We start from the raw sequence: 72,089 nt of genomic DNA on the forward strand, positions 1-72,089 counted from the left end.
GATGGTGACTCTAGACTCCTGCAGTGCTGCCCCGAGCCTCGATCTGAGCTCTGATACCAGTTGAAGGAGTACGAGCGGAAGTGCGACGCGAGAGAGAGTGCGAGAAGAAGAGCACGATGATATGGTGAACTCGCTCTACTGTAATGTGTAGAGCATAGTGTGTTCTTATTAGGTTTTTACAAAAGAATATGTGTACATACCTGGCGGCCCGTCCACTTACCTGGGCGACCACATTGGGCTTTATACCCCAACAGCTGTTGTTAGGATTTGTACCTTCATGGAATCTTTATCTCGACTCACTCTTCAAATCAAGCGCGACCATCGACACAAACAAGTGTTTCTTGTCCATTAGCATTGCCCCTTATCTTTTTTTTGCATCTATGATTGTCTGCTTTGATTGTGATTGGTAGCATAATATCCAACACATTTGCTTAGTAACAAACATTTGTTTCAATGTAATTTTTTGTCATAATCACTTGTCTAGGTTTAAAAATCAAGCAGTCCGACTAAGCTAGTTTGACCAAGTTAGGTGTTAGAGATCTTCTCTTAATACCATCGGGAATGCCTTCCTAATAATCAATGGTTACTTAGGTTCTTAATCCACTTTAGGCAGCATTGTGTGAAATGTACTAGGGCTTTCTAGTGGGCTTGACCCTATTGACCTTTAGCTTAAGTATTATAAAGGGAGTTTACTTGTGTGATGAGCCTGGGGAGGTGTATCGGTGTTATATGACCCCCCAAAGTTACAAAATTAAAATGTTGAAAACGAACAAACAAAAAATCAAAGTGCCACAATGTAAAATCTTAAGCTGGAAGAGAAATCTCAGCTTGATTGGGTACTTCACTCACATGTATCGCCTATGGTACTAGAGCCCAAGAGGTTCCCAGTGTGGGCGCTTTTCCTTGAAAAGCAAAAAACTCAAGGCATACAAAATAAGCACACACATCAAAATTGAATCACTGTGAAAAGACTTTGGGGGGTCAAAGAAAAGGTAATCAGTCAAGCGATGATTTCATGAGAAATTACTTTTATCGTAGCTTAACTACAAGGTCTTCTAGGTATAGCCTCTAGTCAGCCCTCGAACATGAAATACTTGGCTCTCGCGATTAAACAACTTAATTGACTAGAGAAAATTAAGAAACTTACCCATGGTATTAATAGTCGATCTCTAGTGCCTTTCGATCGTTAAATTAGCGACCCCATACTTGTTTAATTTTTTACCTTTACATCTGTTTATGCATTTGATTATATTGCAATTTAATGTTTATTGCTGACAAATTGTTTAAAATTCTGTTACCAATCAATTTGTCTACCTAAAACTGCATATGCTTTTTAATCGCTTATGAGAATGCAATTACTGTGCCAATGTTGTTTGATTTTGCAGTGAGACTGAAGAAGGCTAAGGACATTCATCTCAAATGCTCTTCCACCTCAACAAACGAGCTTCAACTCAATAGCTTCCAAGGACGGAATCTACATCAGGAAGGGGGGCATGTTAACCCTCACGGCTCACGGACACCCTATTACCTATGACGGACATTGTATTATTTATTTGGTAGAGTCGGGTACCGGGCTTGTCGGTCCAATAGGAAAAGGGTAAGAGTGATCGCCGATGAGAGGCGCACTCTAACTAGAACATTCAAGGGATTAGTTGGCTAAGCATGGGCGCCCAAGTGTGAATGGGGCGAGCTCATATAAAAGTCAACTAAACCTAAAATTCACTCATTCTCTCATTTGTGCAATCGAAGAGTGCTCTTGCTCCATCTCCTTCTTCTTCTTCATCATCTCTTTGTGTGTGTGTGTGTGTGTGTGAGAGAGAGAGAGAGAGAGTGAGATAGGGAGAGAGAGGGAGTGTGTGGGCGATCGAGCATTACGAAGGCACGACGGCGGTGAAGCGGTTGAGCACGGCGTAGCGGCATCTCCTTCTTCTTCGCAGCGAGGAATCCTCCACGAAGCAAGCGTAGAGCGGTGAGTAACACACCATCGTTTTCTTTGAGCTTACTAGTTTAGGCTTGTTGTGTGCTTGGAGCCATTTGTGGCTCGCACACGGTGTATCGGCAAGTTCCTTGCATTGACACGTGCGACATACGCGCACATGGCCAATAGTGGCATCAATATAGTTAGTCTATACAAAGTTGATGAAGCATCACCTAGGCTTTATCCTATAGCCATAAGTTCTATACAATGTGTAAATTTCTCCAACGCTAGGCTCTTCGTAAGAGCATCTGTGGGGTTGTCGTCAGTGTGAACCTTGACAAGCTCGATGCGCTTGCCAGCCAATGCATCTCGTATGACATGGTATCTGACCTCTATGTGTTTTGACTTTGAGTGAAACACCGGATTCTTTGACAAAGCAATGGCACTCTGACTATCACAATGTAGTACTGGAACCTCGTGAATGCCCAAATCTCCCACTAGACGAGCCAACCATATGGCTTCCTTGCTGGCGTCAAACGCAGCAACATATTCTACCAGGTCAGTGGTAGATGAAGACGTGCAGTCTTGGAGACACGATCTCCAAGAGATAGCTGCTCCAGCAAACATGAACACATAGCCAGATGTGGATCTTCTACGATCTATGCAACCCGCATAATCCACATCCGTGTAACCTACAATAGATGCATCACTGTTCCGAAGCGTAAACACTTGCTAGTTGTACCTTTCAAATATGTGAGGATTTTCTTCACTACTTCTTAATGCCACTGCCTTGAACCTTGCTTGGGACCATAGAGTGCCTTTTTAAGTCTACAAACCAATTCTGCCCTCGTTGGCTTTTGGGTGTCACATACGAAACCCTCTGGTTGTTTCATGTAGACATCTTCATCTAGATCCCCATGAAGAAAATTTGTGTTCACGTCCATTTGGACAAGTTCCATGTCTTGGATAGCAACCAAGCCAAGCACTATGCGAAGTGTAGTCATCTTGACTACTGGAGAGAAAATCTCATCGAAATCCACACCTTTTTGCTGCTTGAAACCCTTGGCAACTAGACGAGCTTTGTATCTAGGCCCGGGATCTTCCGCTGTATACTTCTTCTTGTATATCTACTTAAAGCATTTTTGTCTTTTGGTAATTCAACCAAATCCCATGTCTCATTAGCCACAATCGAATTGTATTCTGATTGCATAGCCTGCTCCCACTTAACGCGATCGTCCATTTGTATAGCTTCTTTGTAGCAGGTTGGCTCTCCACTATCAATGACCAATATGTGGTGTATACCCGGCTCAAACCGTTTGGACGCACGTGATACTCTTAAAGAGCGTCTCAGTGCCTGACTGTTGGACTCTGCTCTCTCCGGAGCAATAGTAGTATCTTGCACTTAAGGAGTAGGTGCAGGACTACTGAGCTAAGTTGGTTCGGAGGCTACATCCTCAAAACGAACGCGCTTGTACTCAACTTCTTTGATGGGCTTCTTGTGCATTTTTTATTCATTGAGAATCACATATGAGCTACGAATTACTTTGTTGGATTCTGGGTGCAAGAGACAATAGCCCATCTCTTCATTTGCACCATAGCCAATAAAAATGCAATGTGTGACACGGGATCTAACTTGCGACGAAGTTCTTTGGACACATGTGCATATGGCTCACATCCAAATACACGTAAAAGCTCATAGCTTGGCGTTTTCCCAGTCCATAATTCATCTAGAATTTTGAAATTTAAAGGAGAACTAGGTGACATGTTGATGATGTGCACTGTTGTCTAAACAGCTTCCCTCCAAAACTCTGGAGTAAGCTTTGCCATAGACGACATAGAGATAACTCGCTCTTGAATCGTGCGATTCATTATTTCAGGTATCCCATTTTATGCAAGTGTGTATGGAGCAGTAAACTACCGACGAATGCCTCTTCAATTGTAGAATTCCTTGAACTCTGTAGAGACGTATTCTCCACCATTGTCCGTACAAAAAGCTTTTAGCTTTTTTCTTGATTGGTTCTCAACCATGGAGAGGAAATTTTGAACGTTAAAAAGACCTCTTCCTTACGCTTAAGGAGATACACCCACACCTTTCTGGTAGAATCATCTATGAACGTGAGAAAGTAGTTTGTCCCCTCTAGAGTTTTATGTGGCATTGGACCACACAAATCACTGTACACCAAGTCTAGGGGTTCGCCTAGTTTCTTGTTCAATGGCGAAGATGTCAACCTAGTCTGTTTGCCGTATAATGCTCACACAATGGAAAGTCTGCGTAATCTAACACAGTTAAGTAGCCAAAACGCTGAAGTGTTTTCATTCCCTTTTGGCTAATATGCCCTAGCCGGCTATGCCACAACGTAGTAGACGGAAGCTTGGCAACATAGATAGAGTGTTCATCGACACTCAAAACAAACAAAGAGTACAGGGATCCTTTTTTACTATCTTTCATCATGATAAGATTTTTCTTGCGGATCATTCAAGAACGATTACCAAAAACTATAGTGTAGCCAAGATCATCCAATTGCCCTATAGAAAGCAATCTCTTTGTAAGCTTGGGTACATGTCTGACATTCTACAACACAAAAGTAGTGCCATTATGCATCTGAAGTTTCACGTCACCAATGTCATAATGTCAAGCTCATAGAAATCACCATGCTTGACTATGACATGCATGGATGCATAAGAGGAAAACCACTCTCTATGCGATGTGACATGAAAACTTGCACCAGAATCAAGAATCCAATTATGTGCATAACCCTCATCCTGTGAAACCAAACCATCTGGAGTGAGACCTGAAGTGAAATTGATAACATATGAGGGATCTGCTATCACCTCGGCATGAATCTCTGTGGGCATAATGATCATCAGTGGAGGAGGACATCCTCTATTGCAGTGGTAGGCATGGGAGACTCAACAACATTGAGCTCCTCAATCTTTACTGTACTTTTGCCTTTGCCAGAATTATCCTTTTGCATGTTTTTTGATCTCTTAGGAAACTGCGACAATCATTTTTGTAATGGCCCTTCTTGTGGAAATAGTAACACTCAAAATTTTTGGCATTGCGGTCTACTTTGGTGCCTGTGTTTGCTAGGAATACAAGGATTTCACTCTCTACTTTTGCTTTTGTATTTGTTCTTGTCATGGCCTCTTGCCTTTTTGTTGAACTGCCAGCCATATATGCATCTCCATGACTAGCACCATCGACGTTGAATCTCTTCGGTGAGCAACGCAGACAGAATTGAACTCTATCTTGCCATTGAAATCCAAATTGCTAATGGTTGTGCAAAGATGTCCCATGAACTGGGTAGAGAGCATAGCAAGAATATAGACTTGAGTACATCATCAAACTCCTTAAAGCCTTGAGATGTCAACTGTTTGAACAAGGAGTTGAACTCATTTAAGTGACCAGAAACTGTGCTACCTTCATGTTGAGCTTCATAAGCTTCTTCATGAGAAAAAAAAAATTGGATGCACTTTTGCTCTCCCATGCTAAACATAAGCTATCCCAAAGTTCCTTGGTTGTTGTCTTCCCTATGATAGTGAAGAACACTGACTCGGCTAGATGTAGACGTGTAGTAGCCATGGCTCTCGCATCCAAAGCTCCGATTGAGCTTGCGTATAGTCATCGTCCTCTGCACGCTCTTTCAACGATTCTGATAGGCCTTCCTTTGTCAAAACATCTTTCATGCGCTCTTTCCACATGGTGAAGTTGCTGCCATCGAATTTGCAAATGAAATACTCCTCCTTGTCTGAAGAAGAAGACATGGTTGACAAGAGGGTTTGAGAGGGGTCAAACTATGCGAGAAGCTACAGAAATTTGGGCAGAGTAACCTTTGTATCGGGAGTAAAATCTCAACCGTAATAGACTCAAAAGTGCCAACAATGAGAGTCACGACTTGCGGGAAGGAAATCCGACAGAGTCTCCTTTGTATGAGGAGTCAAAACTCAACTCAAAATATGCATAAAGGTGCCAACTGCACTAACTAGGCATCTGCTGAACAAACCCATTGTTGTGTGACCGTCAACTCGACGTCAAAAGCACAAAAATCTGTCCAGATACGTATCCTATGGCGAGGGTACCATAAAGGGAAACTCCAGCTACCTATATCCTCAAAGGTGTCTCAACATTCGAGGACACCCCAGTTCAAAGAAAACCTTACGCTATTGACCCTCCAATAGGCTAATGCAAACACAAATGGACTAGCCACCATCTCAAAAAGGGCTCTTTCAGTCCGAGCCTCAGAAACGGCCGGGAAAAATTACCAAAATAGCCAAAAATGGCTCCATACATAGTACATTGGGCAGTGTCCGTAACTCAACATACATGAGTAAAACGGCACTCAAATAGGCGCAAGAACTGCATGCAGTAAAAGTGATCCCTATGGGGATATCTGCTCTCAAAAGAGCTCAGTAGCACCAGGTATGCTCACAGCAAAATGCATTTGTCAACGCATCTCCCCGCAGAGAATCTGTTGTTGTAATGATTGTCAAATCATTACAACAACAGATTCATAGCCGCCAAAGGTGTCATAGCCAAAAACCGTGCCGTACAACACGATTGGTTTGTCGGTGCCGATGCCGGGTGTCGCTCCTCTATAGTAGAGGTACCTCACCCATGCGTGTGGCAAGTATAGCTGGCGATCGCGGGAAAAAATTGTCCGCGTGAAATCGGTGTCCGATCGGGCGTCGAAAAATCCACCGCAGTGTGTAAGTAATGTCGAGCCGCTGCGAAACACCGAGAAGAAACGCTAAAGCCAAGCCGCTCAAAGTCGTGGAGCAGAAACGTGAGATAAACGGTCGAATCCATGTCAAAAATTGATGCCGATGCGGGGCAGCAAATCGGTGATATCAGTGTCGTCTCCCGCCACCCGACGAGAGTGGCTAGCCGAATAGCCGTAGACGATGCTAGAAGACCGAACTCGGACTGATGTTGGATAACGCCGGGCTTACTCGCTCGCATGTAGCCAGTGTGTTCTCACACAGTTCGCTTTCTCTCAAGCTCTTTCTCTCTCTCTCTCAACTCACACGCTCTCTCTCTCTCTCTCTCTCAACTCACACGCTCTCTCTCTCTCTCTCTCTCTCTCTCTCTCTCTCTCTCTCTCTCTCTCTCTCTCTCTCTCTCTCTCTCTCTCTCTCTCTCTCTCTCTCTCTCTCTCTCTCTCTCTCTTTGACCTGCAATTTCTCAAAGGTTGTCTCTTTTTATTCGAGCTCGAGGTGAGGGCTTGGGGTATTTTGTCGGTGTGGCGATGTCAAGGCTGTCGATGAGGGGTGGGTGAACCCTCCCTTGCACACACAATAGTTTTAAGGCTCAAATTAAAAATCAATTTTTTTATTGTTGAGTACTGCCTGTGGAAATTCGCCAGCGCTTGACGAGCCAGAGGGGGGGAGTGTTCAATGCCAAGCACACACACAGTGTGTGTGTGTGTGTGTGTGTGTGTGTGTGTGTGTGTGTGTGTGTGTGTGTGTGTGTGTGTGTGTGTGTGTGTGTGTGTGTGTGTGTGTGGACACACCACCCAAAGCTCTTCCTCTGATGAAGCCTGCTGCTTGGCTTTCCGAATCCCAAACCAGTCTGCTCGATCTACTCCTGATTGCTCCAACACTGCACCAATTGAAAGGCTTGCTTTGATGCTTGGTGCCCGATTCTATCGAGATTGCCCACTGCCTAATGGGCTCAATGTCGAAGGCTTGGCTGCTTTGCCTTTGATTGCTCACCTGCAATGGCTTTTACAAGCTTGATAGGCCCTGCTTGAACCTCCAACCGTTCTCAGTCTCCCCCCTTGATTTTGATCGCTCTTCAAAATTGATCTATTGCTTATACACAAAAAGATTGAACAATGGTTCTTTAATCATCTTGATCTTGTATGTAGATGATATGCTTATCGCAGGCAAATCAATTGATGAGGTCAATTAGTTGACAAAGATGCTAAGCACTCAATTTCCATGAAGGATTTGGGAGATGCCAATCACGTTCTTGGTATGCACATCAAGAGAGACAGGCAACATGGAATTCTTGAATTATCTCAGGAAAAGTACATCCACAAAGTCTTGCACGTTTTAGTATGCAGTGGGGGAAGTCGTTGAGAATCCCAATGCAAGCATACTCCAAACTTAGCAAGGAAGATTCTCCCAAGACAGTGCCTGAGAAGGAGGAAATGGCAAAAGTGCCATATTCTTCAGCAGTTGGCAGTTTGATGTACACTATGGTAGCCACAAGACCAAACATTGCACATGCAGTGGGAGTGGTTAGTAGGTACAAGGCAAACCCTGGCAAGAAGCATTGGGAAGCAGTGAAGAAAATCCTCAGATATTTGGAAGGTACAACTAGAAAGAGAGAGAATGGAGAAGGGGGAAGGGGATGAAGTAGAAGCTACACAGCAGGGAGTTGGGTTAGTGGAGAGGAAAGTGAGAGAGTGGTCAACACTCTCACTTTCTCTCCCTATATTCATTAGGTAAAGAAAGTAAACAGGGGTGATTTCCCACGGCCACCTGGCCTACACCCCAACAACGAATTAACTACTGAATTGTTTAGGGAATTTTGGGATGATCTTTACCCAATCACGCGAATGGTCAATGAAGCCCTGCTTGATGGGGTGTTGGAACTAAGCATAAAAAGAGGCCTCATCAAGCCTATCCCTAAACGAGTATGATGTTCTCATGTGAAGCATTTCTGCCCCATAGCGATGATGTCAGTTGCCTATAAAAGTATCGCCAAATCTATAGCCCTCAAGCTCTCCCCCCTCTTAGACAAAGTCCTCACTCCTCACCAGCAAGGATTCATAAAGGGAAGGTCAATATATGACAACGTTCTGGCAGCCATGGTCGATATTAAATATGCTTCTGTCACTAAGCAAGAGTGTGTCATGCTATAATTGGATCTCGATAATGTCAATGACAGGATCACATGGTCATTAGGAGAAACTTGGACTCAATTTTGGGCCTTGTAAGAAATGCCAACTCAGCATAGAGAGAGGTAATTATGAAAAATGCAAAAGTTTTTGTTTTGGAATTCTATTTCTCACAGTACATATGTAAAATTTTGCTCGATCACTTAAATGCATGCTCGTACAAAATGCGTTTCGAGAGCCCAACTTAAGCGTACACAAAAATCCATGTCTGTGAATCTTAATGAGTGATGTGATGTGGGATGAGAGAAAACACATAAGAGTTGTTTTCAATATACAAAAATAATACCATGGATATATCCGGAACGTCCAAAAACCTCAAGATAGCTCTTTAAAACGCTTAAATCTGACGTCTCTAGCTCAAGATATAGCATTTTTAAGCCTAGGGCCTCATGAGGTCAGTACCAAGCGAATAGAGGCCCTTGAGACTTTAAAAATGCTATATTTTAATCCTAGGGCCTCATGAGGTCAGAACCAAGCGAATAGAGGTCCCAGAAACCCCTCAAGGGCCTCTATTCGCTTAGTTCTGACTCCTTCACAATCTTAAATAGTACCTATCAATCACTATCAAGTACAATTTGTTCGAATATAAATTGCGAGTACTTCATAAAAAGGTGATTGATGCTTGTGTGATGCACAAGTACAAGTACTTCACTTTATAGGATAGCAACAGCGGGTCATAAAAAGGCGTTCGACACTTGTGCAAGATGTCATTATCAAGCACCTTACTTTTTTTATGATGGTGACAATTTCACCAAAATGGTTTTCATGGACATTTTTAGAATGAGAAAAAAGGTTTTTTCTATGTAACGTTAGCCTTCTTCCTATTGGCTAAGGAGCATTCTCTCACTAGAGCTAAAAGGCCCAAAAATGAGTCAATTTCTTTCCTAATGCATTCATTGAAGATTTCGTGAAATCTCTAGGCTTTCGGGCCCAAGTATGCTGACTGGTTAGCACTCTTTGTGCTGGTAGCCAGTTGAAACTCCTCTTCAATGAAAGGATTGTGGGAGCCTTTGAGGTCAAAAGATCTATTAAGCAAGGTTGCCCCCTTATCCCTCTAATGTTTGCCATTGGATCTCATCCCCCTGGTAGCATTACTTGAAGATAGTGCGGCTAAAGGGGAGATTTAAGAACTAACTCTACCAAACAATGACCAACTTCTGGCTAAGATCTTTGCGGATGACTCCCTCCTCTTTCTCAAAGCATGCCCTCAAGTCATGAGGAAGGATCTTGAAATTGTGCAAATTGGGCAAATGTATGCCAAAGTGTAGGATTGAAAAGTCAAGATTGATTTTTCTGTACAAAAATGACTCATTCAATCCTTCAATGTGGACAAGGGAAATTATAACTAAAGGGAGAATCTTTTAGCTCCTGGAAGCCCCTTTGGGGGTTGATGTAACCCACAAGAAAAGATTCCTATGGGTGATGAAGTAGGTGAAGAGCAAGATGCGAAGGCAGGAGTATGTGCTCCTCCCCTTTCCGAGCAAAATAAAGGTTATCAATTCCTTCTCGCTCCCTTATATAGCCTTTAATGGGCAGTTGCTTAAACTTGACAGATGTAACTAGAAAGAGTTCTTAAAACCAATTAACAGATTCCTTTGGCAGAACAACTCTAAAGAATCTAAGCCCTGGCACTGAGCTAAATGGGAGACCGTTGCCAGACCTGTGGAGCATGGCGGTCTCGGGATTCTTAACCATGCAATCATGTGGAAGCCCTATGCGCCAAGCTTGTGGTTGCTTTCGCAAAACAAGACCAGGCTTGGGCTATTATGGCTAAGGCCATGATTGATAACTCTAAGATATGCTCGAAAGGTGGTCAATAGAAAGGGCTTGAAGTGCACAAGTTGCTTGACCCTCGGTGGGCCGTTCTAAAACTTGGGACTATGGCAGGCGAACTCACTCAAAAATGCAAAGGACTACTACGGATTCCTTGGAATGGAGAGAGTTGTTTATGTACTTTCATAATTCCATAACTCATTGGTCCCCTTGGCTCTACAAGGCTTGAAGCATCATTCCTGACCACTTTCTGTAGAGAAGTTGCCAGGACAATTAATAACAAAGGTCTTAAACATCTTGGTCAACTCTGGTATTACAACAATTGTAATTAAAGCAGTGAACCAATTGGATCTCCACTTTAATCTGAATGGTACAGAAAGGTTAGTGATCAGTAGAGCTCTGGAACGGGTTAACAAGTTGTGTTTGCCAGACTGTGAATCCAAGTTCGAGTGGAAAGCTTGGCCGTGGCCTAAGAGTAGACGCTTCCTCAAACCTCAAGCCAAGGAAGTGTACTATACACTTATGTATTCAAATGTTTGGTTCTCTCCACTTAATAAGCAACGGGGCAAGCACTAGTCCTTTGACACCCGCCATGGCCTCATAGGATGAAGGTCTTCATGTGGAAGGTTATATGGGGTGCAATGCAAGTGGGGTAAAGATGTTCACCAGGGGAATTGGTCTAGATGCAGATTAGCTAGTGAAGACATCAGTCACCTATTCAGGAATGCCCAGTGATTTGTGGCCTGGCAGAGAAAATTTGCAAATGGGTTTAGAAAACTTGAAAAATAGGATTCTTCAAGAATGGCCTTCTATTGGGAGGGAATGTGTTTAAGAGTCAAGCGCTACTCGTAGTCACGTGATTATGAGATATTGCTATCTTCGTCATATTTGGAAGGCAAGGAATGGTCAGATATTCAAGAGCTTATCGGAAATAGCCAAATTCGCAAAGATAATCCAAGAAAGTACGAAGGCGGTCATTTCCTTCGAGAAACAGATAAACTCGGAGGAGTGGAACAAGGCAGTAGGCGCCATTATGACTGACTTTCTTAGGTAAACGGGTGGACTAATCACTTGTCATGAGTCCATGTAATGATGACCCGGGGAAGTTGTCATGGCTTGGCATGAGCATGACAAGACTTGTAATATTTTCGCTATATTAATATAATCTACTCAGAATTATGAGTTTTGCCCACACAAAAAAGTATGAATCTAAGAATAAAGTAGAAACCTGAGGGGAAGCCCAAGTTAGGGTGTGGGTGTGGGTGTGGTGACATATACTCTACTATGGTGACATAGGTAAAGCGAAAAATGGAAGATATGCAATAATTTTGATGAGCCCCAAAGCTTTATGAGCATGGGTTTTCACTATTGAGAATCGTGAAAAAATGAAATATTCTTACCTATTTCCACGGTTATACACTTTGGATAGTGTCACTATATATATATATATAAGTGTATAACCGTGGAAATAGGTAAGCCTTTATATTTATATATATATATATAAAGGCTTTCCTAATGGCTCTAATGGCTTGAAAATGCTAGAGAAAAGAAAATTAAGAAGAAAAACACAAATGTATAAGGTACGCTATTCGACCATCTCTATTTATATGCACACAAAAAGTCTTTTGACTTTCGACCTCCATGGTCTTTTCCTTTTCTAAACTCACCCTTCACTTATGCACTTGAGATGTTTTGAAAGGATTTTTAATTTTTAGAGATTGGGAAGACCTAATTTGCTCATTGTTTTGATAATTAAGCTACGCACATTCTGAGGATAATAAATTTAACCAAAAATTTATGTACTCTTATCTGATAAGTTTTATCTAGCTCATGCACAAAGCACTAAGTGCCCATATTTTCGTACGGTTGAAAATTTACTTCCCTACCACATCTTTGCATTTATTTCGTGAAGCTAGAAACAAATATTCGAGGTTATTTTCATTATGTGGTTACGTTTATAAGTAGAAGATATTGTTCTATGTCAAAATGAATACTATATCAAGAGACTCATGAGAAGTTTTAAGTTGAAAATCTCACCAAATTCTCTCAAAATTTTAATGAAAGCCCTGTCACTTCTTGGAAAAATGATATTTTTCATGTTTATAAATCATATGTAATAAATCAAGATATTGAAATAAAACGGTACTTAAAACGTAGTTTTCATGCGTAGTAATAGATAGTAAGGAAAAATTAATAATTTTGAAAATATTGTTTAGGCCAAGGGGCAGTCACTTCTCAAAACAATTATCATATCAAGTAAATATACATTTATATATATAAGTGGGGTGTTTTAAATAGTTCCACATTGTAAATATAATATGTATCATTAATAATCTCTTACACACGTGGTGTAGGAAGCTTCTGATGAGTGACCAGCCCAAGTGACTAGCATGCAATTTTTTGTCTTTCAAAGCTTATATCAATGTGAACAAATGTTTATCTGTTGACTCTATTGGATCCAATTTCACAAGAAACACATTTAACTTTCATGATTCCATTCAAAAAGAATCTTTGAAGTTGAATGACAATGCATCGGAGCGGATTCCTACGTACGCATTCGCCAGCCAGCTTCCCCTCTGCAAAGCCCCCACCTCCCTCTTGCCCCCGATTTTTCTTGCACCATCCCTCTCTCACCCCACCTTTCCTTGCTTGCCTGCATCCAATTTTCCCACACATCCTGCCCCTCTCGCAACACACAGCTTCAACCAAGACATTTGTGCGAGTGGGAGACAAGGAGAGATGTTGTCGTTCCCCTGCGCACATGCTAAAAGAAAGAGGGCCATTCCCTCACCCATTATATTAGCGTTTGTGCATCCTATTGGTGGATTTGTCTATAGTCAACAGTGGTTTTACCTCCAGAGATGAAGAAGAAGAAGAGAGAGCATGACTAGCAAACAACAAGAAAGAGAAATATCCCCGAAGTCTAGAGAGGGAGAGAGACACGTGTTGTTTGCCTTTTGCTCTTGAATCTGAACCCTTTTTTCCTTCCATCTTGAAAGGAAATCTCCGATGATTCCCAGTAACCAATGTAGCTCAAAAACTTTTCAACCTATTGACATTATTGACTGTGTAATTTATTTTTTTGAAATCATATTGCAACCTCAATCCTTTGACCATTTCCAAGGAGATTTCAATGTCCTTGGCAAAAGGAGGAGAGAATATTGCTGAAATATGTGAGAATTCCAAGAATAACCTTCAAATTAGAAATTCATAAAATATTCCCAAAATGCGAGATTGGTTCTTCCTTTTATGGGAAAATAATAGAATTGGGATCTTACATGGTATTGTGGACTCTCGAAGTGAAATGGTTATATCGGTGAGCTCCTCGATGAAAGTGAATTGCCAAATACAATAAAATATGCCAAAATTAAAGAAATCGATCCAAAGTTGCTTTGAGGATATTTTGAGCATTTCACAAATTTTAGGGATATTTTTGTTATTTTACCGAAAAAAGAAACATAGCTATTGATTTTTTCGAAAGGAAAAGTATTGATTCTTTTCAATATAAAACAAGGTGAGAACTCACGATGGCATATTGAAGGTAAGAGAGGAGGAAAGATTTATCGAAAGTAGGTCTTAATCAATGTTATAGTTGTATTGTTTTAATATAAAATTGTATTGTCTACACACAATTACAAACTAACGGTTCCAAAACGGCTTACTGGTCGATTTGACCCCACCATTGTCTTCGACGATGGATTATGTTATAAACGCCCTACCTAATATCTTGTTATTGAAGGACTTCTTTTTTAATGCCTTCATTAAAAAAAAGGTAGGTTTAATAAGTTTAAGTACATAAATATATATGTGTATATGTATGTATGTATGTATGTATAGAATTTAGTAGAATTGTGTAAGGTGAAGCTTCACTTTAGCATTCTAGAAGAACAGAATGTGAGGATGCGAAATGAAAGGTGAAATAAAAAGATTCATTTAACATTATAAACTTTAAATAACATTTAAGGTAAACCTCAATCATCAGTGAAAACATTGAAAGTATGTTCAACTCAACTCTCGTCTAAGGCTACTTTTAGAAAGACAAAAATCAATGTGGTGATTTTACTCAAAAAGTATGATTTAAATTGATTCTATAGATTGAAACCAATCAAATACGACTTCTTTTGGGATTCAATTTTACATAAATTGTATACACAATTATGCATCTTGAGATTTGGTTCAATAAAACTTATCAAAACATTAATTTACTTGTGACTATCTACGCATGGAAATGAGAATATAAATGCTTTAGTAAAAATTTTCTTGAGGAGTTTCCTATGATCTATTGATCGATGTAACTTTTTGAAGTCATGCTCATCTTAATAGCTTATGTTGCATGTTAAACAAGAATTTTTAGTCTTGCAATTTAAAAGTAGTATTTATAGTTTCCATAAATATCACTAATTATTATCCCAAGTAATTCTTAAATAGTCTAAGTAAATTAAGGAGAGAGAGTTTAGATACATTCATACATGAAGAGACACTTACTTTATTGGAGGTCTTTTAAGCTAATAAACCATGACTCTATAAATAAGAACTTCACTCAGCTTAGTTTTCTCTTGAAAAGTTCAAGATTTTGTATGTGAAATTCTTGTTTGACCTCTCAAGAACACCAATTAAATACCATAACAAGGCTTATATTTGTTAAGATTTAGAAGAATTATATGTAAATTGTAAGAAACAATATGAAACTTCACATGGACATTCTAAAAGATTTAAGAATGAAAAGTCAAGCCACGATAATGCTATGAAATGAATGACACGAGAATTTTATAATTGTTTGTACGAAAGGTAGATCCGATCACTATAAGGAAACAATAAACTTGCATAATGTCCATGAAGAGGTGATGTAAGGAAACAATTGAAGGGACGACAAAGTTATTTTACAAAGACCCTTGCCATGTGACGCTCATCCGCCAAAAAATCCAACGGCCTCGGTGTTGCAACAACCTTGCACAATGAACCATATGGCCCTCCACAAGCCAAAAACCGCATGGCTTGCCAATTTAGTGTCATTGGTGGGCAAAGCCATTTGGCTTGCTTGCAAGGCCATGTTACAAAGCATGTGAAACAACCTCGATGTTGGCTAGCGTAGATTATAAACTTCAAAATAAAGCCTCGACATTCTGTAAAGCATGTGAACCAACTCCATGCTAGCTAGTGTGGGCTACAAATTTGTCCTTATTCGAAGGAGCCTTAACAAATTGACAAATTCACAAACATGACAGACTCGCCAGACATGCATCCAATCACAGACATACTAGATAGCTTAAAAAGAAAATATGTACAATATAATTACTAAGAAAGGACTCCAATCAAGATTATGTCTTCCAAACAAGCAAACTCACAACACCCATCCACCGACACACACACCGCCCCCCCGCCCCCCCCCCTCTTTTCCCCAGCATCCCGTGACAATCTATGAAATTCCATATGATGAACAGATTTTTGCATGCACAATAAGGCGTCTGGAGGGCATCTGCAAGCAGCAGATAGTACTAACTTTCAAATTGGAGGGGGAGGGGAGAGAGAGAGAGAGAAGAAGAAGAAGAAGAAGAAGATTTTAACGTCGCAGGAAACTATCCCAAGAGACCTCAAAGATCTATCCGACCAGAGTTGAACTCAAGACCTCTTATTCAAGAGGGAAATGGCATAACCAATCTACCACACTTGGGTGACAGAAAGAGAGAGGATAATGAGATCTCCGAGAAATAGAAAGAGCAGATGCCCTCCACATAGTCACTAACAAAGGAGGAACCCTCAGTATGCAAAATGAAACAGTTCGAGAAACCTTCAACAGGGCGACGCAAACACTGCCTTGTCAGTAGAAAATGACAACCATTTTTTGCACCACCAAGCAAGAGCATTCACCTTGTTTCGACAAGCAAACCCCACTCACCTTGTTCAAACATTGGTCTTCACCACAGAAAGTCTTTAGTACAGGAAAGGACATACCTTCGATCATTGAAACAATCAAATGACTTGTAAACAACCATTCCATCGAGACACTCCAAACTAAAAACGTAAAAATTCCCTGAACGCCCTTCCAGGTTTCCACTCAATACGCCTCTAACTAAAAATGGCATCATCTAAACAATGGCTTGACAGGACAAGTGCAAAGACAATAGATGAAACTGCAACATCAATAGAGGAAACTAGCTTGATACAGAAAGAAAAACTCAAGAGGGTGAAAACTATTCTTTCCTAAAGCTGTCATGCCAATCTGCCTTGTTTTGTTTAATTAAACCTGACAACCCCCTTTGAAGTATACAAATCCCAATGCTAGAAGAGGCTCTGGAAAAAGCCTTAAGCTGCTGGCCAATTACAGCATTTAATGCATGACAACCTTAGCAATCACAGCATTTACTGACAGCTAAAAAACGTCTTAAGCTGCAGGCCAATTATAGCATTCAATGCATGACAACCTTAGCAATCACAGCATTTAATGCATGCCAAATGCAGTGTGCATCTTCTCATTCAATTGGGTTTTCGAATCTTCTAATTACTAGCACAAGCAATGCACCTGCACCAGATACACTAAAAATTTCTTTCTTTTGATTTACAGTTGAGGTTCACTCCTGTACAAGCTCGGTTTTCAGCTTCTGTGATGGCCAAAAAGTTGGCTTGACACCCAACAACGGCAGGTGTGAACAGTGTACAAAAAGACCTCTCAAGATATTTTTTCCATGTTATTCAAGGAAAGAGTAGAGAGTGCCTATACCATCTTTCCAATGACATTTGAGCCTTCAATTTTATCTTCATTTTTGTGAACTGCTGCTACCTGGTACATCACAATTATATGGAAGACTGGAACCGTTGGCCAAAAGCTGTTCCAACATTAAGTCCACAGAACTGCATTCGAAACGCCACAGCCAATTGTCTTACCAACAACCACATTGCAAATGTCTTATCAACAATCACATTGCAACGTTGAAGTGCAGAAACATTTGAAAATGAATACTTACCATAAAACACCACCAGCCCAATCCACTGCTACTGCATATCCAGAAACTTCAAATCATCTACTAAGACGATCAAGCTATCTGAATCATACAAATCTGCAAGCAGTCATATGACGCCATCAAATTCAGAATTTAAACGAGCATCACTAAATCTTCAGTGAAAACAAAGCTGTGAAGCTCTCTCAAACCACACATGTACATAAAAGTACCAAAAATTGGAGAGCCATTGTCATAAGATATTAACATATCACAAGCAAACTACAAAAGTTGCAGCGTTTTGGTTCGCCAGGAGCCCCTAGTTTAGGGCATAGTAACAAGAAACACCTTTCTCGACTGTTTCAAAATGGCCAAACGGTATTTCGGAACGTTTTTTGTACCAAGGTTAAAATCGTGCACTCCTCTTTAATATGAAAACACATTTCATTTTGCTAAGAAAGCGTATTTTTCCTAATTTGTGTGCGCTTTGTGTGCCTACCTTTCTCTTGTCCAAGGTCACAACATTTACACGAAATGCTCTGCATTAACTTCTTGTGGCTTCTAAAAGCATTTCTATGGCTCTTGGGCATTTTGTGTTGCATCATGTTTTGGTCATGAATCAAATCGTTTGTACATTATATTAATATTTTTTAAACTGTTTCGGTCTTCGAAACTTCAAAACATTGGTTTTCCATTTTCATTTCCATTTCGGGTGGTGACTATGGTTGAGGGGCTCAACACTCACTCAAAAAGGAAAGTTTTTAACAGGCCTTCGATCCGGTGACCGTTCTGACTTGAATCCGATAAGATCCTGTTACCCTAGAGAACAATTGCAATGCCACATACATGAACAAGGCGCTTGTGGAGAAGAGAGATCATTGAGGTAGAAAGAGACAGGACATCTGAGAGAGAGAGAGAGAGAGAGAGAGAGAGAGAGAGAGAGAGAGAGATGAAAATGAAATGAAATATTATATTAACGTCTTCAAAAGGCCACAATGACCTATGAGACCAGAAAGTTACAATGCGGTGGATCTGATACAAAGTCAGAGTAACAAAAGTAATAAAATGACAAAATGAAAATACTATGCTATGGAATCCTAACTTGCTAGGTGTGAACTACGCAGCTAGCTGGAAAGCGAGACTGAGCAGTCTACGCTATGAATATCCTTTGAGAAGAGGAAAGGCCAGACTTGTCTGTCTGCGCCATCTTGCTTATATCTCTTGCCTCCAATCCTCCAGTGTCAACCAAAACAGAATCAGCAAAACAACGGCACCAAATCGCAAGTCGGTGTGGCTCTCAATGTGAATGAGCTCGGAGTGGCCTACTACCCAGGTTGGGGGATACGTCTGCTGTAAGGTTACCGAGGGTGAGTGTAAGCAACTTTGAAGGTAGCAATCCAAATGATCAGGAGTGCAGAAGAGCAACTGCACTACCATCCAAGCCAAGCTCCGGGTGACTCCGGATGTAGTCGCCAGATGCCTGATCTCCCGCATCTCGCAGGTAAACTCTCTAAGAGAGTCTAAAGAACTGAAGTCCCACTCCAGACTATAGAAGAGATCCAAGATCCTCTTCCTGAACCATGTAGATGCTCCTGTGTAAGCAGGTGATCTAACATGTAGAGGTCAAGTGGTAAGTGTGTCCACCAAAGATGGTGGTGTCTTCTCTGGGAATGTCAGAATCCCATATGCCATGAGCATGGCCATATCTCTTGTGAACTCCTCTGATGAGTGCATAGGTGTGTCCATAGCAAACCACAAGTCACCACCCCCTATGGAGTGTGCAACCGCCATATCATGGCCACAATGAATGGATCTCCCAAGGATCATACGCCCGTCGATGATCAAGCTGATGTCGACGATACCGTGTACTGCAACAGTCACTGAGAGACCGCATGGACCACCACCGGATGGTGTCCTGGCAGGGGGTAACTTCATCCTCTGTGAAAAACACAAGCCATGTGGCTGCTGTCCACCCAAAAACGCAACTGCGAGGTGATGAAAGCGCTGCTGTCCAGCGATTTTCAGCATGCTCATACGCTCCCAGCATCGTCAAGAGCGGTGCAAAGGGTGTAGGGAGGGTTTATCTCTGTGTGCACAGCCGTCGGAGGGCTGAAAACAGAGAAAAAACAGCAGGTGTATATGACTGAAATCTGTAGATCTAAAGAGGAACGGGACCGGCAATGCACCGGATGCAAGGCAGTGTGATCATAGACAAGATCTGTAGAGAGCTGATGCTGGCGTTGCCCCTTCTTATGCAAAAACGCTGTAGCCTGTGAAAAATGCAGCTGCTCACCAAAAACGCAGGTAGGTTGAGGTGGTTTTCCGCGACAAAAGAGCCCAAAAAGTGGGGCGCTTGCTGCCAAAAGCAAAAACGCTGGCCTGATCTGCAAAAACGCAGGTGGAGGGGGGTCCTCTACAATGAAAAAACTCGAAATTTCGTCGCTTGCCTGGCTTTTTGCAAAACTCTAGCAGATTTGGCTCCAATTGCAGGAACGCTGGCTGTTGCTGATCTTGGGAGTAGTACCCGATGCGGATGATGAAGTGCTGGTCCCATGGAGAGCCTGAAGCTGTTGATACCATGTGATGCCTGAGCTCTGATACCATGTGAGTGCACGTGTGCGGAAGCGAGAGAGAGAGAGAGAGACCACAAACGCAAGATATGGTGAAGAGCGGGTGATCATCCCATAGTTACAGGGAATGGCCATTTTGAAGTCTTCGTTCCGCGTTCCCATCCCAATTTCCCGTTCCGTGTTTTGGACGTGAGTATTTGAAACAAGGAATGGCATTTCATGCATGTTGCCTTTCCCCGTTCCCTGTTCCGATTTCCCGTTCCAGGTAACTATGGATCAGCCCCCCATGACTACCATGAGCAGAAGACCCAAAACACAATAACCAGATGATCTCTGTGTGATGCGATGTGGAAGTGTGTACCCCCCTAGCCCCATATATAGGTGTCCAAGGGGAGGTAGGGCAAGGCCTGATATCCCCCACGACCCAACAAGAAATAAATGAAATATGAGGGCACCCAGGCAAGGTGGGCAGCCGGCCCAGAAGTGGACGGCCGAACAATGCAGAGAAAATGCATTTGCAAAGGGTGGCCAGCCCGGAGGCACACTAGCCGTACATGCATATGCCCTAGACCTGTGAAGCAACAAAGTGGTGTAAAGTCTAACACTGAGGCCATCTAGGGCAAAAAGAAAACCTACACAAGTCTAGAAAAAATAATCCCAGCCTGCAGCAACCTACTAGCCATGGAAAGAACCAAAAACCCCAAGCTAAACATGGCTAGACATATCCTGACATGAGAAAACAACTTCACTCCTGCGGGGCACATCCAGAAAACAGTCCTCACTCCCTGTCACCTATCCTAAGGAGACACCAGGACCGATTGGACGAATCCAGAGAGATGCCATAACTCTAACAGAAACTTCCCTGTTGACTTATAATTGAAGTGTGAAGTGTTCTCAAATGTTCTCAAGTTGAAAGTCTCTATCAGTGAATTTCACATTGGCACGTGATGTCGACTCGTTATAGAATCCCACTCCATAATCACCTATCTCAAACATTTGAAATGGTTTGACTCCTCCATGACAAAGGACTCAAAGATCTCTCTTATCTAGTCAATCAAGACATTAAAGGACAACATCAATGTTAGCTCCGCAAGAGAGCAAACGCAAACAAAAAGAACAATAGACTCATAGAATTATCTCCACCAGCCGTGCAAGGTACTCAGTAACCTTCATGGTATCTCCTTCATGTGAATTCATGAACATGGAAGATAAATCAAGACATTAAAGGACAACAACAATGTTAGTAGGGCTTCACCTAGCTCCACAAGAGAGCAAACGCAAGCAAAAAGAGCAATAGACTCATAGAATTATCTCCACCAGTCGTGCAAGGTACTCAATAACCTTCATGGTATCTATGTTAAAGTTTTGGCATCTCAAGTGAACTGCCCAATGTGATCTCATTATTTAGTTTGGCTTTTAGGTATTTATTTTACTTATTTGTCAAAGTCTTGGGTTAAGCAACCCCTTGCCTCCATTGTATACACATTCAGTTATTCATTGCCAAGGTTGATTGGTTCTCTCTCTCTCTCTCTCTCTCTCTCTCTCTCTCTCTCTCTCTCTCTCTCTCTCTCTCTCTCTCTCTCTCTTGCTCACTCCCCTTGGTCTCTACGCTTCCTCATCATCGAATTTGACATGGTATCAGAGCTTGGTGTAGCTCAGTGATTGAAGCCCTTGGCATGGAGGGGCACCCGTGAGTAGAAGAAGTAGAGATCTCTTTCCTTGTCGTCGCCGGCGTCCAACTTCTCCCCCTCTGCTCCCGACGTTCTAAAACGCTGACCTCCCTTTCCTGCCGGCAATGCCCCTTTGCAGCCCACAAGGCTCTTCTCTCCTGCGTTTTGAAACGTTACGTTTCCCCCCTGCAGTTGGGCGTCTCAACACGCTGCCCTACAGCATGGTGCTAATGGGCACAGTACCAACGTCTTGAAACGAAGTCTCAACAGCACCGTCTTTTCAGCCTGCGAGCGTTTTGAAACGCTGAATTGGCAACAGGCAAGGGCAGCGACTTGTCCCTGCGTTTTAAAACGTTGCAGTATGAAGGCATAAGCAACAGGCGGGTAGCAAGGTGTTAATAGACTGCTTTGGTGACCCGATGCCCAAGAGAGGGCCATCGGAGTCACACTTTTGGGATTGTGTGGAGCCTTGATTTGTTCGAGGGCTCCCACATGAAGATTGTGCGGCTTGGGAGCAGTAACCCCCTGAAGATTTCAGAGAGGGTTAACGGGCTTGTGTGCGGTGCGGCGCAACAGAGCAGAATTGCTTGGGATTAGTAGGACGGCCCTTGGAGTGCGAGGCGGAGTTTAAAGTTCTTGCAACTTCAAAATGGCCTCCCCTTGCTCGAGCGCCCCCGACCACATCGACCAAAACCAACCAAAAGCTATGGATAACGGATCGTCAACCATCCATCTAGCAGCATGTGCACCGGCACATTCTCAAGGAACCCAACAAATTGTTTGGCTCAAGTTTGTGAAGTCAAAAACAAATGGCAAAGTTCGCTAGAGGAGTGTGGCAAAGGTCAATTGGACAAGATGACAGTACCAGTACTGTAACAGACTTGGACACTCCAAGTCAAGAATCAACCGCGACAGCACCAAATAACCACTTCAAAACAAGTCACAGATCACAATAGATGTACACTGGCCCGGCGGAGTTCCGTGCCTAGATATATTGGTCCCAAAGACTGGCACCCCTTTCGGTATTTCTTTTTATATTAATCAAATCAAAGTACAAGAGAGTGGCTAGGGTTTCACTCTCAGACTCTGCGTCCAAATGCTCTGAGAAGTGAGGCCCTCACCACTAATTTAAAGGTTACAAGGGATGCCCAAAAGCAGAGCCCCAAAAGCTTTTAAAATAAAAAGCATCAGTTCTCTCTCTTTTAGAGAGTCTTTTCTCTTTTTTATAAAAAAAAGCAAAATTCGCGTCGCTCATCATTTTTCAAAAAAAAAAAAACAACCTCCGCGATTTCCGGAAACTAGGGAGAAATTAGGGTTTGCAAGAATTTTAGGGTTTCTGGTAGAAATTAGGGTTTCTGCTGTCCGCCACGTCATCAGTTTGTGACATACCCCCCTCTTGAAAGCATTGTAATCGACCGTGATTACGCCTGCAAAACCGACAAAAGCCATAAACCGTCTTAGCCAATCACGGATAGTCTCTATCTTGGCCGGGTCCATTTGCACTCTTGTTGTTGACACAATGTGTCCCAAAAAGTGTATCTCTGGTAGGAAAATTTCACTTTTCTTTGCATTAATCACTAACATGTGATCTCGTAATGCCTGAAAGACTTGAAGCAGATAATCTCTGTGTTCTGCCTCATTCTTGGAGAAAACAATGATGTCGTCAAAGAAAGTGCCAACAAATAGCCTGTACTCTCGAAAAATCCTGTCCATCATCCGGTTAAATGTCGCACGAGCATTGGTTAAGCCAAAAGGCATCACCAAAAACTCAAATAACCCAAAAGTCGTCCGAAAAGCTGTCTTGTAGACATCTCCTGGCGATATCCTGATCTGATGATATCCACTCTTCAAGTCAATCCTGCTAAAGCACGAGGATCCTTGTAACCTGTCAAGTATATCATCGATCCTAGGAATCGGAAATCTGTTCTTGATGGTGATTTTGTTGAGGGCGCTATAATCGATGCACATTCTCCAAGATCCGTCTTTCTTCAAAACTAACAACACTGGAGAGCAATACGGTGAAGTACTAGGCTGGACAAGACCCTTTTCCAAGAGGTGTTTCACTGGGTTCATAATCTTTTCATTTTGCACTCGGCTAACACGGTAAGGTGGTCGGTTCGGTGGCGTGCTTCCAGGTATCAGATCAATGGTTTGATCTTCAGGCCCTTTGAAAAGCAATCGGCATGAGTGTGGAGAAAAATCTTGGCGTTCTTTTGATCAGGTCAAAACATATTCAACCTTTATCCATCGTTCAGTTCTCTCCCAAAAGAATGAGTAAGACACTGAAGTTCATCAAGGACAATCTCTAAGCCCTTCATTTATCAAAGTCGCTTTCTCGGCCCGGTCGTCAACCACGGCGTAGTTCTTGTGGTACCAAGGGATCCTGAGTAGAACGTCACTCGCGTGCCCTGAACACCCCTGTCATTGCAAACAAAGTTTTCCGATGCTCGGTGTAATGGCAACATCCCATCCGGGTACCAATCGAACTACCTCTGCCTGTGGCGTCAGTCTGTCGGGCGTAATTCCAAATCGAGCCGCCAATTCCAAGTGAAAAGAAGTTGGCCTTGGCTCCTTCAAAAGAGCTTCCTGATCCTTCACTTTGCCCCAAAAGCGGCAAAGTTTGTACTTTCATTCATTAGATTCGGTGCAGGTCCCACGCCATGTGGTACCAGTTCTGCTTTTCTATCTGCCTTTTCTGCCACATTCCTCAGCTGCTCTCGAACTCTCAGACCTATCGTCGTCTTTATCATTCAGTTCTTTCTGTGCCTTATTAGGGCACTTCGTAGAGATATGTCCCTGTTCCCCGCATCCAAAGCACTTCCCCTCTCTGATGAAGCGAGCTCTCTCCTCAGGAGTAAGCTTGGGTCGTGCATCATTTTTCTCTGGGTTGCTCTTTTTCTTTCTACTTTCATTCCTAGGAGTCTGTTCGGCTCGTTGTGTCATGGCCTCATCTGTAGGGTAGGTCAGACTGCCAGAGTGAATGGCAAAGCCCCGCTTCGCATGACTCATCAACTCCTATATAGAAGCTGACTTCTGTTCAAGCAGTGATCTCGGATCTCTGTAGGTAGACCCAAGGTAAACCGCTCAATCTGTTCTTTGAAGAAGATCTTCTTGAATGAAGAGGCGGGTAGAAAAGAGCTCCAGAATCTTTCACAATAAGCATTGATTGTATCTTTCTTGGTCATCCGAAGATGGTTCCAAGCAACTCGTACATATCGTTCATATTCTTGCGTCAACCAAGAAGAAATAAAAAGCTTCTTAAATTTCAGCCATTTAACTGGCGCACTCTTGTTAAAAGAAGCGTGGACCACCAAGTACGAGCATTCCCCTTAAGGTAAGAGGTAGCTCTCCGAATCTTGGAGTGCTTTGAATAGCGTCCTCCCTCAAAAGTGATGTCAAACTGCTGTATAAAAGACAAAGCCTTTGAAGCATCTGAGTATCCTGAAAAGTATCAAACTTGATCGAGTGGCCACCTTCCTTAAACTCTCTGACTTTCTTGCTTTTATGTTCGAGAAAGTCATACTGGTTGGCTTTGTAAAAAATCTTCTTGTTCGCATAAAACTTTTCGTCATCGGAATCTGAGCTGTCTATAGACGAGTCCTCAGTAGAACTGTCACTCTCTGGGCGAGATGTAGCCTTCTTTGCCTTTTTCTTGCCCTTTCCGAAGCTTTGTTTCTTGCTTCGCTTTTTACCTTTTCTGTCTTCTTCGCTCGAACCCGGAAGCTAGAAGAACTATCAGAAGAAGAAGAACTGGGTACTCCTTCAAATCGAACACACTTCTTCTGTTTCTTTGCCTTGTCAAAAGTCGACTGACAACCCAAATAACCTGGAAAGTCAGTGCTTTTCTTCTGCTTTTTGCCGTGCTTTTTGGCTTTCTTTTGCGCGTCAAAAAGCTGAGCAATCCGTGCATCAACCACGTTCTCCAGTTCCTTCTCCGTATATTTTCTTGGAGGCAGAAGGTTTCTTGAGAGCGGGTTTCGGGAGTGGTGTTGTGGTTCTCTGCCACTCCATCTGTACCTCTTCCAAAGAGGTCTGGTTCATATATTTTGCCATCTTCGGGTCCTTGGCAAAATTGAGTATCATCTTTGTTGCATCGCCAATCAATTGACGACGCTCCATCTCTCTTTGCTCCGCCTGAGTAGGCCAAGGCGGGCCATACTCTCTGTTTGAATCTTCGTTGTGATCCCAGCCCGCATCTCCAGATGCAGAGGGAGTCGACTGATATTGCCTGAAGCCATAGGTGCCGCGAAAAAAAAAATTCGGGGATTGGATTTCTCGTAGAAGAGAAATCGGTCGTGCTCTGATACCACTGTAACAGACTTGGACACTCCAAGTCAAGAATCAACCGCGACAGCACCAAATAACCACTTCAAAACAAGTCACAGATCACAATAGATGTACACTGGCCCGGCGGAGTTCCGTGCCTAGAGATATTGACCCCAAAGATCGGCGCCCCTTTCGGTATTTCTTTTTATAGTAATCAAATCAAAGTACAAGAGAGTGGCTAGGGTTTCACTCTCAGACTTTGCGTCTAGATGCTCTGAGAAGTGAGGCCCTCACCACTAATTTAAAGGTTACAAGGGATGCCCAAAAGCTTTTAAAATAAAAAGCATCAGTTCTCTCTCTCTTAGAAAGTCTTTTCTCTTTTTTTATTAAAAAAAAGCAAAATTCGCGTCGCTCATCATTTTTCAAAAAAAAAAAATCAGCCTCCGCGATTTCCGGAAACTAGGCAGAAATTACGGTTTGCAAGAATTTTAGGGTTTTTGGCAGAAATTAGGGTTTTTGTTGTCCGCCACGTCATCACTTTGTGACAAGTACTCAGTTAGCTGCCTTGGTACCCACAAGGTACGATCACAGTCGTCATGAATGTGACATAACGCTTTGTTTGGCTCAAGAGTTTGAAGCCAAAGACAAAAGCATGAACTCACAGGAAGACAAGGATAAAGGCAAGCTGGACAGAGATTACGGTAATAAAGATTTGGCAGAAGAGATTGACATGGCACACGTGGCGGTGGCCACAGTGGCCTCGGCGTCAGAATTCTAGTAAAATGACAAGTGTCACCACTAGCTTCAGCCAGAGAAAGGCTTGTGAGTGGCAGAGAGGGGCAAGCAATGCTCCCTATAATTAGTTTTGGACCCTTGTGTTGGAGTTCAAGTTATCGGTGTTTGGACCCGTAGGTCGGAGTTCAATGCACATGCATTTGGCAAGGAACCAATCAGACGTCTAAAACTCTATGGATGGGTGCACCAATTCATTGTTGTTAGTCGGATCATGGAAAGGATGTGTTCCAACAATTCATTATCTTGGAGTTTTATATTTTGGACGTGATGTGTTCACAACTCACGAATGGGGATTATTGGACGTAGTGTGGTCTATAGTTCAAAGTTTCTACAAAGGCAACCGATGCTCAAGATGGCATTACTTGAGGAGAGCAACACCGAGGTGTATCCAATAGTCCAAGGCCTTCTACTGGGGTGCCCATGGTAGCTTCTTCATCGACTTGGTCTCACTATTGATGTCCACTATGAGCTGCAGAGAGGGTATTAAAGTTTTGGCATCTCCCCAATGTGATCCCATTATTTAGTTTGGCTTTTAGGTATTTACTTTACTTATTTGTCAAAGTCTTGGGTAGGGCAAAGGGCAATTTACTGGGATTGTTATATAAGCAACCCCTTGCCTCCATTGTATACACATTCAGTTATTCATTGCCAAGGTTGATTGGTTCAAGCGATTCTCTCGTTCTCTCTCTCTCACTCTCGTGCTCACTCCCCTTGGTCTCTACTCTTCCACATCGTCGACTTTGACAATCTCCTTCATGTGAATTCATGAACATGGCAGATAAATCGAATTGTTGCTTCAATTCATAACCACTTCTCTCAATCTGGTGGTCTTGAGCCCAATGTAAGAACATGAATCATAGACACATAATGAGCACCCACAACTAACAAGCCCAATTTATCAGTGTACTCTATCATGATAGTAGTCAACTAGATATTAAGACATCCCCAAAGAATACAAAATATCGTATGGCCAATGGCATGCGGCCGCCATACTATAAATGTACCCAAGCTCCCCACAAACTTTGAAGAGACCATCAATCACAAATTGCTGTCGTGTCAAGCCACTGAAGACCTGAGCCGACTTGCACACCCCGGCCGAGGGACCTAAACCCTAAGAGAAGAAGCAGAAGCACCAAAAGAAGTTCTACCAACTTACAAAGTCCCAGTTTTTTTATAAAGTTCTCAACAACTTATAGGACCTTACCTTGGCTGATGGGGACCCAAGGACCCAAGGGCATTAAAAATGCAGGATCGACACACAATCTCTTGCGTAACAAGTACTGACATGGCAGCTATACAGACGCCTGCGATTTGCGCTAACAGTGCCACGTGGCAGCTTGTACGGAATTCCACGTTTTATGCTCGTAGTTGATGACGTGGCACGCTATAGGAAATTCCACGTTTCGCGTTGTAGTTGATGACGTGGCACGCTGCACGAAATTCCTTGAAATTGTGCTGGCTGCTTTTGGGAAGCCAAATGCTTCTAGAAATGGATGCTTTTCATGTACTGCTTTTGGATAGGCCAAGGGCCTTAAAATATATGCCATGGGCTTAGCCTTTGGCACGTTTCCGCGTGGAAGTGTAGAGGGCAGAGTACCATCTTGTATTGAGTTGAAGCATATAAAGAAAATACCGAAAGGGGAGCTAGGGTTTGGGGCCGATGCTCTCTTGGGGTGGAACTCCGCCACTCCCCGTCTTGTGTGTCATGCATTTCTTTCAATTCAATTGTTATTTAAAGTTGTTCACTCTATTCTTTTCCGTTGGCACGTGGTGCCCTCCTGTTACAGAGGTATTAGAGCTCCAATCGTGTGCTTTTCTGAAAGCATACCGGTCCTATCAAAGAGCAGTAGTCCATGAAAACTTTATGTACGTTAAGCACAGAAGGTGAATCACAATAGCAAACATTTCTACTTGAAAACAGAGAGAGAGAGAGAGAGAGAGAGAGAGAGAGAGAGAGAGAGAGAGAGAGAGAGAGAGACCAAACATGAGACAAAGGAAGGCGAAATTCCTTCCCTAGAAGCATTGGCCCTCAAGACGAGCGCCCCCAAAGGGTATTTCTTCTATATTGCAAAAGATGGCCAATACAAGTTGTTGTCACAAGGGCTCAAAGCCTTCTTAATCTTCACAAGACTCAAGCCTGTCATCTTCAAGAAATGCTCAAAGAGAGAGATCGCCCAAAAACTGATGATCCCCACAAATGCCCTCAAGAGATCTTTATATAGGTAAAGACTAGCCTTTTGGGTGCCCTTGACCCTTGGCTTTTCAACTGTCCCACCTTTGGCTTTTCATTTATCCGCCCTTTGGCTTTTCATTTGTCCAATCCCTTGGCTTGGATAAAGAAGGACACCCCACTTTCTAGGGTTGATTTGTGTTATGTGCCTCACTTTTAGGGCTGATTTGTGACAGTCCATCGCACATCGAGCGCACTCCTGTCTTCATCGCTCTGTCTTACAGGGCATAAGCCATAAGGAACCCAAGACCACTTGCAAGAGAAGGAGTTCCTATCAGCGAACCCTACGCATTGACGCGAGCGGATCTTTTGAGCCACCGCTTTTCTCAGAAGCAGTGCCCTGCAATGGTGGATGTCTATAGCTACCAAGCTGCACACTCCAAGGACTTGGCAAGCTTTCAAGAAAATTTTTACCTAAAGTTACATGCCTTCATACAACTTCCATCGGAGTGCAACTTCTGGCAACGACAACTTAAAATTTTTGTACATCTCGCAACACGTGTCTCTTCTCGAGAAGATAACCTTGGAGGAGCAATGTGATTGCTATATCTTGGGACTACCATCACCCCTGTAGGAACACTTTTTTTGATGCACGTTTCAAGACAGAAGGCTAGTCGACTTTCGAGCGACTTAACATCGAGAATGCTTTTTGAGATTGCATTAACACTTTTTTAATTTTGTTTGAGAATCTATTTGAGAAATTGTTTAGAGATCTTGTTTGGAATTTGTTTGAAAAAATGGTATTTGTTTTAAACATGCCTTGGTGTCAATTTGAATTGTTTTGACTCTGATTTTAATACCCCTTTCAAAGCTTGGTGACTTACTTCCGAGTGGAGTATAAGAAATGTTATATTGGTATTGTCTGAACCTTGGAACGACACATGCACGATGTCTTTTCGTTGTATGCTTGAAAACCTCTGGACAACGTAGAAAGGACATCTAGGGAGCATTTCGTTGTATGTTGAAAAACCTCTGAACGACACAAATGGGATGTCTGGGGAGCATTTAGTCGTATGCTTGCAACCTCCAAGCAACGCAGGCTACTGTCTGGGGAGCGCTTGGTTGTATCAATCCTCTGAGCTCATGGCTTGAACCTTTTTAGGTTATTTGAGAAGGGAGTGATGTAGTAGTCATTGAGTAGCTTCATACCGTAGACCGTCCATCTCGGAGGAGTGCTTAGCGGCGCTGTTCGTTGTGTCTTGTAACATGTGTATGTGAGCATTTGTGTTGCATTGTGATGTGCCAAAAATCGAATATTCCTAATGGGGTGAGATTGCCTAGGTATAATTAATAGTGCATCGCGACACCCGTTCAACATCAGCACGGTTTGGGTGTGATGTCTAATTTTGCTACGCCAGAAAATCAAGAGCTCCGATCTGGAATGAAAAAAATGATTGTCCCTCGGAATGACCCTCTGAATTTTTGAGCTGACTTGAGTTGTTTCACAGAATTACGATAATTGCGGACGATTACTCTTCTTTCCAGAAGAAGGAATGTCACAAACTGCTACGTGTCAAACCACTGAAGACCTAAGCCGACTTGCAGACCCCAGTCGAGGGGCCTAAACCCTAAGAGAAGAAGCAACAGAAGAAGCAGAAGCAACAAAAGAAGTTTTACCAACTTACAAAGTCTTGCCATGTGGCTCAGTTTTTCAAGAAAATTCCCAGCAACTTACCGGACCACGTCCTATGGAGGCACAAGGGCCTAAGGGCATTAAAATAATCAAGCAGGACCTGCACACAAAATCTGTTGCGTAAAAAGTGTTAACGTGGCATCTGTACGGATGCCCGTGATTGAGGTGACAGTGCCACATGGCAGCTTGTACGGAATTCCGCGTTCCACGCTGGTGGCTGATGATGTGGCAGGCTGTATGGAATTCCTTGAAATTGCGCTGGCTGTTTTTGGGAGGCAAGATGCTCCTAGAGGTGGATGCTTTCCATGTACTGCTTTTGGATAGGCCCAGGGCCTTTAAATATGTGCCATGGGCTCGGTCTCTAGCATGTTTCCCTGTGGAAGTGCAGAGGACGGAGTACCGGCTTGTATTGAGTTGAAGCAATATAAAGAAATACCAAAAGGGGCACGAGGGTTTGGAGCAGTGCTCTCTTGGGGTGGAACTCAGCCACTCCCCGTCTCGTGTGTCATGCATCTCTCTCACTTCAGTTGTTATTTGAAGTGCTTAAAGTTGTTCAGTCTGTTCTTTTCGGTTGGCACGTGGTGCCCTCCCGTTACACCATCGCATCCAAAGAGAAGTCAATTGGGAACTTACCCAACAATGAGATCCAATATCATTTGCACATGCGTTGGAATAGTGTACATCCATAATATACTTTACAAATTTTTGAGAATATGATTCTTTGGCCAGCGAGAGATTTTCATTGATTCTCATTGCCACCAAAGCACATGATTCCATGTTTATTTTGGGAAAGCCAGTGTCATGTTTTAAAGCGTATATTACTTTTTTTTATCTGGATGTCTCCTTTCCTCCTTTGTTACATACCCACAATCAAGGTCAAATACTTTAAATAAAGTAAGCTCTCCTACATTTCTTCATCTATCGTTGAGTAAGACTAGATACCCTCTAGAACAATAAGCGGTGCTCACCCAGATTTCAACAATGTGTTAGTCATCTACTTGAAGTAAAACACTTCAAGGTTCCTATGCCTTCATATGTAAATTAAATAGGAGGTGGAAGCAAGGAAAGGCACACAATAGCAAATACAAGGTCCCTGAACAGAGCCCCAACATTTCGTTTTCATGCCTCAGAACGGCAACAGTCAATGTTGAGGCATTTACTTGGGCCTCATCGTCCATTTCGGTACAGAATGGATGTCACAAGGCAATCATTCTAGAAGCATGCGAGAGATGTTTACCGTTCTGTTGTTCACAGCAGCCAATCGAGACACATTTACTTGAACCTGACCATCCATGTCAATATGGATTAAAAGTGACATGACAATCACGTTAGAAGCATGTGAAAGCTTTTTGCCATTTTTGTTATTCAGATCTACCAAGCAGGCTGCCTTCGATTGCTCTCTAACTAATGAGAGCAACTGGAGTTCGCAAACTAAGAAAGAGAAGGCAATACAATGAGGACTACAACAGTCCTCACTTACGAATACTCTTTGCTTAGAGCTCTCGATGCCAAGAGGACCACATTAGCCATCATCGGTCCTCAGCTAAGAACACAGATTTTCTTAGGGCTCTCATAAAGAAAGATAAACTTCTTTTACTTGGCTTAATATGTTAACACTCCCATGCACAGCTTTGATTTAGGCTCTCTCACCAAGGTCAATCCCCACCTAAATCACTTTCCTCATTAAGCCAATACATTACCTCCTCAAGGGAAGAAGAGGATTCACCTGCTCTTAATGCTACGTTCATGCAGACAAGTTTAGTATTCAAACGAGTCACCTTCTTACGTCATCATGGACTGTAACTCAAAATTTTCAAACCCAATCCATCATGCTACAAGAATTGATATGTCCACACCTGCAGCCTTTCATCAAACTCAATGTACACAAGTTGCTTTAGGCAAATAACAGAGAAGTATTTTCATCTGAAAGGGGGAGACCAAGACTTTGCAAAAGCAGGTAAGCAATGTGAAACAAGAAGCCTGTTTGATACACATAAGATATCCAAGACAAAGAACTAAAAATCCTCACTATGAAGATTAAAAAATCTGCCCAGAAATGTGTACATGGTTCTGAAGTCAGAAATGGGTAGCACATGAAATTCTTTGGCCTACAAATAAGTTTATGCAAGGCCCTTAGCATCATGAAAGGCGAATAGGAAGGTCAAGAGGTACTAAACCAAAAGTTTAACAGCGAACTACCTTATTCAAATACGGTAGGAAATGGACCAAAAGAGGAAAGAAAATTCAAAGCTCATCGCCATGCATAAGTGTATGATACACCTGCTACAGCTACACCTCCTTAACTCACACGCGCACAACCAGATAACTTTCTAGAAAGTTGAGGCTCAAAAGAAAGTTAGCGCTGAAGCTACCATCTGAGACCTTGCAGCTTAAAAATAAGTTCATTATGTTAACCAGCATTAATAAAACCAAGACAAAACATCAGTAATAAGCTTCGTCCAGCTCAAAAAAACTACAGAAATCAGCCTGTAATGCTACAAAAATAATCAAAAGAAACTGATAGAAAACCTTGAGGAAAAGCCGTATACAGAAGCAGCCCATAAACAAACACTAAAAACCAGGATACAAAAAACACACAAAACAGGTAAAAACAAACATGATGGAGAAGTATCAAAAAAAGAAGTGCAAAGTGCATAAGATTGAGCACAGCAACAGCAAACTTTAGTTCAATTGTACAATGACTGAAAATGAAATTATGTTGATCAACAAGGCTAGACTACTCATGGTAGGATCAACAAGACTAATGAGAAAAGGATTGGCAAATTTTAATCACACCAAGAGGGGGTTAAATTATTGTAGCTCTTCAACTGAGCTCTCGACAATCAAAAAGTATGAATGACAGTCACCAATAACAAGCTAGAAATTACAGATCAAGAATCTCCACCTCCAGCAATTTTCAAGGTTTAAACCAATTTTAGCATCTCAAGGAATTAATTCCATATCTACCTAATTGATTTCATTTGGCATCCGCGAAATAGAGCACCGGTTCATGAATGTATTTCAATCAACTGTCATCCGATAGCCCTCACAAAACAGAGAAAACCCCTGGTCAAGCTCTTAGCAAGGCAGCCACCTAGAACAGGTTCTCATTAACTTTACAAATTTGATGTGACCACTGAAAGACCTTCATCCAGGTTGCCACATCGAACTGAAAATAGCTTTGCCTCCTAAAAAGAAACTCCTAATTCAAGAAGGATTATCCAAACCTGCCAAACTTTGTAAACCCTCTTCGGAAGAAACTATCGCTATTAGCCCATCAATTCAATATATGCTTCAAGGAAATCTTTAAGAAAAGAAAAGGAGAGAAAACCAAGTAGGCATTGAACGAAACAAGGAGCTATGAAATACCAGAAAGAAATCCTCCATCACTGATACCTGTAGAGAAGGCGGAGTCATTCTCTGATGCGAATTGCAGAGCCTCTTCCGCCAGCTCCAGGTCGACAAGGTCAGCATGAAGGTCCATGAGATCGTCAACAGAATCAAGTTCTTCTATGTCTTGAGCAGTGAGCTCCTCCTCGTCGCTGCAGCCATAGCGATCCCGCAGCCAATAGTCACGAAAGGCGGGGCAGGTATGGACGAGTCGCCACCATTCGGGAGAGAAATCCTCGGCCTCGAGGAAAGCGGCGGGAACAAACAAAGGGGCGTTTGGGTTGAGGTAGGAGAAGGGCCTGCTCTTCACTGCCATAGCGAGCTACTTCTAGTCTAAATACACGATTTGGGTCCCCTTACCTTCGCATCGCCTGTGTTTATATAACTCACAACAGAAGACAAACCGCTCGCGTATCCGCCTCTCTCAATTTCCTCTTAAAACAGGTTTCGAGTTCAAACACTTGTTCTGTTTGTTCCTACGGCGTTAGAAACCTCTATCTCTCTCTCTCTCTCTCCCCCCCAGCCAGTTTGAAGATGTTTTAAAAGGCCATATTGCAGATTTTGGAAGAGCACGAACAGATTTGGAAGGGCAAGTCTAATCTCGTGCAAATAATGAATGACTAAATTCTTCTTATGGTCGTGTTCCTTCGCAATAGTATATTGTTCCAACTTTAAAAGACCATGATACTCTAGGGCAAGAAGATGCACAATTTGTAATCAAATTAATTGCAATGCAATCTAAGTATACCATTTGCGACATTTTGTGTTGGTGTGAGGTTTTCAATTCTGCACAAAGAAAAACACTATTTTAAGGTGCAATTAGCGCGTTACCATAGAATACATGTCATCCTTGCGCAGTCACCATAATGCTTCCACACATAAATCCATACTGGCTAAGAATAATAACAAAATTTAGGAATGTGGAATGTTGCCAAGTGAATAAACATGGTTTGAAGGTGGGATGGAAATGCATCAAAGTTGTCCTTGACAGCATCGTCTTCCAAGTTCGTAATGAGATTGCTCCATTGATGCTTATTGAGTGAGGTTCTACCCTTTTGGCAAAGCTCGACCTGCCAAAGTGGATGGCATTGCCCTTCAGAAACACAAGAATGGGCAAGCTTTCCCAAGTATTCCTTAGGGATGAATGATAAGCAAAGCTATAAGACATGATCACCTACACAACTTCTACCTCATTAAGGCTAGGAACATGCACTACATTTGGCAGTATTGGAAAGTGTGATCCCACATTGGCTGGCTTCATATCATCATCTATTTCCCTTTGAAGTAGATGAGTCACAATCTTCTTACTCCGTTGGTGACCACGACTTTGGTTCATGACATGCATTTCATGTGCATAATCCTATTGGCATACTCAAAGCTTGTATGTGATTTATCGTCTCATACACTCTCAATGGCAAAAGACACTTTGTGTCTCTGCAACCTCTCTCTCTCTCTCTCTCTCTCTCTCTCTCTCTCTCTCTCTCCCCTAGCAACCCCTGACAAAGCCTAGAGTTGTAACTTCAAGGCATGTGTCTTGGATAACAAAAAATACAAGGCATAATAAGTTTAAACTTGGCAGTATGATCAAATAGCAGTTGATTTATATCTTACCTAATACACCAAAGGAACTAGTATCTTGAACAATAGCAAACTTGCAAAATCCAAATATAAGCTTTAATGTTGAGAGTTGACAATCCACTTTCGGATGCCTATGTAGCACCATACAATTCAACCTATGCTTGACAATAAAACACATCCAAAATACATGTTTAAAAGATTGCAATCTACTGCATCTGGGGAAAAGTCCATCGTAAATACACTTCTTCTTTTGTAGTATACCAAATTGTAAGGCAGCGACTAACACTCTCCAAATAACAATTTATGTCTAAAGGAGCACTTCAATCACCATACATCAAAGAGAACATTTTTCCATCATTTAAAATATCTTTGGATTTTTAAATATTTATTACATATGCCTGAAATAGGTGCATCAAGAACCAGCAAGCCACCACGGGCCATCATGCGATTAGGTAGCTGACAATGTCTATCCCTTTGCTCAGTGTTGGTAACCAATGACACATCGAACCCTATGGTTGTTGCGCACAAATGATGCAAGGGAATCCTTTAGCTAAACCCAAGCTAGTGTAATCTTCTTGTTGCAACAAAGGAAATAAAATCTTTCTTAGAGTCCACAATTTGCATGACCTTCTATAAACATTTCCTATGCATGAAGCCTTGTTTTTCAAAGCAAAAACATGAGGATGTTTAAAAGCAAAGGTCCATAACACTAATTCAGAACCTAGTGAGTGTCCAATATATAGCAACCTGCCATTTTGAACAAGTTTAGAGCCAAGAACCCCTCAATGTTCAATCTTTGGACTCTAGGATTATCGTTGGATATGCTAATGGGTGATACGCTAACATACAGATGTATGAAAGACATCAAGACTCAGATCAAGGATATGCTTGTCAAATTGCAGATTGCCAGAGGAGTCCTTGATCAAAAGGTGAAAGATGCTATTGGAAAGCAATGCTACAATAGTAGAGAGAAAATCTTGGCGTGGAGTCTTGGAGAGAGTTGGACACTCGAGCGCTAGCCTTTGGGGCCCGTGCATCTTGGCTTGGAACTTTGTCGTGCTGTGTCAACTCCTTTTCTCTCTCTCTAGTCAAGTTCAATGATTTTGTAGTTTCCGCTCGTGTATTGCTATTGATTTCTCACTTGGACTCACGCCATAGACTCAACCTCCCAAGGGTGGTCCGACATAGTGACGGGGGCAAAGCGATACCCGAACCCCGACGGCCTCTAAAACGCAGGGGGCTGATGGCACGCCTCGAGCCGGTCACGGTAAAGCGAACAGGGGGCACCACCTAGCTTTGAGCGGCTAGGACACAGACTACGATGATGTGAACACCGCAAACTTACACACACACACACACACACACACACACACACACAGAGATTGACAAATGATGAAAACCCGTGGGGATGTGAGGGAGAATTATTTATTGTAGTATTTACAAATGACCTTCCTTCCGGCGAGGTGGCACACCGTGGTGATAGAGAGGTAGGGAGAAGAGATGGTGAATCTACTTGGTGCGTTCTCTAAAGACAACTCAATGATTGTGAAACTTGCTACCAAGAACGTGTATGTGTGTGTGAATCGACCATTGGAGTCGAGAGGTGGATGTAGCTCCCTTCACATGGTGCAATTCCCAAAGCAAACCATCATACAAGACCCCTCCCCCTGATGCCAATAGTGTCAATTCTTCCCACTAAAACTCTACCAAGTGTTGACCTCTCATGAACTGCCCCCCCCCCCAATAGTGATCTCTTAGTGCCCTTTTATAGGTGTTGGTTGCTTGGATTAGGGTAATCCCGGTTTGATGAGGATAAGCTAATCAAGGAGACAAAGCAAGGTGGTGGGCCCGGTGTGGTTGACCCTTGCTTTGTCTTGGGAGTTATTAAAAATGAAAACCTCTAGGTGGGCCTTTGTGACCATCACCTAGAGAGAGGGAATTTACAAATTGGAAATTTTACAAGGCTTGGGTGAAAACTGAAAAATGATGATGATAACCTACGGTTTACTGAAAATGGTGCTGTGGTTGCATGATACCAGCGAATGGTTTGTTGCCGGTGTGTCGGTGTAGCGCGTACGTGTTTTCGGGGTCGATCGAGGCATGCCTTCGGCGCCTTTGTTCTTTTTGTTATCAGTGTTGCGTGCTTTGGGCCGCTTTCTTCTCTGGATGGTGTCGATGCCGATGGATCTTCCGTTTTCTTGTATTTTGTAGTTCAGTGTGTGCTTTTATGTGTGTGTGTGTATGTATGTACGAGTGGATAGGTGTGTGGATATATGTACGAGTGCGTACGCGTGAGTGTGTGTGTGTGTGTATTTGTATATGTATATGTGCGAATGCGTGCGTGGGAACGGGGGTGTGTGTGGCTATATATATTTATTTATTTATTTATTTTTCTGTTTTCTTTTTTTAGCGATGTTGTGGCGACACAGAGGCGGAGGGGAGGTGAGGTGAATGGGGTGAGAGAGAGGGGTGCGTTATGCTCGGGTGTGTGTGTGTGTGTAGGTGTACTGTGTGTGCGCGTTCGAGCTACAGAAGGGTGAGTGCGACAGAGAGCGGGGGGGGGGGGTTTGATGGGGGGCCTGCCTGCGGCATGTGCGCACAGAGCGCGGGGGAGAGGGGAGGGGTGAGTGCTGGAGGGGGGGGGGGGGGGGGGGGGGTATGAGAGGATAGAGGAGGGCTATGGGTGGTGTTCACAGTGCCCGCGACATAGAGCGAGGGGGGGCCTGTGTGCCGAGAACCGGGGGGATTAGTCAACGAGAGAGAGAGAGAGAGAGAGAGAGAGAGAGAGAGAGAGAGAGAGAGAGAGAGAGAGAGAGAGAGAGAGGGGGGGGGGGGGGGGTGAGCTAAGAGAAAATAGGGGGGAGGTCCCACCATGGGAGTAAGAGAGAGGGAGAGCAAGTGGTGAGGGGATAAGGGAGGGGCATGGGTAGAGAAGAGAGAGAGAGAGTGAGTGAGAGAGAGATAGAGGGAGGGAGAGTGTGGCTTGCCCTAAGGCCCACGGGGCCGCTCCTAAAGAAGAGAATGAGAGGTAGCTAGAGTTAGGGTTAGGTGAGGGGGGGGGGGTTATTAGGAGGTGGTCCGCCAGGAAGAAAACAGGGGGGGGGATAGTAAAGCCGAAAGGAGTGTGGACGAGGGGGGGGGGTATAGCGAGCCGCTGGGGCTGGAGTGTGGACAAGCAAAGAGAGAGAGAGAGGGAGGATATACAACATCTGTGGCGGCCCGCTGGAGGGTGTGACAGAGGCACCAATGCGCCTACCGGGCCGGGTGATGTAGCGGCAAAGTAGGAGAGGGAGAGAATAATGGGGGAGCCGGGCAGTAGGAGAGAGAGGGGTTCGTCTTCTAGCGATAATGGAGAGATGTGTGGCCAAACTGGCGGTGCCCCGCTAGTGGTTAACCTTAGAGGGGGGGGGGGGGGGGGGGGGTATGGTGAATGGTAAGGGCTTTTTTTTTCTTCTTCTTCTTTTTCTTTTGGTAACAAGCCTTCCCTTCCTTAGGGTGTGGTTCTCACGGTCATGGTTTCGAAAACCGACCATCATTAGCCCTCCCATCTGGCTAGAGGCATTCATGCTTCTAGCCCTTCCTCTGCATCTTTAGTTGTGGAGTTAGAGGGTTCTCCCGCTTCTGGAATGTTTAGCATGAACTCTGGATCAAACCCAAGAAAATACCTTTTCAGCCTTCATCCATCGACTCTAGTCTTGTGAATTCTCCCATTTGCTTCCATCAGCTTATAGCTACCGTTGTCATAGCGCTTTTTGACAATGAATGGTCCTTCCCATCTAGGTTGAAATTTCTTGTCCTTCCTGGTGTCAAATCTGTTGTCGTATCTCAACACTAACATACCTTTTTCCAAGCCCTTCTCTTTAAGCCCTTGATTGAAGGTGAGTCGGCGTCGTTCTGCCTGCGCTGCATAGTGATTGATTGCTTCTTCCCTATCTAGTTGGAGCCTCTTCAGATCTAGGATGTGGTTTTGGAGATTTATAATTGGGTGCTGTATCTGGCTAGCCAAGACTCGTAAGCTGGCTATCTATACCTCAATGGCTGGAATTGCCTCTTTCCCATAAACTAGATGGAAAGGGGTGAAACTTAATGATGTTCGGAACGTCGTTCGGTAGGCCCAAAGAGCTACCATGAGATGTTTATCCCAGTCTCTTGTGTGATTGTTCACCTGCTTTGTGATGATTTTGCAATCATTCCATTTACCTTCTTTACCAGACCATTGCATTGTGGATAGTATGGTGTGGAATGTCGGCGTGTGATGCCTAACTTTTTCATCACTTCTCCCACCAGATCGCCTCTGAAACCTAGTCCTCTATCTGATATTATCTCTAGAGGAGTGCCAAAACGGCAACAGGTATGCTCAAAAATGAACTTTGCTACCTCTTGGGTTGTAATGCAGGTGGTGGTTGTTGCTTCTGCCCATCGAGTCATGTAGTCTACACCCACTATGATGTACAGTTTACCTTATTGGGCCCTTGGTAAAGGACCGATTGCATCTATTCCCCATTTCTCAAATGGACCATATGAGATGATAGGAATTTGTGGCTCGTAGGTTAATGTGCGATCACTGGCCACTTGACAAGCCTTCCATGTTTTACACCAATGGTGTGCATCCCTGTTCAAGCTAGGCCAAGAGTATCCTGCTTGTAGAATCTTCCTACTGGTGATATTTAGAGCAAAATGACCACCACAGACGCCATCATGGCAACTTGAAATTACCTCTGTGATCTCACTGGAGGTTGGCACTCGCATGAGAATCTGATCCTTGCCCGTACAATACAAGTGGTCCTTTACAAGGCGGTATCTGGTAGCCTTCCTTACCAACCACTGTTTTTGGCCTTTGGTGTACCCTTCCGGACATTCTCCTGTATCTAGAAAGTTAATGATATCAGGCATAGCATCACTACCTTGAAAGAGGGGTAGCTTCAGTTTGATTGCTCCTACGGGAACGTCTTGTATTCTTTCTTTGGCTAGAGCATCTGCCTCCTGATTTTCTGCTCTGGGGACATGAAATAGTTTCACTGCTTCAAATTTCCTTAGAAGATCCTTAACTTGGCGTAATTGACCAAGTAAAACCTGATTTTTACAAACCCAAGTCCCGTTTATTTGCCTTATCAAAAGCAAAGCATCGCCAAACACATTTAGGCGCTGAATTCCTTGTGAAATACATTGTTCCAACCCAAGAATTAGGGCTGCATATTCTGCTTCATTGTTGGAGTGGGAGTGTAATAACTGCCCGATGGAGAATACTCTTTCTTGTTGCTCATTAAAAATGACTATGCCAGCTGCTGTAGACTGGTCCACTCTTCTTTTGTATGCTCCGTCAAAGAAAAGTGAGTGAGCTCTTTCTAGCCTAGGACTCTCTACCATTGGTGTTTCCTCCTTTTCTTCCGTGTTGACCTTCAAGCTTCTTCTCATAGTGGCGATGAGTGAGAATTCCCGCTAAACTAGCCCTGGTGGAGTTTTCTACTTGCATGGTGTAGTCAAACTCTTGTAATCTAATTAGCCACTTGGAGATCCTAGATGAGACATCCATGTGTCGCATTACATATGGGAAAACCTCCTCCATTGTCAAGATTACAAAGGGTCTAGGCAGAAGATAGGAGCGGAACTTTGTGGTAGCAAACATTAGTGCCAGAACCATGTGTTCTACTTCGGTAAATCCTTTTTCTGATGGGGTCATGACACGACTAGAGAAGTAAATAGGACGCATGAAAGAAGTTTGGGGGTCCTTTTGCATTAGCACGGCTCCGAGTGTATCACTTCCTACACTAGGGTTCACATGAAATGGCTCGTCCCACTTAGGGGGTGAAATGGTGGGAAGCTTAGCTAGGATTTGCTTCACCTCGGTAAATTGCTGCTCATTTTCTTCACTCCATGAGAAGACATCCCTCTGGGTGATTTGTTGTAGAGGGAGGGCCACTTGAGATAGCAAGTGAATGAACATGCTTAAGTATCTTACCTTCTGAAGGAAAGAAACCAACTGCTTAGCGGCGGTGGGTGATGACAAAGATACCCGGGCTTGAATCTTGCTAGGGTCAGTCTCAATCCCTTTTGCTAAAATTACATGGCCAAGGAGAGTGACTTTGCTCTCACCAATGTGACACTTATCCACGTTGAGCTGGCCACCCAAGGTTTGCAGCCTGGTTAAGCCATCATAGACTTTGCTTAAATGAAGGGCTCGTGAAATATAGATGCAAAAATCATCTATGAAAACCCGCATTGATGTTCCAAAGTAGGTTGGAAAACAAAGGTCACATAGTGCTGAAATGTGGCCGGGGTGTTAGTGAGGCCAAAAGGCATTACTTTGTAAGCAAAGCATCCCCAAGGTGTGATGAAGGTTGTCTTCTTCTGATCTTCTTTCGCAATGCTAATCTAGAAGTATCCTGAGTAGCTATAGCACACTGTGTATCGTTCGTGACCTGCCACTTCATTGAGAATTTCATCCTAGAATGGGAGGGAAAAGTGATCCCTCTTCATGGCTGCATTGAGAGGTTTATAGTCCACACAGACTCTCCACTTACCATTCTTCTTTGGCGTGACTACTACTGGGGAGACCCATTCTGAGTCTTCGACAGGGTAGATGAAACTTGCCTGTAGCAAACTTCTCACTTCTTTAAGTAGTGCCTCTTGTTGGATTACTCCAAGTCTTCTGAGCTTCTACACTACGGGTTTACTGCCTTCCTTGAGTTTTATGTGGTGTTGCACTATTGTAATTCCTGTGATCTTATCATAGCCATCAATGAACAAGATAGTGAAGTTACCTAGCATGGAGACATACTCCTTCCTTTCTTCATCGGCTAACTCATTTGAGAGCATCCTTTGTAATTTACCTGCATCCTCTAAGGACTGCGTACCTGATGGTTCCTCTTGGTTTGTCGGGGGTGTTTCAAATTGTTTCAATCTTTTTGGGTCTTTAAGAATGACCCCCATCACTTCAATGCTACTGTCACTCCCGTCAGTGGTGGTTGTCTCTTCTCTTGAGGTAGACGAATAGTCGCTGGTGGACTCATCTTCTGAAGCCTCCAAGATCATGTTGCATTGATTCCCAGTCCTCATGTCGTAGAATATGGACTTCCCTTTAGCGTCCTTCATCTGAATCATTCTGGTGCTCCAGTCTTGTTTAGCTTCCATAGCCATAAGCCAAGGCCTCCCAAGAATGATAGGGTAGCCCTCCCCTTTGTGTGGCATGACAAAGATGTCCACCTCCACTTCTGTATTGAATGATTTTACTTTGACCGCATTCACAATGCCCACGCATTTCACTCTTACATTATTTGCCATTTTAGCTCGGCAAGGTGCCGGCCTACTTACCTCTAGTCCTAGATGGTGCATCATTTTTTCACTCATGACGCATATTTGCGCGCCACCATCTATGTAGACGTTTGAGATTCGTTGCCCCTTGATGTGGGCATCCATAGTTGGTAGGATGTCATCGAGATCCCTTCCAGAGATAGCCCCAGCTATCTTGGGTCTTGATTTCCTGGTACTCACCATTTTTTTCCATTGCCTCCTCATTCTTGGTGCAAGGTGGAGTAATTGGGGCCAAGTTATCTTCGGGCCCTGCATCAACACATCATGAACTAAGTCATAGGGTTTTGTATACTCACCTAGTGAGAAGTCCACGATGTCTATCTTCCATCGTGGTTTAACTGCTTGCTTGCTAGACTCGGCCTTCCCTTTTATTTTCTCTTCTCTTTGAGAGGGTTCCTCATGCCTGGCACGCTTCATTCCCATAGCATCCACTACTTCTACCTTTGCTTTCCCTTTGTGGTTCTCTCAAACTGATTCTTCTATCTTTGCCTTCCCTTTAGTCTCCAAGCTAATAACACTCACCGCTTGGTTCACAGCAGGTGATGGGGGTAGTGGTGGAATGAGAGGTTGTGGTGGTGGTTGTTGTTGTACAGGTGGTCGAAGGATCTGGACCGGTGGAATCGGCCCTGGTTGCCTAGGTGGTGGTGGTCTTGCTATTGGTGGAGAGATTTGATTCTGTCTCCCCCCTCTATTGAAATTCTGCCTCCTTGGACGTGGGCAATAGTACATACCATGGCCGTCTTCCCCGCAATTGTAGTAGTGGTACTCTTTGTTGGAATTAGGGTTGCAGAGAAACACACACAGCTTGGAGAAGACGAAAGAAGCTCAAGGCACACAATAGAGAGTGTGTTACTTAGTGTGCAATAGAAAGATAGATAGCCCTAGAGTGATGGGCGTATATACAATGCACGGGGGAAAAAACCTCCTAAAAAGGGAAAAAAAGCCCCGACGGTCCTAGTGTGTTCACACACCACTACCACATGTATATAGTAACAAATCTCCCCTGGAGTGATGCGGTGAACGAGAGCTGGCACATGAGTAAAGGGAAGTGCCATACCCTGAGGACAGGATCAGTCCACAAAGGGGAGTAAGCCCAAAGCTTTGCGGAAAGCTTCAAGCTTCTCACGAGACAATGACTTTGTGAAAAGATATGCAAGGTTGTCCTGTGTTGGCACATAAGCCAAGCTAATCTCTCCCTGACATAGTGGTAATGCACCTCAATGTGCTTTGTGCGAGCATGAAAAACTGGGTTCCTCGCAACTGCCAATGCGCTCTGATTGTCAGTGTAGATAGTGTTGGCAGTGTCCTGTCCAACACCCAAATTAGCCATAAGGCGTCTGAGCCATACACACTCAACCGTAGCTGTGAAGACTGCCCTGTACTCAGCCTCACAACTCGAAGTGGCCACAGTAGGTTGCTTCTTGCTCAACCATGATATACATGAACTGCCAAGCATGAAACAAAAACCACTTGTGGACACTCGCGTGTCAAAACAACCAGCCCAATATGAGTCCAAAAAAGCATGTAAGTCTGGCGGCAATGATCCCCCCTTGGGATAAAACAAGCCAAGATGTAAAGTGCCACTAAGGTAGCGGAAAATCCTCTTGACAGCCTACCAATGCTTAGATCCTGGGCTATGCATAAATCTGCTGACCTGTGAGACTGCAAACTGAATATCCGGCCTCATGTTGCATACATAAATGAGGCAGCCAATAGCAGTTTGGTAAAGAGTGACATCAGCAGGATCGCCAGCATCATGTAGACTCAACTTCAAACCTATTTCCATGGGAGTGGCAATAGGTTTGCAATCCTCAAGTCCAAACTTACATAGCAATGTCTCTATGTAACTTTTCTGACACAAGGCAATACCACCATCACACTACTTAAAATGTATACCCAAGTAATGATGCAACAGCCCCAAATCTTTCATCTTGAAAGCAGCATTCAAATCAGCCTTAAATTCAGCAATATGTCTCTCATTTGGTCCAGTGATCAGCAAATCATCAACATAAAGAACCACAATGAGAAGTACATCACCCTCACGCTTTACATACAATGTGCTTTCTGTTGGACTCTTACGAAAGCCTCGTTTAACCAAATGAGTGTCAGCTTTCTCATACCAAGCACGAGGAGATTGCTTCAACCCATACAAAGCCTTCTTACATCTGCTCACTTTGTCCTCTTGTCCTTTTATGACAAAACCGCAAGGCTGCGTTACATAAACTTCCTCAAATATGTCACCATTCAAGAAAGCAGTAACAATGTCTGATTGATGTACATCCCAACCAAAATGAGCTGCCAATGCACATAGAAAACGTACAGTAGTCATACGACAAGTGGGAGCAAAAGTCTCTTCATAGTCTATGCCTTTTTGTTGTGCATAACCTTTTGCAACAAGTCGAGCCTTATGACGATCGATCTCACTATCCGGCTTGCGTTTCAACTTGTAAACACACTTCGTACCAATGGCCTTTTTGCCAAGAGGCAAATCACATAAAGTCCATGTGTCATTTTCTATAAGTGCATCATACTCTGATTGCATGGCAGCCATCCAATTTTCTGAATTGTGTGCTTCATCAAAAGACAGAGTCTCCTCAACATCATGTAAGCTAGACACAGCCAAAGCATAACAATCTGATGCATAAGATGCATGGCGAGAGCCTGAACGAGTACGACTAGACAAAGGTGCATCCAATTTACTGTCACACAAAGTGTGCACCAGCCATTTTGGCATACCTCTAGCCTGCTCATTTTCAACCCTTTCCTCATCAAGTACATCATGTACATCTGCATCAGTAATAGGCTGATCTAAAACATTTTCAAAAACCCCCATAGGCTGTACATTTGCCTGATTGGAACTTACATTCGTATTTCCACCACTGAAAAGAGGCAACAAAGTGTCATAAATGTCATGTGAGCTTACATTACTATCTCTAGTACATGACGGCAAGGCCTGAAAAGAATCTTCCACAAACACTACATCTCGAGAAACCAGAATATGTTTTGTTTGCAGATGATACAACCTGTAACCTTTGCTTTCAACACTATAACCAACAAAAATACATTTGATAGCCTTATCATCCAATTTTCTGCGCTGCACTTGTGGCACCAAAGCATATGCGAAACAGCCAAAAACACGTTGTGCCCAATAGAAGGCTTTCTATCATGCCATGCTTCATATGGAGTAATAGACTGCAAAGCTTTCGTAGGACACTTGTTAAGTACATAAGTGGCACACATAATGGCCTCAAGCCAAAAAGAATGCGGCAAAGCTTGACTTTTGACCATACATCGTGCCATTTCCGTCAGTGACCTGTTTTTCCTCTCAGCAACACCATTTTGTTGAGGTGTATAAGGCACCGTACATTGGTGTTTTATCCCACGACTAGCCAGAAATGCATTGAATTCATGAGACATATACTCCCCCCCTTGATCGGAACGGAGGGTGCCCATAGTACATTTCGAGATATTTTCAGCCATAGCCAGAAATTGTTTGAAGCACATAAAAACTTCGGACTTCGCTTTAAGCGAAAATACCCATGCATGCCTGGAGTAATCATCAATGAAAGTCACGAGGTACAGGTAATTGCCCAAGGACGGAGTTTGCATGGGCCCACAAACATCACTACGAACAAGCTGCAACCTGCATGTGGCCCGAACTGAACCATCCTTTGGAAATTTAGAACGCTGCATCTTACCCAAAATACAGCCTTCACAAACATGTTTGACAGGTGCTTCAAGAGGCGGCAAAGAAGCAACCATATCAGATTTCTGCAAAAGCATCAAACTGGCAAAATTCAGATGACCAAAACGTGCATGCCAAAGTTTTGCATCTGAAATAGCCCTTGAATCTGCAACAGCATTTGCAAAATTTTGTCCACACTTGTCATACAAAGTGAGCTTATACAGACCATGGCACAAAAGCCCAGATGCAACAATTTCATCACTAAAACTGAGATCATGAACTGTACATCTGTCATCCACAAATTTGACTACAAGTCCAAATCTAGCAAGTGCGAATACAGACAAGAGATTCTTCTTGATCCCAAGTACATAAAGTGCATCAACAAGTGTGAAGGAACTGCCATTAACAGCAGTGAGCACAATCTTTCCAACTCCCTGAACTGGATAAGAGGCGTTGTTGGCACAAGTGCCTGAAATCCCATGAGGGAGAAACGTGAGAGAGGTAAACAGTTCACGATGTGAGGTAATGTGCTTTGTAGCACCACTGTCGAAATACCACACATGTGAATTTGCAGCAAAACTCACAAGCATGCATCATGGACAACAGGATTGTAAGTGCACTCTGCACTAAAAGCCCATTCTACATCAACATCAGCAACACAGTCTCCTTTCACAGAAGACTCAACAATGGCTGCATTTGTAGTGGAACCAGCATTTGCAGTGGAACCACCCTCTTTCTTCTTAGCCTCTTTGGCCTTCAACTTAGGACACGACTTGATCAAGTGATCATTGGCTTTACAATAATGGCAACGCATCTTCTTTTTGCCCTTATCACCAGAATTTCCAGACGAATTGCTGCCAGCAGAAGCATTAGGAACATAATTTTTGCCACTCGCAGCAGAACCATAAGAAGTGGCTGCATTGGTGTTACCACCCTTTCTTTGAGAAGCAATAAAAGCCTGTTCATATGTACGCTATCTAGTCCTGTTTTTTTTGGAAAGTGACTCTTGCAACAGCAATGTGCATAATGCATCAAACTTGAAAACTGCTGGATTTCCTTGGGTCATAAGTCTCCAAGTAATAGCAAAAGTCTGGTAAGAATCTAGTAAGGCATCAAGAACAGTCTGCACAAGGGAACTTTCTGAAATAACTTCACCTGCAAAAATAAGTTGCTCATTGATATCCTTGACACTAGCAAGGAAAGTGTCCATATCATCTTCCTCATGCATAATCTTCGACTCCAGCTCTTTACGCAGCAAAGCAATTTTAGCCTCATTGCGGCTTGCATAAAGACCTGCTAGAATATCCCAAGCCTGTTTTGCAAATTTTGTTGAATGGATGTGAGGAACAATGGTGCGCTTCACAGACAACGGAATCAATGCATGAGCCTGTGCATCCTTAACATCCGAACGAGCTTGTTTTGCCGTAGGCAAAACAACTCTAACAGCTGCAATCCTTGCAGCAAGACCTGCAACATCCTCAACATCGCCTACATCCTTAGAACCAGGACATACATCAATGCCCTGCACAATGTTCCAGACACCCTTTGACACAAGAACATGTTGCATCATATAAGCCCACATAGGGTAGTTGTCCCCATCCAACCTGTCCTCAGCAGCAAACATCTTGAACACATCTGTGTTGTTGTTGTCAGCCATGGTAAATGCTGCACCTGATGTGAAAACTGGCCGAAAATAGGAGAAATGGAGTGGGAACAACCTGTGCTATACAGCACAAACCGTAAAAGACTATAAGGCACCTGTTATGCAGAAAATGGCACCGACAGAAATTCTGCACAAAATGACAAAATAGCTTGTGCAGTATTGTCTGTAGTGGAAACAGAGGCCGAAATGTCGACCTGCAAACGCTGGCCAAAGCTCACTGAAATCGGAGAAAGTGAGCAGGCGTGTGCTGGAGTAGCTGGCGACTAAGCCCGGGAGGACGTGACCTGCTCTGATAGCAATTGTTGGAATTAGGGTTGCAGAGAAACACACACAGCTTGGAGAAGACAAAGGAAGCTCAAGACACAGTGTGTTACTTAGGGTGCAATAGAAAGATAGATAGCCCTAGAGTGATGGGCGTATATACAATGCACGAGGGAAAAAACTTCCTAAAAAGGGAAAAAATGCCCAGGCGGTCCTAGTGTGTTCACACACATCACTACCACATGTATATGGTAACACTCTTGGTTGTGCCTTTGTTGTCCTCTTCATTGTTCTGGATTCCTGACAGGTGCATGCCCTTGCTGCACCAGATGCACGAATAAACTCTCTAGTTGGGTGGTTATGCGACTTAGCAGGTCTTGATGCTCCTCTGATGCCTCTTGCGGTTGGGCTCTATGACTGGCTGTTGCAGTCACTAAGGTTGGTTGGGCCGAGTTTTTTTCCTCTGACTCGTTTACTCTTGCTTGCATGCGCAGCTTCTTGTCTTTAAGGCGGGCTACTTCTACTGCCAACTCATATGTTGCAGGAAACCTTCCCTTCACCTTCTCTCTAAGCAATGAAACGGCCCTTCTTTAGGAAATTAGGCGCTCCTTTGCCTTCCTCCAGTGAGGCAAGCCATCTCTCCCATAAGTCACAAACTTGGACTCGTAGGTGGCAAACTCTAGCAGATCTCCCTGCTTCAATTTCGTCAGTAGCTGCCATAGCTTCTCCGAGGTTGTGCCTCCACCAAACCTCTTTACAAAGGCAGCCCTTAACACATCCCATGCATTCTTGGTAGCGTGGGGCAATGCATTATACTAAGACTTGGCCTCTACTTTCATCAGTAGAAGAAAAATTCGAAGTCGTGAAGCGTCGTCATCTTTGTTAGAAACGACACAAGCAATGTTGAAATCATCCAAAAAGTCGGTGGTGAGATCTTCTTCCTTCTTTCCACTGAACGTGGGGAAAGAAACACTTGCCATGGTAGTGACTCACGAAATTGCAAACCTTTTTTATTTTGTTTTATTTTTATATATATATATATATAAAATTAATTAATGACAGTAGTGGCTCATAGCAGCTTTTTACAGAGTTGAATGGATAGGTTAAAACAGGATGAAAATAGAAACATTAAAGGAATGGTGATAATCCAATATGGGGAGAATGATAGGGTTTGCGGAATTAAGGATTTCTCCTAGCACCGCCGCACCAAATAGATACACGATCTTCTGTTGGTAGAAGATTTTCCTATCTACATAGATATTCATATGCATATGCTGCAGGAATCTGAACGGGAATGCTGTCAGCCTGTTTTCCATCATGCACAGAGGGTGGAGTACTTACTTATACTCTTACCGTGCCAGTGTTGATGAGTCAGCACATCCACAGGAGATCGTCGCCTTTCATGGGCTCTACCTTTCCTTTGTCGCTCAGCACATACGGGGTGATGGCGACGCGTCTGACCACTCCCAGCCTCTTGGCTAGTAGCAATTGCAGATAATTTTCGTAGTCTGCGTGTTGCATGAATTTCACTCCATTCAGCCGCAACTCGTCTCCAGCCCACTGGGTTTCACCCATGGTGGAGAGCTTCTTCAGGATAAGTTGTACAGGGAGAGGAGGAAGACCCTCTATCCGTCTTCTAAAACAACAAGAGCAGTAGCCGAACCACTCTTCCTTAGGACAAGGGAATCTTCTTACCACTTCTTCTTCACGATTGTCAAACTGGACTAGTAGTACTCGCATACGACGTGTGAATCGGTAGGCGACCTTCTGCCTCTTAGCTTCGGATGGCTTTCTCTTTGGCAAGCTGGGTACGACCCGGCTCTCTGAGCTTGAAGCACTTGCTTGGCCAGATGCTTCTCCCTTCGGGGTCATGTGTTTCCAAACTGACTTATCTTTTCCTTACCTTTGGCTCGAGCAGCCCCTTTAGGCCATTTTGGAGTATAGGTTATAACTTTGACTGCAGTTTCTTTAGGGAAGAGAGGCCTCACCGTTTTCTTTCCTCCTTTGATGTGGATGAGTTCTTTGCGATGAATGTCGATGTAGACGATTTCAGCCCCTTCGCTGCCTTCGTTGCTGGCACTCCTTGGCCGTGTGTTTTGGTTGACAACAGTGATAGCACTTCATAGACCTCCCACCTGATGCTCTCAATTTGTGGTTAGAATGAGCAACACGAGATGGAGAATTTACCTCAATACTGACGACATTGCAGCCTGGTAGTAGTACTTCAATGAAGGCGGCTAGTGCCTCCTTAGTCTCCTCTTCTTCCGTCCTCTAGTTAGAAAATTCATTCAACCATTCGTCCATGATTGATGGCATGTGTCACTTTCAGCATTGTAAACTGAAGGTTTCTTAGAAGCCCTCCTCAGTGGGGGCACCAAATGACGGGGGCAAAGCGATACCCGAACCCCGACGGCCTCTAAAACGTCGGGGGCCGATGGCACGCCTTGAGCCAGTCACGGTAAAGCGAACAAGGGGTACCACCTAGCTTTGAGCGGCTAGGACGCAGACCACGGTGATGTGAACACCGCAAACTTACACACACACACACACACACACACACACACACACACACACACACACACAGAGAGAGAGAGAGAGAGAGAGAGAGAGAGAGAGAGAGAGAGAGAGAGAGAGAGAGAGAGAGAGAGAGAGAGAGATTGACAAATGATGAAAACCCTTGAGGGTGTGAGGGAGAATTATTTCTTGCAGTATTTACAAATGACCTTCCTTCCGGCGAGGTGGCACACCGTGGTGATAGAGAGGTAGGGAGAAGAGATGGCGAATCTACTTGGTGCCTTCTCTAAAGACGACTCGATGATTGTGAAACTTGCTACCAAGAACGTGTATGTGTGTGTGCATCGACCATTGGAGTCGAGAGGTGGATGTAGCTCCCTTCACATGGTGCAATTCCCAAAGCAAACCATCACACAAGTCCCCTCCCCGTGATGCCAATAGTGTCAATTCTTCCCACTAAAACTCTACCAAGTGCTGACCTCTCATGAACTCCCCCCCCCCCGATAGTGACCTCTCAGTGCCCTTTTATAGGTGTTGGCTGCTTGGATTAGGGTAATCCCGGTTTGATTAGGGTAAGTTAATCGGGGAGACAAAGCAAAGCGGTGGGCCCGATGTGGCACTTGCTTTGTCTTGGGAGTTATTAATAATGAAAACCTCTAGGTGGGCCTTTGTGACCATCACCTAGAGAGAGGGAATTTACAAATTGGGAATTTTACAAGGCTTTGGTGAAAACTGAAAAATGATGATGATAACCTACGGTTTACTAGAAAATGGTGTCGTGGTTGCGTGATACCGGTAAATGGTGTGTTGCCGGTGCATCGATGTAGCGCGTACGTCTTTTCGGGGTCGACCGGGGCATGCCTTCGGCACCTTTGTTCTTTTTGTTGTCGGTGTTGCGTGCTTTGGGCCGCTTTCTTCTGTGGATGTTGTCGATGCCGATGGATCTTCCGTTTTTTTGTATTTTGTAGTTCGATGTGTGCTTTTATGCATGTGTGTGTGTATGTATGTACGAGTGGGTAGGTGTGTGGATATATGTACGAGTGCGTACGCCATACGCGTGAGTGTGTGTATTTGTATATGTATATGTGTGAATGCGTGCGTGGGAACCGGGGGGAGTGTGTGGCTATATATATATATAAATTTTTTATTTTTTATTTTTTAGGGATGCTCTGGCGACGCAGAGGCGGAGGGGAGGTGAGGTGAATGGGGTGAGAGAGAGGGGTGCGTTATGCTCGAGCGTGTGTGTGTGTGTGTGTGTGTGTAGGTGTACTGTGTGTGCGCGTTCGGGCTGTAGAAGGGTGAGCGCGATAGAGAGCGGCGGGCGGGGGGGGGGGTTGATGGGGGGCCTGCCTGCGGCATGAGCGCACAGAGCGCGCAGGAGAGGGGAGGGGGAGGGGGAGGGGGGGGGGGGGGGGGGGGGGGGGGGGGGGGGGGGGGGGGGGGGGGAGGGTATGAGAGGATAGGGGAGGGGTATGGGTGGTGTTCACAGCGCCCGCAAGGGTCGGGTGAAGAGCGCGCGACAGAGAGCAGGGGGGGGCCTGTGTGCCGGGAACGGGGGGGATTAGTCAATGAGAGAGAGAGAGAGAGAGAGAGAGAGAGAGAGAGAGAGAGAGAGAGAGAGAGAGAGAGAGAGAGAGAGAGAGAGAGAGAGAGAGGGTGAGCTAAGAGAAAAATAGGGGGGAGGTCTCACCATGGGAGTAAGAGAGAGGGAGAGCAAGTGGTGAGGGGATAAGGGAGGGGCATGGGTAGAGAGAGAGAGAGAGAGAGAGAGAGAGAGAGAGAGAGAGAGAGAGAGAGAGAGAGAGAGAGAGAGAGAGAGAGAGAGAGAGAGAGAGAGAGGGAGGGAGAGTGTGGCTTGCCCTAAGGTCCGCGGGGCCGCTCCTAAAGGAGAGAATGAGAGATAGCTAGAGTTAGGGTTAGGTGAGGGGGGGGGGGGGGGGGGGGGGGGGGATATTAGGAGGTGGTTCGCCAGGAAGAAAACCGGGGGGGGGGAATAGTAAAGCGGAAAGGAGTGTGGGCGAGGGGGGGGGGGGGTATAGCAGCCCGCCGAGGTTGGGGTGTGGACAAGCAGAGAGAGAGAGGGAGAATATTTGGAAGAGAGAGATGGAGGATATACAACATGTGTGGTGGCCTGCCGGAGGGTGTGACAGAGGCACCAATGCGCCTACCGGGCCGGGTGATGCAGCGGCAGAGTAGAGAGAGAGAGAGAGAGAGAGAGAGAGAGAGAGAGAGAGAGAGAGAGAGAGAGAGAGAGAGAGAGAGAGAGAGAGAGAGAGAGAGAGAGAGAGAGAGAGAGAGAGAGAGAGAGAGAGAGAGAGAGAGAGAATATTGGCGGAGCCGGGCAGTAGGAGAGAGAGGGGTTTGTCTTCTGCGATAATGGAGAGATGTGTGGCCAAACTGGCGGCGCCCCGCTAGTGGTTAACCTTAGAGGGGGGGGGGGGGTATGATGAATGGTAAGAGCTTTTCTTTTTGTTTTTATTTTTCTTCTTTTGGTAACAAGCCTTCCCTTCCTTAGGGTGTGGTTCTCACGGTCATGGTTTCGAAAACCGACCATCAATAGCAGACAGAGACCCAGTGTACACTTCTTTAGAGATAGGTGGTAAGCGAGCCGATGACTCGCAGCAGGTATAGGGTCATCTTCATCAGGGATAGGTTCACCATACAAGTCCCCCATGATGGCCGACCTACGACATGCCAACAACACTGGGTTCCTACAGCGAACCGGTTTGACCTTCAAACCTAAAAATTATATTCCATCTGGTTCGCATTACTTGGAAGATGATACAACAGGAGAATCAAATTGTCATGGAATTCATTGACTTGATTCTCCAGTTTTAATGTATGTACTGCCTGCCAAAGAAGTTGAATTACCTCGCTTCTTTCCGACATTGTACCATCAAGACACCCTCTTTCTTGCATGCATCAACCAAAAAATGAACAAAAGTAGAAGCAACTCTAAGAGGAGAATGAAATTGGAACGGCATGTTGTAAATGGAGACTTCTAGGAAAGAGCATCTAAGATCGAATTGCTTTCTAACGGAGAGTTATGTAATGGAATTGATATTATCTAGTGCAGGTGACAAGTGGAAAAGTCTTGACCAATCTAGGCCTATGCGAATGGATATATATTTTATGTACATTTTGTTATTCAAGTGCTCTTTTATGAGCTTTGGCCATTTATGACCGGCCGGCCGGCCAGTTTGTACTCACTTTGACCATTCAAGAAATCTTTAAAGTAAATACGTGCAAGAGGGAAATGGTCACTCGTGCATGGGGGAGATTGCACCCAGTGCTTGTGTCTTATTCTCTCCTCTCCTCTCTTCTCTCTCGCCATGCCGGCGTTGCACTCCGCTCTAGGAGGTGCGTTTGCACGCTCTATCTCGTTCTCTGTCTCGCTTTGCTCGCGTTTAGCTTGACTATGGATTGTGTGAGTCGTTACGTATGCAGATTTTTTCGTTTATGGATTGCAATATGTTGTCTTTAGTATTTTGCATGGCCTTCCACGCATCCGTTTGTAGCACTCTGTTCGTGTACAACTTTGATTATGTGCTGTGGGATTAGCCAGGTATGCAGATATGCCATCTCCCCACGACAACTCATAGAGCGTTTCAACTTGCACCAATCAAATAGCTTCATTTGGGTTACCTACGAGCACAATCATCCCCTACACAAAAGTAACTACATAGGTATTCCTCATCATTAACGCATATATTACAACCCTCTATTCATACTCACATGCCTCTCCTTATCGCCCAACACTTCAAAGACCCGACCAAATGTAGGATTAATAAGATGATGCAAACTTCTGATCACTCTCATGGCCATTTGAAGAGGTCCATCTTGGAAGTATCGACGACGATCGACATGCTGATATCACATAGTAGACATGAATCAGCATTTACGCCCATCCAATTAGCATTATTGTCTTTGTCTTATACTCTCCTTACTCTCTCTTATCTCAGTTGTTTGATCTAAAAATTGACAATGCATGTTGAATGATAACATATTGTGATTGATTCTTTTTGCTAAGTAATTGACTGCATTATATTTTAAGTTGGTTAGTGCTTTTAATTAGCATAGGCTAGTATCATGTTTTATCTGCTCATATCTACAAATACTGCTAATGTAAGCTTGGACAGTAACCCCTTTTTTCCACTCGTGCGCTGATGCTACTACATGGTCTTTTCATAATTTATTTCATTAATTGAGGTTAGAAACATTCATGACATCATTTGTAGGGATTAAAATTTGATGTACTTGCAAATTTATGGACATTTTCTTACTACATTACTCATTGTCATATTGTTTTTTTTTCTAGTTCTTAATTATAGTAAATTTGTTCAACACCATTATCTTTACTACGTTTACCATAATTTTAGGGCAATCTACCTATCAGCCTTGCCTGCACTCACCCACATGATTTCGATCATCGTCTTCAAATTTTACTTTTATTTTCCCTAACGCGTTCTGTGTCTAATGAATCACAAAGAGCTCCGCAAACCATAATGTGGACTATTTTCTTTTTTGGGTTCATTGTAAGCTAGCATACCGTTATGGACGCAACACTACTCCAAACTCTTAGATGTGACTACTCCTCCCATTCAAAGAGAACAATACAACTATAACTCTATCCCCACAAAACACACCGATATTTGTATATTTTTTAGTTGCACAATATCCTTTGGGTAAGATACTATGAGACAGGGAATAATAGTTTATAAGTATTTTTTCTACTAAAACATACTCTATCTTTGTCAAATTGATATTGACCTTTATTATAGATTTTTTGCACGATTCCTTCACAAGTTGATGTTATAAAATGTTATTATGGCATTCTCTACAATAATTGCTTCCTCTTTTCCTTTTCTTTACCACTTGTTCTTGTAAATGTCATCATCACTAATTTGCTTTTAATTTTGTTGCAACAATCATCAATGGTTTAAAACTTACTCTCACATCTACAGTCCACCTCACCAAGCACACCCTCATCTCACACAAACCCTTGGTCACATTACCCAACACACTAGTTGAGACATTGTACTTTGTTATGGCAAGGATCTTATGGGTTGAACTGAATTGGAATGGAAAAAATTTCTACACATCTTAGAGCTCCTATGCCTGAAGAGAGCAGGACTCTCTGCTCCACACCTTGTTATGAAAACTTATAGTTATTGACACGTGTCTTAGAGTGCAGGCCTATGCCTCGTGAGGCAGGACTCTCCGCTTTTGCAATAATGTTATGGAAATTTATGGATGTCGATACATGTGTACTAAAGTGCCCACGCCTGGTAAGGCAGGACTCTCCGTGGTTACATTATATGTGGAACTGACCCACCACATTTGGTATGGATTGATATGAAAGGATATGATGAATTGGTATGGCAAGGTGGAAGGGTGACAGATGGTGGTCTATTTGGAACAACATTTTTTGACCAATGTTGCACTTCTCACCTATGCACATTTACTTCATTTTCTGCACTCCCATCACACCATACACATGTTATACATTTTTGCACTTTTACATTGCTTCCTACTAATCATTGCTACTCTTTTGGTTTTTAGCTACTCATTGTGCTATGCAAGCATGTAGCCAGCATCTTGTACCTCGCACGGGACCCCACCACTTTTGTACCTTGCAATTGAGGATAGTCGCTTTCGCAACCCAATGGATAAGGGATATGTACATTTATCACGCAAGTGCTCATTACGAGCTATTTATGCCCGACATGCCAATGTGTATTCAATTTTTAGCATTGAAGAATCTATAAATAAATACGTGCAAGAGGAAAATGCTCACTCTTGCACGGGGAAGGGGGGGGGGGGGGGGGAGATTGCACCCAGTGTCTATGTTAGTCTTCTCCCTCTCCTCTCTTCTTCTCACCGTGCCAATGTAGCACTCCTCTCTTGGAGGTGCATCCACACGCGCTCTTATGCTCTATCTCACTCTGTTTGCGTACAACTTCAATTATGTGATGTGGGATTAGTCAGCTATGCAGACCTGCTATTTTATGCCGTGTAGTAAGTTGTTTTTGGTATTTTGTAGGCCTGTCTGCGCTCCCATTTGTAACAGTCCTTATTGTTCTCAGACATAAAATTATGTAAGAGAATCCAGGTTTTCTCTACATCAAGAAAATGCATGGAAAAACCACATACTTAAGCTCCTCGTTCAAAATTTTAGTAGGTAGTATGGGAGTCTCAAGCTTGTACAAATTACCTAAGCTAAACAATGCCTTAAAAGTCAGATAATGCAGACCAGACGAGGTATAGCCCTGTCATTCAAAATTAGGGCAAAGTAAATGTCTAATTAGCGCGAGTAAACGAAGAAGGATCCATCAAGTACAAACTTCGGATTGCACATTAACAAGACACTCACGATGTGTGTGTGTGTGTGTGTGTGTGTGTGCGTGCGCATAACATTCGAATTGACAAGTGAGTGTGTGCGTGGGCATCGACTTGTGAGGTTGTGGACAATCAAATACAAGGGTAGGGCCTACAGTTTGGTTAAGGGGGGAAAGAGAGAGAAAAAATGAAATGAAATGTTATATTAACTGTCTTTAAAATGCTAAACTTACGTATGAGAGCAAATTGATACAATCCTTGTGTATCTATTCCAATGCCTGGGTACAAACAAAATAAAAATAAAAATGAAGTACAATAAAAGACTAATTTTTTTCTTTTAAAAAAAATTCTATCATCAGCATCGTCGTTAATGTCGAGGATGCTCTGCAGCGTAGTTGTCGCAGAAAGTATTGCATTGGAGGAGCTTTGTCAATGCCTGCCGCTGTAAGTAGTCATCCTGGGAGAGTGAGAGAGAGTTCAAGTTGAGAATGTTGTTTGCTCATACAATGTAACTATTGCCCTTTTCTTTGGCCTCACATTAAAATGGGACTGCTACACAGAAGACAAAGATGCGCATGCAAAGGATGATGGAGATGGGCCAAAATACAACTTTGGGGTGTGGAAATTCATTGTGGTAGCCCATGTCAGCAATGCAAAAGATGCATTGCAATTGGAAGCAGTCACTAAGTGTAGAGGCTGAGGCCCCTTCTTGAATGCTTGTAGGTGGCTGGAGCTTCATCTCTACATGTGAAGTAAGCATTAGCTTCGCGTACACTGCGCTTAAGCACTTGTATTTCTCATATTAGGGGACTACAAGTATGGAAGCCGGGTCATGAAAGGTGGCTGAATGAGAAGACGTCAATGAGAGAGAGAGAGAGAGAGAGAGAGAGAGAGAGAGAGAGAGAGAGAGAGAGAGAGAGAGAGAGAGAGAGAGAGAGAGAGAGAGAGAGAGATGACTGAGCTTGAGTTAGAGAGAAATCTAATAGAGAGGTTGTCTTACTGGCTTGCAAGCACCTAACCCGTGTTCGGAACTTTGTAGGTCAGATGTTATCAATGAGAGGAAGGGATGGTGAGTTTGCTATGTTGATTGCTCACTAGAGTTTAATCACAGAGATTTAGCAAGGGAAACATAGTACCAAAGTCTTGGGGACACTACTTAGAAGGAGAAGCACACAAGGATTGCTACTTCTAATTCTCCCTCTTCTTCCTCTATTTTTCTTGGGATTGTTCTTACAATATAGAAGTCTCTAATTCTGTACTTGTTTTTATGATAATAAAATCTCTCTTATTATTCTTCACCTATTGGGTTGCATACATCTCATAGGACTTGCAACACTCTAATTTACTAGAACTATCTTTCTGATTTAACCAACTTTTCAAGATCTATTCCCCTTTTGATCCAGGTGATCTTTTTTATTGAGACTACATAACAACCAAACTATTATCAAAAGAAAAACAATTCTCTCAATTTTATGAACATTGTCATACAAATGAAAATAGAGAAACAAAATAGCAATTTTAGAAAAACTTAGCTCTAGGTATGGTTGTCATGGTTCTCTTTGTGGCTGTCATGGTTGTACTACTAGGGGCTTTTCACATTGCTCTAATACCACTGCTACAGACGGATGCGTGGAAGGCCCTGCAAAATACCAAAGACAACATATTGCAATTCACAAACGAACAAGAGAGAGTGTGCGGGCGCACCTCCTAGAGTGGAGTGCTACACCGGCACGGCAAGAGAGAAGAGAGGAGACGAGAGAAGAAGTCACAAGCACTGGGTGCAATCTCCCCTCGTGCAAGAGTGACCATTTTCCTCTTGCATGTATTTACTTTATAGATTTCTTGAATGCTCAAAGTGAGTACAAACTGGCCGGCCAGTCATAAATGGCCAAATCTCATAAAAGAGCACTTGAATAATAAATTTTACATAAAATACATATCCGTTCGCATAAGCCTAGATTGGCCAAGCCTTTTCCACCTCTCACCTGCACTAGATAATATGAATACCATTACACAGAGAGAGATAGAGTGTGAGATAGATCATAAGAGCGCGTGTGGATGCACCTTTGAGAGAGGAGTGCTACATTTGCACAGCAAGAGACAAAAGAGGAGAGAGAGAAGAGTAACACAGACACTGGGTGCAATCTCCCCCCGTGCAAGAGTGAGCATTTTCCTCTTGCACGTACTTATTTATAGATTCGTGAATGCTAAAAAATGAGTACACATTGGCTGGACGGGCATAAATGGCCATAGCTCGTAATGAGCACTTGAGTAATAAATGTATATATCCCTTATCCATAACAAGGACCACTCACCCATCAGTGGATACCCATGAAAACAAGCAACTACATCATGAATGAACGACCATACCAATTGAGTCCAAACAGAACATGTAATCAACAAGGTCTTAAGCAATGTAGCCCTTCCAGCAACAATTTGTGATTGTAATTCAATGATACATAGACCTCCCTTGCATTTGGGTTGAGTAAGCCACTCCCATTTCATGAAAGCACATGATTTTCTCATACTTGCCACAAAAAATCTTAGCAAATGAGAATTGAAAGCAATATAGTGACTCTTCTTACAATCTCTGAGCAACAAGTAAAGCATCAAATAGGGAATTAGCATGGTCTCTTTCTTTCCTTCTCTCTCTCTCTCTCTCTCTCTCTCTCTCTCTCTCTCTCTCTCTCTGGATTTCTTAGAGAAGGGTATCAGGGTCCACATTGCACAAGGCATGAGGAAAATGAAGGCACTCAGAGTCTAGGTTGGGAGAGCTAGAGTGAAGTTGGTTCGTGGAAGCAATGGGCATAACTTTAGAAAAGATACATCAATGGCTTATCTATGTTAAGGCCACCACCATTTGAGGCTGTGAATATCACATCCTCACATGGAGATTGAGAGAACACTACACCAATCGAATTTGTGTGTTGTATATCTTCCACGATAGAAACTCACAAAGTACCAACAATCGTTGCACCCAATTTTGAGTACGATGGACTAATGAGCTCCTTTGTATAATAACTATGTTGCAAATGTGATAGATGCTTATTATCGGCTTGAGCATCCCTTCAAAAAATGAATTCCATTGTGAGACTAATTTGTGATGACTATCCACCAGGTTCTATATGGCAATAATTTAAGGTTCCTCTTTGGTGAAGCTCATTCTCTTGCTTTATGTTGTTTTCTTTGTTTTTTAACTTGCTCCATTTAGTGGTTATTTCAATCTAGTATCCTTTGGTTAAATTTTTTGCGACAATAAACTCTCAGTGTTTCCTTCCAAGTGGGAATGATTGTATACAAACATTTTGCCCAATCGAGATTGGTGTTGCAAAAGTTGCTTAATGTGATATTATTTTTGTGTGTTAATTCCATTTTTATGTCATAAAGAAATGAGAAACATGCAAGTTTTCTTGCATGGGGGAAGTTACATGGTTCTTCTCTTTTTTTGTAATACGTGGGAACATGCCATACCCATGACACCATGCAAATTCCAAAATAGCATTGCCATTTTCAAGACCTCACAGAGATAGGTTTTACTTATGGCACGGTTAGATGGCCCTCGTCACTTGCATATGTAATGTGCTCAACTTTCTATGTAGCTACACCTAATTGGAAACACAACAAAAATTAAATATATATCATTTCACTATGAAATTGTTCATGCATAAAAGAAATCGATAAGGCTAAAGCCTTTTGGTGAGAATTAATTGCCAAAAATAGGACTTATCAATAACCTAACATAAAATATAATATAATAGAAATGTTTTGACAAGCTTCCTTAGGAAAATTTTATTGCCCCTAGACATATTTATGAACTAAGCGTAGCTTCTATTACATAGAGGTCTATTGAGGCATAGTATTAAAGTGCAATCTAATATCCTCAATGTCAAAAAAGATTTTTTTTGGGTGTAATGGGGTAAGTCAAACCTCTTAATGCTTGCAATCCTAGGTTAGAACTTATTACGCTTGCACGACTTATCTTTTTTGGCGTAAAAGGCTTCTTCATAAGTATACATGATTGTTTGACAATATGATCATCTTGAGGTCACACTCAAGTTTGTTGGAGGGTACATATCTGTCAACTTGTGGTCCATGGGAATAGCCTACTCTTATTGTGCAAGAAGAGAGCATGAGGAGTCTTTGTATGGGTTGTGATTTTGGAGATTTTGTTTTCTTGTCATTAGTGTTGCTTGTGCTTTCAACCCTTGAGCGATGATGAGACGGACCTTGAAAAGCATAACATATTGTTAGGAAGATCTCCATCTTAGCACTGATCAATATGCAACACGATGACATGAGTGTTACATAGCTATAATCTGTGATTAATTATGTTTCTCATACCTATAGCTGCTAGTTGATGACTTCGTACAAGAGCAACTATATGCAGTACCTCAAGTTTACCTCAACGACAACAATTTTGATCTACAAGACTTCCTACGAGTGGTGTACTAGCTTTCCAACTAGTTCCAAGTGTGAAGGAAAATGTGGTTACATTAGATTGCTTTGGAAATTGGGGTTTGGGTTGTGGCTTTTACATTGGAGCTTTTGAGGTAAATGCTTCCGCATTATGTATGCCTCTGTATGGGAAACTTTTGCCAAACCAAAAGAAAGGTATTGGTGGAAAGGAATGTACAAATATGTATCCCAATACGTGGAATCTTGTGAAACCTATCAAATGTAAGTCATCGTGATGACTTACCCATTAGGCATGCATTGCACATGGGTAGTAGATTTGGTAATTATGCCTTTGGGATTATGGCTGATGAGATACATAGTGCTTGCAAGAGAAGTTTTATCAGACCAAGTGAACCCAATGCCACAAACGGATGATTTGTTTGATCAACTCTTTGGATCAAAGTATTTTTCCAAAATTGACATGAGATCTAGTTATCATCATCAGGTTAGAAATAAACTAGAAGATGTTGTGAAGAAAGCATTTAGGACCGATTTTGGACATTTTGAATTCTTGGTTAAATGGGCTAACTAATGAACCAAAAACATTTACGACATTGATGGATAGCATTTTACATCCATACTTAGGAAAACCTGTAGTGATGATATACTAATCTATAGTAAATCTTAAAAGATAGAACATTTATGTATAATGTTTGAGCTATTGAGAAAACATAAACCATTTGCAAAGGAAAGAAAATGTGATTTCTTGAAATTGAGATTCATTATCTGGGTCACATTATATCTGTAAAGGGAGCACAGATGGAGCGTGAGAAAGTGGAAGCTATTCTCAAGTGGGAAGCATTAAAAAATCTCAAAAAATTGCAAATTTTTATTGCTATGTTGGGGTTTTCCCGACAATACATAAAGGACTATGCGAAGATCACAGTCTTGTTGACAGATTAGTTGAGGTAAAAAAAGTAAGAATATAAGTTGGGGGGAAGCCCAATAGAAAAGCTTTGAAAAGCCTGAGATGGCTATAGCAGCTGCACCTATATTGACTATAGTGGATCCGAATGAGCTGCTTCTCTTGGAGACATATGCAAGTAATGAGGCCATTGGAGCCGTGCTTATGAAAAGGGGATGCTTGATTGTATTTAAAAGCAAAAAGTCAGATCATGCCTAATGTAACTACCCAGCCTATGAGCGAGAGTTATTATCTTTAGTACATGCACCTAAAAAGTGAAGACACTATTTATATGGTGTCACTTTTGAGGTCTAGATGGACCATGATGTTTGACATGACTTTCAAGTCAAAGTAAATTGAAGGGTAGAAAATGTAGATGGGTGGAGATCCTACAAGAGTTTGACCTTTAGACATGTTACCAAAGTGGTAAATATAATGTAGTGGTGGATGCACTTAGTTGCATGCCGCAAATTAATGAATTAAGCTTCACAGTCTTCAAGAATGAGTTTGGAGTTATACTGTGGCTTATGTGAGCATGATTTATCTTTTCTAGAGGTCTGGCACACTATACGTGATTGTATCAATTCATATATGCAACCACCTCCCTCATTGGCACATAGTGCTAGTCCGGAGAGACAAGTCTTAGGTATGACAAGTAGGGAAGTGAGAGTTAGTACGGAGAGACTAACCGAGATTTTCGTATATATTTTGGGGATGAAGAGCTCTAACATAGACCCTTCATCACCTTTGACAACTACCGCTTCAAAGGGGGGTGATAAACTTTGTGGGTGGGGGAGAAATATGTGAACTACTCCATTGATGATGGGTACTTACTTTACAAAGGTAGAGTGTGCGTACCAAATATTAGCAACTTTTGAGCGTGCATTCTTAGAAAAAGTCTTGATAGTCCAAGTGACAGTCATCACAGTATTTAGAAGACCTATGCACTAGTTAAAAGACAATTTTATTGGCCTAGTTAATTTAAGGACTTCTAGACTTATGTACTGAAATGCATAAGTGTCACATCAATAAACATGCATAGCTCATGATTGGGGGGACTACTCCATCATTTCGATATTCCTTGATGAAAATGGAAAAGCAATTCCATGGATTTGATTATTGGTTTACTCAAGACTAGTAAAGGGAATGACTTAGTGTGGGTGGTAGTGGATATATTAATCAAAATGGCAAAGTTTATTGCCACGAAGAAAATGTTTAAGACGCCAGAGTTTGTGGAACCCTTTATTGAACATCTTTATAAGCTATATGGCCTACCTGCAGATATAGTGTTAGATAGAGATAGAAAGTTGTATAGTCATTTTTTAAGGGAAGTCTTCAAAAGGTTGGATATTGCTCTAAGCATGAGTACAGTAGATCATCCCGTAGTCTGATGCTCAAACCAAAAGGGCTAACCAAATCCTAGAGGACACCCTACATTCTTAAGTAAGAAGAAATCTAAATGGGAAGATATGTACCCATTTTGAATTTGCTTACAACAGTTCCAAACATGCATCAATTGGAGTTGCACAATTCATGTTAATGTATGGTTTCTAGCCAAGATCTCCTATGGTTGTAGGCATAGAGAAGGAGAAGATTCAATCTATCAAGGACTTCCTTGAAATTATGAATGATATGCTGAAGGAAACAAAGGAAAGCATTTGTAGTGCACAAGATCGTGCTAAAACGCATGCTAATAAAGGATGAAGAAAATTTACCTTTGTAGAAGGTGACTTTGTATTCCTACAATTTTGAAAACCATGAAAATAGATATGTGTGACAAACTCTCTCCCATATAGTATGGTCCCTTCAAAGTTATTAAAAATATTGGGGATGTATTATATAAACTTGAGTTATCGAGAGTTGTCAAGTTCACCATGTCTACCACATAAGTAAACTAAAGAAATTAGTTCACGGGTTGGAGGACATAGATTCTCCAAAGATTTTGGTTGAATTGATAGAGCCACCAAAGATAGCACATAAACCAAAAAGGATTCTAGGGTATCGAGATAGACAAACCCATCATAAGGTGTACCAAGAGGTGCTAGTTAAGTGGACAAACTTAGATGAGGAAGAGACAACTTGGGAACATCATGTCCCATGTTTTTGGGGACAAAAACTCTTTATAAGGCTGTGGGGGGATAATGTCACATAACTTGTAATGGCGGTGAACATGTCAAGCACCTTTCGGTTATTGAGTCGGAAAGGCAGGTTTCAAGGGAGATTGCCCAAGCGACCGGACCAATGTGGACTACAAGCCACACTTATAGATAGGGTCCGTTGATGAGTTGTCTCATGGTTAGGTGGTGAGCTTGGCGTCCTAACCTCCTTGTGGTGTAGTGCTCAAAGTGGCATTACAAGGATTTAATATATGGCTTGTCCACATATATAGTGTCAGATAGAGATAGAAAGTTCAATAGTCTTTTTTGGACGGAAATCTTCAAAAAGTTGGATAGTACTCTCAGCATGAGTATAGCAGATTATCCATAGTCTGATGGTCATGTTGAAAGGGTTAACCAAATCTTAGAGGAAATGTTGCGTTCTAATGTAAGTAAGAAGCAATCTAACTACTTAACCATTTTGGAAATTGCTTACAATAGTTCCAAACATGTAGCAAATGGATTTACACCATTCATGTTGATGTATGGCTTCTAGTCAAGATCTCCTCTCAAGCGAAGCCTCATAGTCCTGCATGGATAATGGAACTCCCAAGACTATGCTATTCCATACCATCTTGTCATCATCGTTGGCCAAGCCAACAATGTACTCACGATCTCTCTTGTGGTCTCAGTCAACCTTAACTTCTTAACAAACAAGTAGTTTAAGAACTTATGGCTAGCTTCATCATTTATCAAAATAGTGACTCTACTGCCATCGATGGTGTCATACATGCACACAATGTTATGAGGACCTAGTCTAGGCTACCACATTTTGTGACATTGAACAAGCATGGTGCTCATCACAGTGGCACACCATCACCTCTCTAAACTCTTTGGAATCGAGAGGGATCCTTCAAAAAGGATATGTTGCATTATTGTGTAAGTAAGAAGCAATCTAGCTTGGAAGATTACTCACCCATTTTGGAATTTTCTTTCAACAGTTCTAAACATGCGTGTTTAGATTTATATCGTTCATGTTGATGCGTGGTTTCCATCCAAGATCTCCTTTGACTGTAGGCCTAGAGAAGGAGAAGATTCAATCTGTGAAGGATTTCCTTGAAGATATGATAAAGGATGAAGAAACATTACCTTTGTAGAAGGTGACTTTGTATTCCAAAAGGTTCCATCGAAGTCATAAACCATGAAAATGAGAACGTGTGACAAATTTTCTCCTAGATATTGTGGTCCCTTCAAAGTTTTTTTTTTGTTTTTTTTTTTTTGGGGGTGTAGCATATAAAATTGAGCTACCAAAGAGTTCACATATTCACCATGTCTTCCATGCAAGTAAACTAAAAAAATCAGCTCACCGGTTGGAGAATGTAGTTTCTCCAAAGATTTTGGTTGACTTAATAGAGCCACCAAAGATACCGCATGAACTAGAAAGGATTCTAGGGTATCAAGATAGACAAAAAACCCACCATAAGGTGTACCAAGAGGTACTATTTAAGTGGACAAACTTAGACAAGGAAGCAACATAGGAATGTGAGAAATATCTGCATGATGTTTTCAAAGACAAAAAATCTTTATAAGGGGGGGGGGGGGGGGGGGGATTTCATGTAGACCGTAATGGCTTCCGATCGTTTAGTTGAAGAGGTGGGGTTCAAGAGGAGACCACCCGACCATAGTGCTCGAGCGGTCGGGGACCAATGTGGACAGCATGCCACACTTATAAAGGGCCCGGGGATGAGGAGTAACCTTATTGTCTTATGGCTTGGTGGTGAGCTTGGCAACCTTACCTCCATGTGGTGTAGTGCACAGGGTGGAATTATAAGGATTTAACAGAGGACCTTCTTGCATTGTACATAAGGCAATAAAAAGAAGGCCTAAAGACATTGAGCTTGCAAAATATAGATTATAGAAGGATGAAAACCCACAAAATAAAGACAGATCTGATAAGAGGCATAGGATTATACCAAGAGGTAATGAGGAAGTGATTGGTATTGGTTGATGATATTAGTCTTGATAACCAACACTCTACAACAAGGAAGCTTACAAAGAGATGGTTTAGTCTTTATGTCATTAAGCATGTATATGGAATGCAACTTACACTTTGCATGAGTAAGATGGGATAGAAATGAAGATTCCCATTGAAAGAAAAAGAATTAAGTTGTTCAAGAGAAGAGGGAATGTTGATGCACAAAAAAGACAAGAAGGAAATGGATCTAAGTGTTTGCCAAGTGAAGATGGAATGTTTGACATTGAGCATTCATCCTTCACCAAGTTTATGGTGGTACAAAATAGGAGGATGCACAAGTTTAGAGGGGGTGGATGTCGTGCCGTGGCACATACAAAATGTGAAATGACAAAGTCTACACCAATTTTTATGCTTTTGATATATGGGTGCAAATGCTGCAATGTATATAATGTGATATTTGTGAAGGAGATTGTTGTTGCGTACAAACCTTACCAAGGAGTCATGGCCCTAGGCGTAATACTTTTGGATGTTAAATCACTTTATAACATGCTTGATTTGGTTAAAAATGTAAATATATCAAGTGCATGAAGGTGATACGTATGTTAGTGTACTCTACAAAGTTCGATGTCTTGAGAGATCATGATAAGTAGAAAACTGATGTTTGATATGAAATTTCCCCACAAATCTAGGCATTTTCCCCGTGTCATTTGACTTTTTAATGCTAAAGAAGCGCCAGTTTTGGGCCGAAAATGGAAAACGGCTTTAAATAGCCAATTTTGAGGGGGTATGCATAAAAGTTGACCATCAGCAAAAGTATCCTATATGGAAGCAATGGGGTTGGTTTCTTCTAGTTGCAAAATCTAAAATTCTTTCCCCTTTTGTCTATTCACTTCATGGTTTCTTTATGAGATAGCAGTGTAGTCTTGCATCTCTTCCTTCTTGTTTTTGAGCTTATGAGGGTGTGAATTAGGGTGTATTTCCTCAAAGTTGTAGGTGGGTTTGTATATGAGAGTGCTAAAATATCTACAAAATTAGAATGAGGGCAAATTGAGGGAGGAAGTTCGAGTTTTCCATTCAACAATTGAAGTTATAACTGTACAATTAGATGCAAGGCCGCAAGATTCCACGAATAAGGTTTTGAATGGATTTTGTGCTTGTGTGCAGTTGAAGATTTCATGGCTGAACTTAAAGTGTTTTTTATTATATTCAAGTGAATTTGGTTCATGAGTTTGTGATCTTCTCATCATAAAAATTGCTCACTATTAAAAGTAGATTTGAGAAGGGGGTTTGTGATTTCCCCATCACAAATGTTCTTAGAATTTGAAGCATATTTAGAAAAAGGGTTTGTGAACACAAGTTTTTATGGCTTTCATCTCACAAACTCTCATAGCTAGAAGTTTTTCACCTTCCGAGCGCTTGATGACAATGTTCTCGTGACAACGTGAGTGTAAAGGAGGGGGACTATATAAGGGACAAAAAATACATTTTACAAAGCAAGGTCCCATAGATATGGATGAATAATGGGATTTTGGTGCACACATGTATTTTTCCCAATGAACTCTATATTTTTCCATGTCCACATGCCTTTTATCAATTGTGGATGTGATTTTGTTGGAGAGGGTAGTGCATTTTACAAAGCAAGGTCCCATAGATACGGATATAAAATTTTGGTGCACACGTGTATTTTTCCTAGTGAACTCCTTGGGACTCAATTATGGAATTATGTTATGTCTCTATATTTTTCATAGTGATCTCCTTGGGACTCAATTATGGAATGTCCACATACCTTTTATAAATTGTGGATATGATTTTGTTGGAGAGGGTGATGCATATAGAGATCAAAATGTGCTCTGCTTTGACCATGCTGTATGGCTTATAATTACAAAGTAAGTGCCTTCTTTTTTGTAGATTCTCTAAATAAAATCAACTCTCAAATTCTTTCAAGTGGATTGCAATCAAGGGGTAGGAAGTGCTGAAGGTGCTACTTATACATCTGTTATATAGGCAGTAACATGTCCATTGGGACTAGTAGCACTATGGTCTTTGGATGATTAAGGTTTGGGAGTTATGAAGAGGTGCAAGTCCAAGTGATGCCAAGAAGTGTGAATGAAATCTTGAATCCTTAAAAAAGCATTCTTTTGTATTGTTGAAGTAGTTATTGAATTCAACAAGTCATTTCATTGCCTTGGTGCATCCCTCCACTCTCAAGGGTCAAAATTAGACTGCCAATTTCCCATAGCTTCGTGCAGAATAGATTTTGAACTTGTAGAATTCATATCTCTCTCATGATTTTTGGATTGAGCAATCTACGATTCATTTTTAAGGTGAAGTCAAGTTTTTATTTTTTGGTGTACACAATCTAGTAATTTTGTATTTCTCTCCTTGACATGATGTAATGCTGCTCTATTTTCTTATTGTGAAGATGACATTGGTTCCTCACAACAACTACCAATGTGCTCTAACTATTTGTGTCCCTTACACCTTCTTTTTCTCTCATGTTTCTCTCTTTTGATTCTCTCTAGGGATGACTGCTCACACTTTGGCAACCCATGTTGTGGCTTCTTGATTTCTAGCATGATTAGGAATGAACCTGTAGACTAGTGGAGGCATTGAAGGCAAGGTAAAAGGTGATTGCATTAAGGGTGGATTTGATACCACTGAGGAAGGATTTTTATCTTTGATATTTTATAAGCAAAAAGAGAAAGCCATTGAAATTGTTATGGAAAATAATTCTTTATGTAGTAGATGAGGGTGTCAAGCTTGATGGAAAAAAGTGAAGAAGAGCATGTATAAGGGGTGTTTTACTTATAGCTAAGAGAACCTTGTCAGCATATAGAAAAAAAAAGAGGGGTATCTAAGAGCAGGTACCATTATACCAAATGGAGCACATCAAAGTGAAGCTAAGGTCAGCTTGTAGCTATTGAGGGGGGTGGATGATACATGTTAGAGCACATTGTTGTACTCTAGAAGGGCTTGAAGTAGACAATAATGGGAGCAAGTGGACATGCAAATTGAAAAAGTGTCTCAAACTTCATGAAATAAGATGAGAAGAAGATGGAGTTTACGACCTTGCCAAGGGTTCACAATGTATGAATGTCAAAAGCTTGTAGTTCTCATAGCTGATGATGCCACCCCATTAAGTGCACATCTCCTCAATTACAAGAGGTCTGTCAAGTATTCTCTGTTGGAAAATCAAGGCCAAAGAAGTCAACCCCTTCTTGCCATAAATGAACTTAGGGTCTTTCATGCAAATCATTTGAAGCCACAAAGTGTAACTTGGCGGCAAGTACATACAGTATCCATCTGATACATATTGTATCAAATGGATACTAGCAGGATGGGAGGACATTCCAAAGAATGTAATTATATCCTATCATCATAATTACGACAAGCATGGTAAACCAAGTGCTTTTTATAGGTTTTTGAAAGCGTTGGTAAATAAAAAACACGTGCTTTTGATCGTAATCACAATGAGAGTCAATTAACAAACCTCATTGTGTATTAGAGCTTTGTTGATGCTTCTGACTGCTCCTTCTCTTTATGACCAAAAACAACACACTATGTGGTTGCTACCCTTAGATCTTTGCACTTGCTACACTAAGCCAACACAAGTTTCTTTATATGCAATCAAACCAACAAATAAGGTACCCGACCTATGCTTGCTCAAAATATGATAAAAAAAGGTAAGGACGTTGAAAAGAATGCAACCATATCTCATCATCACAATCATGGCAAGCATGACAAATCAAGTGTTTTTTAGGTTTTTGAAAGTGTTGAAAAATAAAATAGGTTATTTTGATCATGATTAAACAAACCCTCACTTTGTGCTAGAGCTTTGTGATGCCACTTACTACTCCTTCTTTGCAACAAAAGACAGCAAATTAACGGCAAGCATGGCAAATTGAGTGTTTTTAAGGTTTTTGAAAGTGTTGGAGAATAAAAGAGATTATTGTGATTGTGATTAAAAAAACCCTCACTTTGTACTAGAGCTCTGTTGATTCCACTTACTACTCCTTCTCTGCAACAAAAGACAACACACAATTTTGTTGCTAACTGGTAGGTCTTTGCACTTGCTACAAAAAACCAGCACATAATGATTTATATGCAACCAAACCAAAAAGTAAAGCAGTCAGACTATGGTTGCTCAAAATATGAATAGCAAAGGCAAGGCAGCCATGGTGACCTAGTGGCTTGCAAATAGTGGCTTATCATGCCTACACAATATTTGAACCTCTATCCTTGTTCTTTAAAAATCTTTACCCATATGGTTGCACAATCATTCTAACTTTAGTAGCTAAAAGATGATCCTATATGTGATCATGCTAAGTCAAAGTGCATATTCATAATGCCATAGATCTTGGTTTGAAGATGGACCAAGGCATTAAACCCATAAGCTACACCATACAACCTCAAGGAGGTGGTTAAAACCCAATATAGAATTATTGATGATAAAAAACTCAAAACAAAAGTCAACATTAGATAAGTGCCATTTGTTTTTAAATTTACCTAATATTAGATGATGAGAAGTGCACACAACACTTGCACTTGGAACATGAAGTATAGATGTCATTGTTACCATCATATACTTGCGGTAGTGATGTGTGTGAACACACTTAGGACCATCATGGCATTTTTTCCCTCACTAGGAGGTTTTTTTCCCCTGCATTGTATATACGCTCATCATTCTAGGGCTATCTATCTTTCCAGCACACTAAGTAATACACTCTCTATTGTGTGCCTTGAGCTTCCATGTCTTCTCCAAGCTGTGTGTGTGTTTTCTTGCAACCCTAATTTCAACAATTGGTATCAGAGTAGGTTGCATCCTCCCGAGCTTAGTTGCCAGTAGCTCCAACACACGCCTGCTCACTTTCTTTGATTTCTATGAGCTTTGGTGAGTGTTTGCAGTTCAAATTTTTGATTCGGGCTCATTTTGGCCTCCGTTTCCACTACAAGCAGTACTGTGCAAGCTATTTCCTCATTTTGTGAAAAAATTCTATCAGTGCCGTTTTTTGCATAACAGGTCCCTTACTGTCTTCTACAGTTTGTGCTATATAGCACGTGTTGTTCCCACATTCCTTCTCCTCTTTTCAGGTTGTTTTCACATCAAGTGCAACATATACCATGGCTAGTAACAACACAAATGTGTTCAAGATGTTTGCTGTCGAGGACAAATTGGATGTGGACAATTACCCTATGTGGGCTTATATGATGCAGGATGTTTTT

At 42.4% G+C, this 72,089-nt stretch overlaps 1 protein-coding gene across 2 annotated transcripts; it reads right to left on the bottom strand.

The window, feature by feature from the left end:
• Positions 1 to 17,128: 17,128 nt before the first annotated feature.
• On the bottom strand, positions 17,129 to 34,494 carry LOC147460005 (uncharacterized). Of its 2 annotated transcripts, none has more exons than XM_086511163.1 (3): positions 34,092 to 34,494; positions 17,559 to 17,651; positions 17,129 to 17,473 (listed from the first exon to the last, which is right to left on the bottom strand). In XM_086511163.1, the coding sequence occupies exons 1-2, from the start codon at positions 34,399 to 34,401 to the stop codon at positions 17,587 to 17,589; spliced, it is 375 nt and encodes a 124-aa protein (XP_086367289.1). In that variant the 5' UTR covers positions 34,402 to 34,494; the 3' UTR covers positions 17,129 to 17,473; positions 17,559 to 17,586. The 2 variants fall into 2 exon arrangements, with proteins under 2 accessions (XP_086367289.1, XP_086367288.1); XM_086511162.1 differs by having other exon boundaries at positions 17,129 to 17,445; positions 34,092 to 34,489.
• Between the last annotated feature and the right edge of the window lie 37,595 nt (positions 34,495 to 72,089).

Source organism: Adiantum capillus-veneris, chromosome 4 (assembly GCF_014529385.1).
Source record: "Adiantum capillus-veneris isolate H3 chromosome 4, ASM1452938v2, whole genome shotgun sequence".
Taxonomy (NCBI): Eukaryota; Viridiplantae; Streptophyta; class Polypodiopsida; order Polypodiales; family Pteridaceae; genus Adiantum; species Adiantum capillus-veneris.

Excerpts from the sequence above, each read along its gene's own strand:
- LOC147460005 (XM_086511163.1), bottom strand. The coding sequence starts at position 34,401 with ATGGCAGTGAAGAGCAGGCCCTTCTCCTACCTCAACCCAAACGCCCCT. Across the intron at positions 17,652-34,091 it reads TGACTCCGCCTTCTCTACAG|ATTTGTATGATTCAGATAGC; the intron begins GTATCAGTGATG and ends GACTGCTTGCAG.